At 40.2% G+C, this 72,089-nt stretch overlaps 1 protein-coding gene across 2 annotated transcripts; it reads right to left on the bottom strand.

The window, feature by feature from the left end:
* Positions 1-608: 608 nt before the first annotated feature.
* LOC311155326 (serine/threonine-protein kinase Sgk3) lies at positions 609-56,195 on the bottom strand. 2 transcript variants are annotated; one of them, XM_084208390.1, is made up of 17 exons: positions 56,021-56,195; positions 26,842-27,047; positions 21,990-22,073; positions 20,015-20,087; positions 17,164-17,239; positions 11,468-11,555; positions 9,550-9,599; positions 8,443-8,500; positions 7,568-7,651; positions 7,338-7,469; positions 5,992-6,104; positions 5,745-5,781; positions 5,546-5,632; positions 4,666-4,761; positions 3,671-3,826; positions 2,537-2,626; positions 609-2,086 (listed from the first exon to the last, which is right to left on the bottom strand). In XM_084208390.1, exons 2-17 carry the CDS (start codon positions 26,917-26,919, stop codon positions 1,916-1,918), a joined length of 1,473 nt encoding a protein of 490 aa, XP_084064516.1. In that variant the 5' UTR covers positions 26,920-27,047; positions 56,021-56,195; the 3' UTR covers positions 609-1,915. The 2 variants fall into 2 exon arrangements, with proteins under 2 accessions (XP_084064516.1, XP_084064517.1); XM_084208391.1 differs by lacking the exon at positions 56,021-56,195 and adding an exon at positions 34,116-34,215.
* Positions 56,196-72,089: the final 15,894 nt, after the last annotated feature.

The raw sequence follows: 72,089 nt of genomic DNA on the forward strand, positions 1-72,089 counted from the left end.
CAAAACACAAAAACCAAACAAAAAACCAACCAACCAACCAAACCAATACACAAAAACTCAAAAACTAAAACAACTGACAAGCGCCTCCCCCCACCTCCAACCTAAAACCTCCAGGGCTTTACTTCCAAATGATATTAATACCAAAGAAACTATTCACATAGTTGTTGATAGTCCTGAACAGCTTTTTTCAACTCTTGCAGAAGAGAACTATGGAAAATAAGTGCTACGCCACCATTCTGCTCCCACAAATGATACAGTTCCTTCCTTCCTCCCCTGCCAATGTCAATTCTTACTTTTTACCCAATCGCTCCTTCCAAAACCTCACGTAGCAACTGCTAAGTATCACTTAACCACTATGTAGGAGACTGTGCTCTAGGAGATACTTGAGGTAAGCAAGGAATCCTGTTTTACTTTCCACTTTTCTAACATATTGATACAACATCTATTTAAAAATAATTATGATTTCATACACTCTCTCCCCCCTTAGGTTCTCAATTCTTATCAGATCTTGACACAGTATATTTATTTTAGCTGCTTATTTTGCCTAAGCCAAGGTGACTTAGATACTGAAATTTATGTAATATTCATTCAATTTATGTATCATTATGATTTATCAGTATCTTGCCAGACTTCTCTCAAATCAAGGCACTTAACTGAATATATTTGTGAACAAAAAACACTGAACATTTTTGGAGTAACAGACAAAAATAAGTTGTTATTTACAAGTAATATATATAACAAAACTACTACCATTATATGCCTTTTATACACTGTAACTGCAGTCAATTTTTGCATTGTTTAAAAAAAATTTCCTTAAACAGAAATTGTTCAGAATCATGTTTGTCCATACACGTGTATGTTATGAGAAATACAATAGCTTTTCACATTTTTAAAATTATCAGTGTAATTTACATTTTTCCCCCAATATCAAGTGAAGATTTTAAAATGGTGCAAACTGAAACACAAAGACAAGTAGCTATGAGTGCTGAAATACAATCAATTTGGAACATAAGAGTGTTTTAAACTACCAATCTGTGAGAAAAATCCCTAATATTTGGCATGATCATCTCACCACCCACTCCCAAAATGTCAAAGCTAATTGACTTACTTTTAAAGTAACCATGATTATTGCATATTAGATCTTTGGAGAAGCAGAGCTTTAACCAAAAATATTTTTAATGTAGTTGAAGTATAGACATACTTAGCTCGGGAAGAAAGAAAAGCAGAGCACGTAATAAGTAATGTTATCAAATCAATCCAGTTAATTTGTTCTGTCCTTGCTTTGAGTAATCCCCCATACCTCAGATAATCCAGTTGAGTCAATGGATACTTCAGCAAGTACAAGAGCAACAATCCAGTTTTATGTGACCAAGTTTTCATTCTGCAGAAATTCTCTAAGAATCTTGGTCCTTAACATGTATCATTTAAGTGCTGACAGCTAAATTAACACATATTCCAAACTGGTAACAGGGAAAACATTTACCTTTTTTTAAACCAGGATATACAAAAGACAATTTGCATAGTTACAATTCAAGCACAAAGTCACTGTAAATAAGTACAAAAGCATTTATAAATTTACTAAATTTGCTGCTGTTTGTGCCAGCCAAATTAGATAGGTATGAATGTAAACTCGAAGGGATCGAGGAGAACAGTCAGTGTTTTTGCTTAAAAAATACACAGAGAATGCTTTTTAAAGGTTTTAAAAAATATTTTCTGCAGCAGGAACAAACAGTTCAAACCCCAAAGAAAGCCATCCAAAATGCCCAAATTCTTCCTATACAGCAGAGAAAGTTTGTTCATAGGTTTCAAACCTACATACAAGACGAGGCACTATTTACGCTATTTTGGAATGTGTCCATACCCTAGCATTTCAGTCCAACCCAAGACTTCCAAACCACTCTTCGCTTCTAAGTCCCTAGGAAAACCCATCTTCAGAAGGTGGTGCGTAAGAAAATCCAACAAATGCATCATCTGCCTCCAGGACACTGGCATTAACAATGTTGTAGTCAGAAGAAACACAAACTGAGTATGGGACCATTTCTTCTGTGAACACTGCATCAAAATTCCCAATATCGTCTGGTCCAACCTAGAGAACAGAAGGATCTGTCAGTCATCAAATTAATACAGTGTTTTAAACTTGTGCTTGTCCTTGAGATTCCAAATTTAACTGTCAAAGCTATCTATTTTGTTGTTATAGTCTATTTAAGAAAATAAATTTAAGGAAGCACATCACTCTGTCTCTGAAAATAGGCATTAAAAGGCTGGGTTTTTTTCATTGAGGTTGGAGTTTTGACCAAACCCTATATTCTTAATGATCCGATAAACCTAAAAAAAATGAAATAAGTCTCTCTTAGGGAGATTAGCTCAGCTGGTTAGAGCATGGTGCTAGAAGCACCAAGTTTATGGGTTCAGTCCCCATATGGGGCAATCACTTAAAAGCTGGACTTGATGATCCTTGTGGGTCCCTTTCAACTCAAAATATTCTGTGATGTGTGATCTGAGATGCAAACACCATCACCACTCCCCAGGCACCTACCACATTAGGATTAAATGGTGGCGGAATCTTCTTCTGAAGAAGATCAGTCCAGCTGAGAGATTCGAAGAATGGGTGCTTTTGAATTTCAAGCTGTAGCAAACAGTAAAGATTTTAGATATTTCATAACTCCATCCTGTACATTGTAGTAAACATTACTTCATACTACATGTACATAGGGAAGTTCTTATGTGCACATCCTTATCAGTTTGCTTATTCACAATTTACTTTGCAATAGAAGTTGTGATCAGTAAAAACAGCAATTAAAATTTGTGAGACTGCCTCTATAAACGGTTATCCTTCTAAAATCATGCTTTCTGCTTTTAAACCCTAAAATCAACAACCCTGAAGTCTACACCAGAACAAGAATATCTTCTGTTGATATCTGTTCCTGCCTTCAAGTTTTGTAAAGCATATCACTGTCTGAGAAGCAGCTGCTTCAACAGCTCTGCAGCATACTTACTATTTAAGAAGCAGCAAACAGCTATGCTAAATCCTTGCATCTTGGCTCTGTTACAAGGTCTACAGACTAACATAAGGATTGCAAACCAAATACTACAAAGATCCCACCCCTAATGGATGGAGTACATCCTCTAGATCATTCCTCATCGCACTGAAGGTTCTGAAGACACCTGTAACTTTCTCACATCAATTTTTTGCGAACAAAGGTTTTGTTGCTACAGTGGGGAAATGTCTGCCATGATTTTAAGGCTAAAAAAAAAGCTGCTGTTTGCATGGAACTACTGTTCCTCTTTACCTGAAGACTGGTTTCCAGATCATTAGTATTACCACATGACAGCCTTTTCCTTTGATTATTTCCCAGTTTCACTATGAACAGTGAAAACTACTTCTGTGCAACTTAGTGACTGCTACACCAGCAAGTGTTTTTCCTTTGCTGGCAGGTACAGCAGCAACCAAACTCAAAATACCTCACAACAACCATTGCTCCCTTATCCCCAGCAACTTCCAGGGACAGACCCCATTGGTGTCTTTACTGAAGAAATAAAAAAGAAGAAAACAAGAGACAGATGCAGCAATTTCTGTTTCTATCTCGAAGTCTTAATCCTGTGCTGTGCACATTAATTTGGTGAGTCCCTTTAAATGAAATAGGGCTTGATAAATGAGAACATTACTTACAAAGTCTTCCTTTGCTCCAAGTCTGCTTTGCCGATCTTTCTCCAAAAGTTCCTCCAGGATAGACCAGGCTGTAAGACTTATTCCTGGGCGCAAAACCAGGGGCTTATGAAGAATATTATCGTACATCTCAGCAACATCACGGCAGTAAAAAGGAGGCTAAAAAAATACAAGTTCTATGTGAATTTGAAGCCACATGCAATACTGTTTCATATATTACGTATGATCAGTAAATGATCCTGTAAAACATGCAAGACTGCTAACAGTGAAGCAGAAATCTCCTTTTTATGCACTGCTAACTTCTAATTCAGTCATCACCACTGCCAGAACTTTACACTTGATAACTTCCCACCACCCGCCTCCTCTACTCCTATTAGTGTTCTCACACTAATAAGTAGCCATAGATGCCATCCAGCTTCAAAGCTCCCACTGAACTTTCCTGAAAAGAACCTGAGAATGGGAAAACAAATTCATCTCCCTATTTAAGGTCCTATGGGAAGAGACAGAACTCAAGAGAACTAGAAGAACAGATTCTAACTGGAGTAATTACAAACCACTAGAAGAAGCATAGCAAGATTTTTTTGTTCTAATGCTGTCAAAAGCTAGGAGAAAACCTGGGATAGCTAAGTAAAAAAAAAAAAAAGTATTTTAATTTTATTTATTGTAATATTTGACAAAATTTTCCTTGTAAGCTGTTTTGGGGTTTTTTGTGTATTATCACTGTTGGTTCCGTTTACTCTCACAGTCCCTCAAAGTGATGACTACTGATTTTGCTGATGTCTCTGATTTTGCTTTTCCATGAACTGTCAGATACCAGGAGGCAATGTAAAATGCAAAAGAGAAAACAAGCACTATGTAAGTACAAGACAATCTGTTAATCTGCTTAAATGGACTATTCCAATACTATGAAAAAATTAACATCTTTAACAACACTCAAAAGTTACTTCAAATAAAAGGGGAGAGGGGAGGAAAACAACCTTTACATATCAGGTACGTACCAGCCCATAAAGCATTTCATAAAGAACTGCACCAAGGCACCACCAGTCTACTGTGTTGTCATAGGGCTGCTTTTTAATGACTTCTGGTGCAAGATACTGAAATGAATGAAAAAAAAAGTTCTTTAGAGAATTAGGCTAGCATGGATAAAACCTAGGATTTAGTCACTTCACAGTAAAAGCTTTCAAGAAAAGTTGCTTCATAACAATCAAATGTTTCAGCTAAATATTATACCTCACTCATCTTTCACTGTATTCAAAGGTCTTTCCTGTAATTTAAAGTATGTTTATCAAGTTACCAAAGTTTCTAATCCTCTGTTTGGTGAATCCCTCATACGTGTTCAAGCCTTTCAAATTCTAAGTTTTCCAGTGCAGTTTTCCCAGTAAAAAGACAACAGAGTTCAGTAACTCAGTCAGGAAGTTCAAAGTTTTGTGCATATGCAATAATTTGATTGAGGCACAGATATGAATTCCCTATAAACTTACTAAGAATCAATGGCAGGATATGGTAAGTACATTCATACTGACAAATCTGTAGCAGCTGTTAAATCTGTAGCAGCTGTTACACAAGCTAATGGTCTTGTGTCTACCCAGCAGTTAGGAGACATGGAAGAAAACAGCATTTCAAAAGGGCTGGAAAAACAGAGGAAGGAAGAGATGAGTTATGGCCATGTGGGTAGCAAGCAGCAGACACTGCATATAGTAAGAAGAACAACGAACAGATCTGTAGGGAGCTTGTCTTTGAGTTGGTTTCATCTTGTTCAAAGAATGCAAGCCTGCCAGCAGTACAAAACACAGTATCTGACCTTCCAGCTACACAGATATTAATAGTGGTCAACAGTAATTAATTGCTGATAAAAACCCATGAAAGCTGTCAACATACTTCTGGGGTCCCACAGAAAGTTGCAGTGGTATCAGAAGTTGCAATCCCTTCTTTACAAAGTCCAAAGTCTGTCAAGACAACATGACCCTGTTTAAGAAAGAGTGGTAAGTTAAAAAGAGAACATGCTCAACATGTGAATACACAGAAGTGTCAATTTTGTGAGAGAACACAGAAAACAGAAATAATCTTGCATACTTACTAGTGAATCTAGGAGAATGTTTTCTGGTTTTAAATCCCTATTAAAAAAGAAAAGGTAGTAAATCAAAACAGCAGTCACAACTGCTTCAGAGGCAAGGGGTTTTATTATTCTTCAGCTGAAAGCTTTAAGTTTTGATGAAAGTGTTATGTTCAGGTTTCCTGTAAGATGATTTCTTGTGCAGTTTTTTATTTGGTAATTTGTCTTATTTTGAATTTCTAAAGGACAAGAACAGCTTTCAGAAACTTACCTGTAGACTATATTTATGGAGTGTAAGTAGCCCAGTGCACTGGCTATTTCAGCAGCATAAAATCTGGCTCTGTGCTCAGGAAAGGAACGTTCTCTTTGTAAGTGAAAGAACAGCTGTAAATATGCAAATAGGAAATAAGAACATTACACAGACAAAACAAGTCAGGTTAATAGCATGTAATTTTACAGTGAAGAGTAATTTATTTTGCTGTCCGCTTTTTTTTTTTTTTTAAGCACAATGAAATAGAATTGGTTTTTCTGATGTAATGATGTAGTCATTAATCTAAAGATGTAGTCATTACTTCACTCTCCTCCCTGCTTCTCTTTTGTGGCTCAGATGGATAGGTAACTCAAACACAATCCCTTAAAACCAGTCAAAACTAGTCAAAAGGAGTAGAGTAAATCCCTAAGCTGTGAATAGAAGTTGGTAAGACTAAATCATGCAAGATTGCCTCCAAGGAGAATATATAACCTGGTGTCAAATAAGTCATCTTTCATTTCTGAAAATGTGCGTATTCAAATCTTTTCATAATTATTTAAAGAATTGTATTCTGAAATAATCTAGATGTAGATCACTGTGTGAGATGTATATTCCAAGCTGATCAACCAGTTCTCTCTACTACAGAGAATTGTCTGGCTGCAAATAATTTGAGCAGATACAGAAGTCCAGACAAAGATTAAATCATAAACATACAGATTCAACTATAGTACACACTCAACTTACAAAGATTTTAAGAAAAATTAAGTTTTCTGGTTTCTGTCTACAAAGTTCAGGAAAACTAAAAAGCCACCCCAGCTTTCCAAGCTTTCCGTTCAAATTTGAAAGCTGCTTTGAACTGTATTTTAGTTTGCCTGAAACAATGCAAAACTAAGTTCTGACCACAGTTCAGTGCAAACCAGGATTTTCATAATACAGTCTAAGTAAGGTACATTAGACAAGAGAAATGCCCATCTTGTTCCAACTCTGACACAATATAATAAATTCAGCTGTCAGTTTCCTTTCTTCCCTTTTTGAAATATCAGCATCTCAGTCAATGCACATGCAAGAGGAAGCCAGTGTTCCATGGTGAAAAATGTAAACATTAATTTGTAATTAAAGTAATTTTATATAACTGTAAAATACAGGATTTGTATCTGACAAGCATGAATAAATTTGGATTGAAGTTGTCAGTAAGAACAGGAACAGGGTCCAAATAGCTACAGAAGTCTGTAGCAACAGCAGATAATAACAGAATTTTCAAAACTGGGAGAATGTGGATCACAGGCCACTGTAAAGGATCACTTCACTCCTCCCACCTAGAATTAGCAGACTAGAAAGACTACAATGCAAACAAAACCACCACATACCTCTCCTCCATTAACAAAATCCAGGACAAAATAAAGCTTTTCTGTTGTTTGGAATGAGTAATGTAGTCCAACCAAAAATGGATGTTTCACATTTTTCAAAAGCACATTACGTTCAGCCATAATATGTTTTTGCTGCAAGAAGTAAGAGATCAATAAGTAAACAGGAATGATTTTGTAATTAAGGGAAAAAAACAAGTGAGGTGGGTGGAAAAAAGACAATTTCTCTTAACCTCTTTCCTATTGAGAACAATTTTTTTCTGCAACACTTTGACAGCGTAGTATTTCCCATCCAGTTTTCGTTTTGCAAGAAGAACCTGTGAAATTCAAAAGAAAAGGAAGAAATCTGATTGTTGTAGTTCACATACTATGGGTAATATTTTATCATTTTGGCCTAACTGGAAGCGGTTCATGCTATTTTTTCTCAATACAGTTTCTTTGCTTTTAGTACAGTCAGTCAACAATATAACTGCCAATAGACTGAGCTTACAGTTCAGTAAAAACTTATACAACAGTGGTATCATGAAAGACTGAATTATAACATTTGTTATCTATGACCTGCTAAATCTCTATCAAGATTAATTCCAGTTTTTTTGGGATAAATTGTAAAAATAATTAAATGAAAAATAACAACATCAAAAATAATTTAGAAATAGAGATTTCAAAAGGGATTCTCCTTGGGATCTTTGTAAAAGATCAATATTTAAGTCACTTTTCAATGTGCTGTTGCTCACACTGCTCCATAGTATCAGAGGTTTCACAAAATAGTCCCTGACAACAAGAGGAAAAGCACGATTTGTACTCCAGCTGCTGCATAAGCATAGGGGTACCTCCCTTCCTCCCTGGGGGAAAGAGAGGATCCCAACTGCTTGTAAAGAAAAAGGGAAAATCTCCCTTTTGTAAGTCCCAACAAGTGGCTGAGGCAGCCAACAAATGCACCAGGGAGAAAGATGGCGGGGCCACAAATCAGCAGCAATGAGGATCCAACAGAACAGTTTATGGGCCACCCTAGAGCAACAACACTTCTGGAACCTCTGGGCAAGCCACTGTGCATGAGAAACCAGCAAGTGTCCTTGCACCACCATAAGACACAGGAACAAATGCTCACCTTGCCAAAGCTGCCTTTCCCAATAACTTTCAGGAAATCAAAGTCTGTTGGTTTAGCACTGAAAGATATTTAGGAAAGAGACAGGTCATCTGGGTAGAAATTACAAGCCTTATAGCTGTACAGCAGTGTAGTGCAGCCCCCTCCTTTTCTTTGTTCTACCCAGCACTGCTTCTGCAGACCTGTCCTCAGACACAGCTCCTCTTCATTTTGCAATTCCATTTTCCTCAAGGGAAAGTGTTCAAGTTGCATCCTCTGAGTTTATGTTATTTACTAAGTTTAACCTTATGATGTAAAGGAGAGGCAAAACCATTCTTTCATTCTCCATGATCTAGTTTTTTGTAATTTTTAAGTCTCTATTTCCCCATGATGTCTCCTGGACCTTATTTTCAGCGGTCCAAATGGATTCTAAAGTTTACATGAGGAAAGAAAGGACCAAGTTTGTTATCTATTCCCTCTTATTTGTTCCATTCTTCCCTCCATCCAATCCTCCCTCATTTTAAATTTCAGTAAGAGGAGGGAGGTCCTAACACCTGCCTCTTCTTGCTGTTGGTATGAATTCACTCTCAGTTTTTCCATTTCCCACACCACCACTCCTTTCAGCTTTTCCCAGTATTCCCTTACTCTTTCCTGAATACAATTCTGTCAGCAAAACAATTATCCATGTTTTCAAATTGCAAAACAAGTTACATCACCATACACCTCTCTATTTATTGCCCCTGAAGGGAAGGACTCTTGTATTTCATTTCTTACTGCAATCTGTTAACCACTTCCTCCTGCTAGCCCAGAACAAATCTGTGAGGAAAGCAAAACCAAAATAGCAGTCATCTCCGAGAGGAGAAAAGCAGATTCATACAGAACTGAGAACAGAAACTGCAGAAAACACCAAACAGAGACACAAGCTACCAGCCCAGTAACTGGGTCGTAGCACCAACAAGGCAAGCTGCTCCTTTGGCATGCAATAAACCAAACTTGTTTTCAGAAGCTGTGGGACCACTCCCCAGGTCAGTCTAACTTTTCAGCATTTCAAATTAATTTTAATCCCATTTAATTAAGTTTTAAATTTGCATTAAATTGAATTACATTAAATTCAATTTAATTGAAACCTACTGAGGATTTCCAGATGGTCCCAGGTTGATATTCTGTGAGGTAGAGTTTAACTGTTGGGAGAAACAAAGAGGTTTACTTGTAATACTTTTTCTTTTCTCTTATCTTTCAACCAATCCTAATTTCAAAATACTCTACTGATCTGCTCAATCCATACTTTGACACTTGTTACGTTAGAATTTTAAAGAGATCTAACATCTAGATTGGGAACTGAAATACTGGCCGTCACCACCTTGTCACAATTCTTTCTACACACATCCTGTTCCAAGATGAAGGTAATAAAATATCTGTGTTCATTCAGAGAGGAAAAGATCAGAAATAAAAACTGAAGAGTATTTCAATAAACAACTTGTTCCTCATTCAGAACTTAACCCCTTCTGTACTTGCTGCATGAACATATTTCCTACCTTTTATTCCAAATTCTTCAAGATCTTACTAATACAATAATTTTAAACCCACACTGTTTATATAAGAGTAATTAATGAAAGACACAGTGCTTTTAAAAACAGGGAAGTGAACATTCTTTCAACCCCAAAAAAAACATTTCCAACCTTTTCTATCCTGACATTAAAGGTTAATAACTCAATTCCTGGAATTCCATGAATCTTACTGGTACACACCCAGGCAGAATTCGTAAATTATGGGGAGCAGAGGAAGCCACTGTCATTTAGGTGATTTTCTCCATTTTGTTTCTGATTTAGAAAAGTGGTATTTGTACTCTCATTCGGATTCTGGAATTTATCAGAGAAGAATAAACTGCATTCAAATAAAAGTTACCTGGGGACAGGCTGCCAGGCAGCACAAAGCAGTACTACAGAAGTGGAAAATGGTCTGACAGCAGCACTGGATGCCACTACTTACTGAAATGAGCCAGTGGTGCTGGACAGTTTTGAAAGAGCTACTGTCAAAAAGACTTTTTTTTTTTTAGGCTTTTTTGTTTGTTTGTTTCTTATTGTTTGGCTTCATCATTTACAGTAACCATAAGGTGAATTTTCCACCAAAAAAATGGGGTCCAGGCCATTATGCAGTAGCTCTCTTATTGGAACTTGTTGTGGCATGACACATCATTAATTTTCCAGAGATGGTTTATATCATTCCACATTACTTAAAATACCTTTCATAGGAGGAGGAAACCAGTATCGTACACTAGTGACTTTAAAATTAAACTTTCAGAACACACTAAATCTCCCGTGGATCACACACAAACTGAAACAAATCTTACATATTTAACAGGGGTTGAATAAGAAAAGAAGTACTAATATCACATCCTTATGTCAAGTAGTAACTGATAAAGAGGACAAGCTTAATATGACACTTCTGCCTTCCTAGAAATACTTTTTTCAAACAGCACTGTTTCCAGAGGCTGCTAACTAATTTTCAGAGAATATATCCAGCTATATAGCAGCTTTCTTGACAAAAGAAACAAAAAAGACCTCACACAGTGTTATATGTGAAATGAAATTAAATCCATCCTTCCTCCTAAGTGAATTTCAGAGATTGCATTTTTTCCCCTGAGAGAATTCTGTTTCTCCCCATCTTTAAAAAAGAAGAACGCACAAGCAAACAAAAAGACAATTAAACATTTAATCTCCCCTGCTCCTTGCCAGATGTTCTTAGCAAGAGCTTTTGAACAGACTGCAAAAACTCTGACAGCTAAGCTATGACTAAAGTTGTGTTTCTTTAACCCATATAGCAAGGGGGGAATAAGCAAGACAAAGCCAGCAGTCACTTTTACTCCTCTCTGCAGTTCACACCTGACAGAAAAACAGCTTACAGCCCACAGTGGAACTGAGTTGTTCAAAAGAACAGGGAGGGGATTTAGTGCAAAATGTACCAGTAGTTTTCAGTAAATAATACATCTAAGAAGATTGCCCCTCAAGTAGCTAAAATTTAGAAGACTATTCTACTTCTGTTTTATTACCTTCCGATTGCTCCTTTCATCTTCATCTTCAGATGGATCTGACTGGTGTTTTGGATTGTCCATCTGAAGAAATGCTCTGACATCTGGGCTAGAAACACAGTTAACTTCATTAGCACACCAGTATCTGCATGATTTTCAGCCATAAACACAGAGCAAAGGATTGAACAGCAGCATACAGAGAACTTACTCATCACAAAGTTTTATATTTAAGTTCTGGTTATTAGGAACTGTGTACAAGCAGTACTTTCTTTTACAGCAACATAATTCAACTGCCAAGTGTGTTATACAGCACAAACCTTTTGACTTGCAAAAACCTGACATGTTAAGTATATGTATATGAAGACTTCAGAAGGAAACCCTGCAAAACTGCATTTAAAGATAATTATCGGAAGAAAGCATGAGTTCTAACTGGCTAGCAGACACCAAGAAACCAACTTTCTTCCCAAAAACCGAAGAGTTTAAATTATTGTTTTCTAAAATGAACTGAATTGTCCAATACAATAGGGAATGAAATACATCATCTGTATCCCAAGGGAAGACATGTCTTCCAAGAGATAGACAGCAGTAGTGTTCCTCTCCCCATTCACTTTAAAGCAGAAGATGGTGATCCTGTATTCAGAATTCCTTCTGGCTGGACACTGCCAAAACAGTGTTAAGAAATCCTTTCAGTCAGCTGCAGGACACAAATGCTTCAGGAATTAGTGACAGGCCTACCACAGTACCTAAGGGGATGCATTTTATCTTCAGCACCAGTTTCAAGCTCTGTCTTGGTGGGGCTGGGGGACAAGAACTGAGAGAAAGGCGGGAAAGTAAGGGAATTCCAAGAATTTTTTCTTCCAGAAAGAAAGGCTTGTCCAACAGATCAAAAGAATGAACTTTCTGAACCACAGCACAGCGCAAGTAAAGAATAATGTAATACAAGTGAGGAAAAATTAATTCCTAAAAAGATGGGTATTGTGTATATCCTTATAAACCACTTCAAGAGATTATGTGAATCTTTCAAGTTCCTTCAGTTCACTAAAAGGCAACCTTCTTATCAAGGAAATCTTTCCTGCATTTCAGAGACAATGTTGTTTGAAGAGGACTCAGGGTAGTCACTGATAGGAAACTCCACATGAGCCATTCAGTACAAGAAAAACACTAGCTTACTATGGAGCTGCTCTTTTAATCTGTCCCTAGAAGTAAGAGATGAGCTGTTTCTGACACTTCTCCAGCTCCTGTAATTTCCTGTCATCACTACTGAACCGATCTCATATCCTAGGCTATCTAAAGCTCCCAGTTTTCATCACTTATATTCTGTACTCCTAAGTACAGTTTTAAATATGTTTCAGTTACCTTCAGCCTTTCAGGTTTAAAGCACAACAAGACTGTTCACATAATTTCCCACCGTTATTTCAGTTTAATACTTCCCATTTTATAGGAACTCCAAATTCTGATCTATTTCAGCATCTGTCTTGTATCCTAAGGCCAGGAAGACAAAAATCACAGTGGTTTGAACACTGTAGTAATACTGGGTCATGATGCAACAATTTAAGTTTCAGAACATTTGGATATCATAAAATCAAGAATAAAAAGTTATGGTTAATGCTTTTCACTAGACAGAAAAACAGAAACAGACCTTTATTACCTTTCAGTATGAATTATTCTGGACAACTGGCTGATTAAACAGAGCATGCTGTAATACATCTCAAATAGTTACTATAGTAACTTTGTTCATGACTGAATTCACAGCAGGAAAAACATAAAAATATCAATTCACAGGAAAAGAGTGCTGTACAGTTGCAGGGTATCCCACAACTCCACAACAGCCAGAATTGTAACTGATTGATGTTACACTGTTCACATTTGCAATTCTAAAAGCACTGCAAAGAACAACTGATTAAAAATAAAAAAAAATATGTACCAATTTCTTAGGCAAAATTGCAGCATGTTATGCAAAATGCTATACAGATTGATATGACTTTTATGCTATTAGCTCACACAGATTAACTCAATGTATTTAAGAATACATGGAAACTATTCCTAAAATAACCTCACCTATGAAATCAAAAGGGTTGAGAAAACCACTTAAAAAGGAATAGTCAGTATACATTGTACATATACTACCAGCAAAAGTTGGTTTTGTCTGGATTTTTATGATTGACTGAATAAATTTATTTTGTGGATTATCTCTGAAATACACAAAAGAATGTCAAGCTCTGCTTAATACTATTGCTTATGTAACAGTCATTCTGCATTAGTTTTCCTGCAAAAACAATATAATAACACACAAAAAATTTGGATGCACACAGAAATACGAACAAACCCAAAACGTCACACAAATTTTGAATCAAAATGGTAAAATTAATAACCAGTGTCAGAAACTTAACATTTAAGACACACTTTATTTAAATAATAGTGTCCCACTCCTCCCTCTTCTTACCACATTTTCTTAAAAAGTAAACCAGTAATATCTTACAGAAAGCAAAGGTTCAAAAAGCCCTAATATATAAAGCACAGTAACACTTTAAAAGAGGACAATAACATAGTGCAAGGTTTGCTTTCCCCAGCATGGACTGCAAGATTCTACAATTCAGGGGTTTCACATTTACTTTTATATTCATCAGATTTTGAAATCAGAGAAAAACTATGACTTTTCTTTTAAGGAATACATTCAGACCCCGCTTCTCACTTACAGAACTGATAACTCATTTCCCCACAGGTTGCAGAGTATTGTCATCCTTGAGTTCTTCAAGTGTTATGCAAATGTTCTCATTCTCATTAAGGAGCTACTTTGGACTTTTTAAAAATAACTGCATTACATCTTTAATGCATCCTCTATTATACAGTTTTTCAAACAGGTTTTCTTTGGACATGTTCTAATAGACAGCAATTAAATGCATTAATACTTCAGTGAAGGCCTACATTTGAGGGGGCGAGCAGCCCACTTGCAGGAGTTGTGTAGTGTTTTAGGGAGGCTCACAGTGCTCACTAGGAACAAACTCCCAGCTCCTATTAAGGACAGCAGTCAGAAAGGGGGACACATTATCAGACCCCTATCCTTCTGCCCTATCTATCCCCACCTTTTCTTGGAACACCTGCATTCTACCTGTGAGAGCAAGCTATCACAGTAAGTTTGCTGAGGAAATGCAGCCTGAAGCTCATCCACTTAATTCCCAATTTGGACTAAGCTAGTGATCTCACCCTGTATTCCACCTTTTCATGCAGTGACTGCATGAAAAACTGTCACAGGGTCTCTCTCTAAGCACTCCAATACACTTCAGGTTTTTCTTGGATTTTTTTATGGAGCAAAAAGGTCTGGCTGTGATACAATATTCAAGAAATGTGCCAGACCCAAGAAAAAAAATCCATTGATGGAAAATAAGAACACAGTGCTGCATGTTTCAAAGAATAATGTAAATATTACCATCTGGGACACATTGAATCTGACATTTGTGCTCTTCACTTCAGATGTTCAGGTGCCTTCCCATCCCAAAAAGAGAACACCTTGAATCATCCTTAAGCTTTTAGTGAAACGATTCTCTTAAGCAGGACTTAAAATATATGACATGCTGATATTGGTTTTAATGCTTAAAAGATGCCATGGAAGGTGGATTTCCTAATGGTTCTGTGAGAATGCACAACCCACTAAGTCTTCCTTGCACATCACTAACTTTACATAAGTTTTTTGACCTAGTTCAAATTTAATTAGCACATTAAAGCAAAAATAAGAAAGCAAGGATGGACTATCTGTGAAGACTCAGTCACCACATATCTCTTGACTAGCTTCCATCAGATTTTACAAAAAATTCCAAGCACGAAGATCAAAGATTTGGCATTTCTTCTATAACAACATTCACTGGCACAGCAGAAAAGGTGACAGATTACATAATTATTAATATGATTTGTTGCAATGCAACACTGCAAAAACTAAAAGCTAACTTCAGAAAAACAATCACCTTGCAGTGATTAAAAGAGAAACAACATAGAAATTACTATAAAATTAAATGCTTTTGCACTAAACTGTGGATTAAAAGCTGTGTACAGCTTTTTCTCCTGCTTAATTCAATATTTCTTTAAGGGTGGGGTAGAGGAGAACAGTAAAAGGAAAACGTTGGTCTCTATTTCTTGTTTTTATTGTAGAACTATGATTAATAAGCTTATTATTGAACACACTTTCATCAGCACCAAACACTATCAGGCCTATGTCTTAACCCTGGTTTAAGTCAGTTAAACTAACTAGGATCAGGCAAGCACAGGCAAGCTACGTGCCATATTAAAGAACACTGGTTCTTCTACAGTTACATTCAAGCATAAAACAATTTTAAAAGCTCACAAAAATTTAAAAAGGCAGGTGGATTTGAGGTTTGATGACTTTTTTTTTTTTAAGCATACCATTGTATGCTGTCCTTTACAAAAAAAAAAAAAAGCATCATTTTACCTCTGGAGAACAAATATTGTATGTTTTGAAACAAAAATATTTGGTAATTGGATATACCAGAAGAATCAGAGAAGGAGATTAGCCTAAATAAACCAGTATCCTTTCCCAATGAAACAAAACAGATTGATTTTCAGTAATTTGTTATAATGAAGTGCTTTTTATTATTTCCCAAAGAATAGTACCATGAACACAAACCTCACAGTGCTTGTTCTGGTGGAAAGGTATCCTTCCGTAAAGACTCTGTTGCTAATTTTTTTTCACTAATCAAAAGAAGTATATATAAAATGCTCCTATTTTTATTTTTCTACAAAGGAAAAAGTACATATTTCAGGTTGATAGGACATTAAATATTTCACTTGTTGTGAAAAAAGGAAATCTGACCGCATGCTGCGAATTGCAGTGATATTCTGTTAGAGTTACTTTTTTCCTGTGGGAAATGGGCAATTTCACAGGCTGTACAAATAGGCTAATTAAACAAAGCATATTTATTAAAGACATTTACTCAACACCAAAGCTAAGCATAGAGCTTTACCATTTTACCAGTTCAAGCAACCTAGAAAACTGCATGGATTTAGCTGAAACTGATTACAGCTTTGGACTGAAAGAAGGTGCCTGTTTGCCCTGGAGTGAGTTCACACACAAAGTGCTGCTCTCCAGATTTAACTGGAGCTGACTCTCTCCTAATACCACGTACCATTCACCACTGGTAGTGGTGAACACACCTGCAGTTCCTCTGCTGGGAAGAGTTTAGGTACAAGCTTAGCCATCATTTCCTTTAGGCAGCTCAGCTTGGTCATCCCAAACCATCTCAGCAAGCCAATTAAGGCACTTGGTTCCCGTGCTTTAAACAAGCTCTGGAGCGCACATGAACTGCTCTTCACAAAAAAAGGATGCAGGCAGCGACTGACTGCCAGCAATACAGCAGCAAGTGACAGCAGGGCCCTCAAACAGCACAGCCACTGGCAAAACAAACATCTGCCCAGCACAGCGACAGTTTACAGTGGAATCTGCACCCCTGGAATTAAGATCAGTTAATTGCCTGCAAATTGATTTGCAGGTTGGTTTTCAGAAAACAAAAACACTTTTATACTCTTTAGTCTGTAGATTTTTCCAGAATGGATGGCCATATAAAGTGGGTGTTTTTTATACTGAAGAGCTCTGAACAGGTAAAATACATTTTCTGGTTAAATACCTAATTTGCAATTTTGTATTTAACATATCTTTTCATCTCATATCTTTTCAACAGCCCTTATAAAACAGAAATGAAACTACTTACTGGTTGCATAGCTCTGGCTGTCTAACTAAATTTTGAATGAATTCATTCAGTCCTGCTCTTCTCTGTTTAATAAAATCTGAAAAAAACAGATTTATTAGAATCATCAGTCAGCTTATTAGAATCATCAGGCAGCTTATTTTGTTATTCAGGTTTTTTAGGATTTAAAACAGCAGTTAAAAGGAGACTGGCTCATGACTAATTTAGAACAGGATTGGTTCTACATATGAAAACTGCAAGCTTTAAACATTGAACTGAGCTGAGAGAATAAATTTCAGTGTCTCTGTAATGCTAGTTAAAAATTTTGAAAGCCAGGTAGATTAGAAGTGCCACCCTGTGCTTCAAGAACAATGTGTAACTGCAGCGAAGCCCTTCAGCACCTGATTCCACAGAAACAAAAACCCCAAGAAGCCACAGGCAAAACCTGACATCAGTTGCACAAGTCAAGTTTTTACATGAACAGTCCCACCAAGCAGCATATTTCCGTAATATATGTATGGCAGGGGGAAAATTGCACAACTCATCCTGCCGGCAGGCACTCAGATAAATCCATCGAAGATAACAAAATAAAATACTTTCCTTTAGATTTTGGACATCATCTCCAACATTAAAAAAAGATAATCCCTTCCCTTGTCTAAAGCTTAAGACATGTAACTATTCTGTAGTAACATGGAAAGACGCACAAAGGATTTAGAATAGAAATAGAGTTCTATCATAAAATAAAGCATAAAATGGAATAATCCTATCTTTAATTATCATATCAACAATAATTTGTATGGAATAAAGAATATTTAACTCCAGCACTAACTTTTAAGCCATTTCAATGACTGTCATATCCAGATTACCGATAATTATTAAAATTTTAAATTAAAATTAAGTTTTAATTAACAGCTGTACTTAAAATATTAAGAAAAATGTCCGTATTGTTTCAGGGATATAATCTCTGAACACTTCCTAGGGTATTTAGTAATCCCAAATTACTGACATCTAACAGAAAGGTAAATTTGCATACAGATATTATGGGAGTGAATGACATCAGCAGTTTCAGTGTGGCAGATGTACAGTGTCATCAGTCACTCTAAACCTACAGGATTATCCATGCTGGTGAAGATAAAACACCTGTAACATCTGAAATTTTCAGGTTCTATATTCTGACTGGTTTCTGTTCCATTTTTTTTTTTCAAGTCAAAACAAGATTAATTTTAAATAACTTAAGTGCCAATAAAATTGGAGCATTTAAATGACAGTATTTTTGGTAGTTTTGGGTAAAAGGATGTAAAGGTCTCACTCTGCTGTATTTCAATGCAGTAGTACAATGCTGCATAGCCATGGACGGATTACAGAAGTAAAATACCTTTTCAATATTTGTAAAATATGTAGCTTGTTTCAGGAGCCAGCAGAAACATTACATCAAAGCTTCAATAAATCAGTGTTAAGAAAAAGAATTATTTACATAAGCATCATGGCTCCATCTCCACCCTGCCTCCCAGCAAGACACATCTTGAGAACTATTTGATTTCTCATGCTTCAAGGATTTCAGCGTAGTTCACGGAAATTTAAAACAAGTTTGAGAACTTTGTTTTACATATATAATTTTAATAAAGTTTTAGTTGAGGTTTTTTTTCCCCCATTAAAACTCTAGTTTCCTAAATTTGGCTCCAAGAAATCCACCTGCATATTTGCCTGTACAGCAAACCAGACTGCATGGCATTCTCTGGTCTTCAGCCAGCTCTGAGAATCCCAAGGTCAGAGAAAAAGAAACCAGAACTAAACAAAACATCCCTGTAGACAAAATACATGTAGAACTTTTGGCAATCATTTACATCTTTATCAGAAGAGAACATCAGAGCTTGGATACTTGTATTTGATTATTCTAAAAAAAACCAAAACAGAATTTCACATCAGGATCCAGATGATTAACTGCAACTGCCAAAAACTAGGTTTGTTTGTCAGAACTTTAAAAATCCCAAACATACACATTCTAAGAGTTCAACAGCTTTGGATCAATTTGTTCCTCAGCAAAAGAGAAAATGAACAATTGAAACAGATGTAGAAGGAGATGAAACTACAGTCTGACCACATCAGCAAGCCAGGGCAGGGGTCCAAAGAGCAGCGGGAAAAGCCTGAAGTAAAAATGGCTTGAATGAATAATACAAACACACAGAGCAACGGCCTCCCCTTCCCATTTTCCTTTTTCTTAATTCATCCATGGTGCCACCCAGGTTACTTCAAGGGAATTTTCAAGTGACTTTCATTAGTATTTCCCTGTGTACAGAGCAAGCTAAATGGCCACTTGTCACTGGTAACTGGATCACAACACGTTCACATCAGACAAGCTTCCTGTTGTTGTTCCACTTACAGGAGAAGTTCGTTTTCACCTGAACTGTACAAGGAAGCACATTCAGATACAGAGAGGTCAAAAGTCCTCAAAGATAAATCCCTGAGTTATTTCATTTTTTCAGAGATGGCTGTGAGGCATGTAACACAAAGAAACTTTAAAATGGACTACGCATAATGCTAAGGAAGAGTTTGGGGTTTGGCTTTTGCTTTTGTAGGAGAGAGGTCACATCTGACAGTTCAGAATGAGAATCCTGAATATGGGAGGGCTGGGAGGAGCTATAGCCTTCAGTGCAAGAGAGGCACTGGGCGACCAAGCAAGGCTTCGTTCACTATCACAAGGTAAAACACCTACCCACGCTAGTTCCTGCTCTTGACTGAAGCATGACTAAACTTTGGTTTAGTCACTGTTTTGAGGACCGCTGCAAAACTCATATAAGACAGCTTCTTGTAGGCTGGAATAGATCAATTTTCATATAAAGAAACTGACAAAATGAATAACAAGATGATGACATACCAGGATCAAAATTATCTCCAAAAATTCTTTTAGCTGGAATCTTCAGGTTCATGGTGGGAAATTGCTTCTTTAGCTGAAAACAAAACACGTAAAATTGGATTGTGCTTAGACATTAAAGTACCTAGAAATAATTGCATTTTGTTTGTTTTCTGATGAACAATTTGAACACCTGATTATTAGTAATTCTGCTCCGCTATGCCATTTCCTCTGCTTGTACACAAGGGGAAAAAAACATACCCAGAACAATCTGTACTCAGTCTGCAATAGACATACCCTTTTAAATTCAAAGGCCATCTCATCTTCATTTTACAGACTACTAGAGCAACAGTGCAAAATTATTTGCCCCAGGTTATAAAATCAAATTTCAGTGTTGTTTTTATTTTTCTTTTTCTTCCTTCCTCCATCAATTCTTTATCTCTTTTGGGTTTGTTTTTCTCTTATTTGCTTGCTTGCACAGGGCTGTATGCATGAGCTTTACAATGGGATACAGGGGATAGAGGCATCTGGGTTTTGTCCAAATTACATTCTTTAAGCTTTAGAAATCACAGGTGGTCTACCCCTACATCAAAATTACAAGCAGATGAACAGTTTATTTTAGGACCCTGCACTTGATAATTCAATTATTATTACACTTGATAAACTGACCAGAAGATTGTACACAACAACAGTGAATTTAAAAAAAAACCCCAAATCTGGCACTGATCAAGCCTCAACTACATTTACTTCACCTTCAAGCACTCCAGAAGAACAATCTTACTCTCATCCTTTTTAAGAGAGTAGTTTTCTAATACAGTAGCTGGCAATTCTTCCTTAGCAACACCAGTATTTCTTTCAGTTAGCAGCACAAATTCTTTTTGGTGAATATATTGTACAAATTTCTGAACAGAAACTGGAAATGTCCTCCTGATTATGCTTCCCCAGGACCTCACCTCTGCCCATGTTAGAGAGACCAGGGCTGAACAAACTTCAGCAGAGCAAGGCCAATTTAATGGCAAGAGAACATGGCAAAGGAACAGGACCACCAACTTCCCCTCTGTGAAAAGAGGATTTTCTGTTTTCACATCCTTTACAGGTTTATCCCTGCTACATGCAGGCAAAGCACAGCATGGGGTATCCAGGGACATTTCAGCTCAAACATTTCCAAGCTCACAGCCTGTGTTTGAAGACCACTGCCACATGCAAATCCATGCCCAGGGGGGCAGAAGAGAGAAGGCCTGACTACTTCCCAGAGAAACAGTGGAAGGGAAGGCACAAATAAGCAGCTGGTAGTATTTTAGGATGGGAATCAGAGGGGAATTATTTCCTCTTTTGTTAAAGCAAAAATCATGGTCTCTAAACACAAAGAACTGGAGGAAAGTATGGACACAGCACACATAACTCATACTCTCATCTGAACAAGTATTTACCCCAGTTGCCCACTATGTAAAAACAGCAAACCCCTCTTCTAGCAACAAACCCAAGGAATCCATACTTGGTTGCTGAAGGGGGCTATTTTTTTTGGAACACTGACCACATTTTTTTGTGCAAAAAATCATACCTGCTATGAAACTGCAGGTATGAACTGCCACCAGTGACTGACTACAAAATTTCTATTAAGAAACAAGGATTTGTTCATTGCTTTCAGTACATCAAAGAAAAACACTTGCTTAGGAGGAACGTATCTATCTAGATGTTTTGTGGGGTTTTTTATCATGAACAAAAGCACATTTTATATGTTTTGACAACAACTAAGCTGGAAGTTTTATTAAGCTACGATGCCAAGGAACTATAAAAAAGGTAACAAATAAGTGGATTTTGAGTCTGAAATTCAAACAAACTGAAGTTTAAAAAGCCCACTCCATCATCTTCTTTAATTAGACTCCTATGGTTATTAAATGTTGACTCAAACTCCTCAAAAGAGGATTAACTCAAACCATAACACTGCAAGTGTTACTCTGCTATTCTGGCATGATTTCATAGCTTGCTTTTTGCTTACCGTATTGTAGAGTTTATCAAACTCCGCATACCGTCGAAAGACAAACCACTCATTTCTGCCAACAGAGACCAACACTTTGTAAACCTGCAGGAACAAGGACAGTGTTATTGCCCACAAAGCTTAGCAAAACTTCTCAGGTTTAATCTCGTGGTGAAAGTAAGGGCAGGTTGTTAAATTTATTGTGTAAATGCACTTACCAAACCATGCATTTCTTACAGCTAAGTCACACAGAGATCAACATGATGAAATGATTAAAAGAACAACTAAAAGAATCTGGTACTTTGCAGAAATTTTTTTAAACACCAGGTAAGCAAAAACTAACACCAAAATTGATTTAGTGGAGTTTCATAAATTGGTTAATATCCAAAAAGAACACCTGACCATAAGATAGTAGTCTATTAAAATTTAATATGAAATTTGTTAACAACTCAATAATCCACAATAAGGACGAATATTAAAGAAGCAAAGCATTTAAAAATACTGAAGACTGCCTTCACCAAAACCTAAAGAGAAAGTACATATGGAAAGTATGAAGATAACTGTTCATTTGAACACCTTGAATACAGAAGAATCCTGGCTGATGGCACAATTGTTCAGGGAGGAAAAAGTGGTGCTATGGCAGAAATACAGCCTGTACCACATAATACACTGGGGTGAAGGGAGGTATAGCTGGAACCTGCTGCACACTTCAGGCCTTTCAAATGCCATGTCACACAGGACTTCAGTAACTAGACAGATTGTCAGTCCCTGGATTCATGAACCTGGTTGACACCTCTGTGTCCAGTAGGCTTCTCCTGTCTCTCAGGCAATTAGCTGTCTTCACTTCTCTACTTTCTTGTACCTCCAGAAGGAGCTCAGCTATTCCTCCAGGGAAGAGGATCGGCACAACAAGGAAATGAGTGCAGAGCACTGCTAATTCCCAATGCAGACTACTGGACCAGTGCCCCAGGCTCCCTTCTGCCCTGCACCAGCTCTCCCTCTAACTCCCACAGTGGAAGTGGCAGCCACCACCATCGGCTCCTCAGCCTGAGGGCTGCAGTCAGGCTGTGCTAACTGCTCACATAAGCTGTTCTCAGTTCCTGGCCCTGGGGAGCACAGGGAGCTGAATGGAAGCATCCAGCAGAATGCTGATGAGACTTTCTAAGAAAACCCCTTTTGCCTCATACTGCTAAACAAGTGTTAGCATAAAACCTACCCACTCCCCTTGTAGAGCCTCCCTACGCTGCAGGCAGCGAAAGCTTCAAGCTCTGTCCTTGTGAACTGGGTCTCTTATACAGCAATCAAATCCTGCAAGCAATGCTCAAACACAAAACACCTCTGCTTCCTATGACTGCACAGCACATCAATGCCAACACACTTGAGCAGAGGGCCAAGGTAGTTGGGCAGACAGCAGAGTGCACAGGCGAGTATAACGCAGGGTACAAGATGATATCCACCTCCTTGGCAACCGCTAAATTTAAACAGTTTTGTTCTCAGAGTAGCTGTAGAACAATGACACAATCAACATTTTTTTACACAGGAGAGCATTAAAAAACCTGTATGAGGTCATCCAGTTCACACCCCAACAAAGCTCTTGCACACCCCAAACCAAGGAACAGCTTCAAGTCCAACAGTTATGGGCACACTGAGCAGTAAGAAAACACACAATGTCCATTAAGAATCTGATAAAAACTAAAACCATGACATGTCAGGGCTGTCTTACTACTCTCAGCTACACCTATGTAATGATTAGAGAGATGTGCAATGCTTATTTCTAGAAAGGTGGGGGGGAGGAATGTAGACTTACTTAGATAATAACCTTTTCAAGTCTAATTATTCCTAATCCAAATTTGGTCTTAGAAAACTCCTTAAACATAGATATGATGCATCACAACTCAGAGTATGTGGGTAAAAACCACAAAGCTTTGAGAAAAATAAAAAGGAAGAAAAATGAACAGAATTCCTGAAAACATCACCATAAAATGTCTTCCTAGATACAGACAGGACAGGATCTAGCTATTTCTGGATGCAGTAGAATTTCTTCACAAAAGAAGTCACTGAAATTAAAAGCCTTCAACTCTGTATGTGGTAGCTCATGCTCCTGGATTAAATGCTTGATTTTTATTAAACAAAGAAAAATAAAACGTAGGCTGTTTTCCAATTTTGACAGAGCAATCATTGAGAAAGTACGGAAACTATTTATTGTCAACAAAAAAAAAAAAACAACTCCCAATTTCCACAGGGCTGGTGATTAATATTATACATCACAGGTCTGAGACAAAGTTTTCAGATTTAATCAGACAAACAGTACCCTTGAAAGAGATTTTTTAATAAGCCTGTATATGATTTGGGTGTAAAGGGAGATGAGAACAGGTCAAAAGAGAAAATTAAGCCTCAGACATCAAACAGCATAGGGATAAAAAGTGAGAAACCCAAAACAAAGCTATTTGTCAAAACAGGCAAAAGAATGACCTAATATGCAGCAAGGACAGAAAGCAATTAATATAGGCTAGATATGGTCCAAAACAAGGAAATACTTTACTCCTTTTATGGAGAAAGTGAATGCTGAATCTTCTGAAAAATGAGGGACAGCGAACTAGTGTGGATTTATGTAGAGGCTGGTTGCCATGCATTAAATGGGAGCAAAAAAGGTTTCCTGCCAGAACCCAAAAAAATGCAAACATGTAATCATTTGAAAAAAGAAAAAAAAAAAAAGTAGTAGTAAATATATCAAAAGGATGCAGTATTTAACAAAACCAAATCAAATCTTTAATAAAAGATCATGAAAATGCTCAGGAGGTATGAGAAGCTCACTTCCAGAGACAAAACTGAAAAGCTCATTTAATTATCAGTATGATGCCTGCTCAGAGACATGATTGTTTTTAAAAATGCTTTATCAGAGTAAGTGTGAGGGGAAAAAGTAGAGCTAGCAAAAGCTAAGTTGCACATGCTTGTCTTGTTTCCATGCCAGCATTAAGTGAGCCATTGAAAGGCTTGAGCTGAAAATCAGCTTCTGTTCAGACCAGTAAGATTCTAGAAGAGTCTCAGAAGCAGCAGGGAAACACTCTGTGAGCAGTGGTAAGGTGAAGACTATACAGTCACCTGAAATCTTTCCTAGCCTCTATCACTCTGACCTTTCTTCTCACCCCAAGTGAAAACCCTTCTTATGCTCTTTACAGAAATGGCACTAGTGTGGCCATCAAAAGAGACAGTTATACCTACCACAAATTTTATAAGATCAGCTTCACCCTGTACCCCTTCCTCACTCCCTGTCAAAGTACTGATGGGATCCTGTCATTACACACAGCTACAGAAGAGGGGACACAGTAACAGCACTGACACGTGCTGGAATTCACAGTTTCTACCATGAAGTTTAGTATGACCCTCACTTCTGTTATCAAATCCTAAAATATATGTGATGATATTCGAAAGCTTGGTTGTGAAAGCACTTCTTGTCAAGTTGCTAATTACTCCCTGGCACAGAAAGCAGAAGACAGCAGGACAAAGTGTACCTCTGCACAGTGTAATCTAGGCTGGATTCTTTCCCCTCTCCTCTCTCTGCCCCCCATTTCTGATGTTTCACACTGCTTCCTCAAGGGCACGCCCAAAAAAAGTGTCTTTACACTGCCCAGGCTGTCTGACAGACCTTCAGGTAAAATGACCTGGACACCACAACAATAGTACATGACCACACTGGTCATGTACTATTGTTGTCATGATTTTAACTGCAGAACTGCCAGCACTGAGGCAACGCAACAGAACTGCTCTGCTCAAGTTTAGACTTTCACAAAGGGTTTTCCACTCACCTGAGTTTCACATGAATGCAGCGGTGTAAGGAATTAGTAAAGTTCTCTTTTGTTTAAAGTTCCCTTTACTGGCACACTCTTGCCCCAAGCTACAGCGTGACACACTTGTAGAATCAAAGAGCACTGTTCTTCTCCAAAAAAGGGAGGTGAAGAGGAAAAGGAGACAATTCCTAGTAAAACATTGTTTTGTTGTATTCTTCAGACAGCAACTCCATATTGTTTCCACAGTGTTTGCATTCCTCATCTGAAGAGTGACTAACTCACTCAATGAAAAAAAAAATTTAGAGGAAGTTGCACAAGAGCAACAAAACAGTTTGAGCCTTCTAAAGGAAGTATTTTGATCTTGTCATTTAGGGTTATATAGAAGCCAAACAAAAATCTATACCACACTATTGTATTTTTCAGTGTGCCATGCAAAGAATTTCCCACACAACAGGAAGATTTCACAACCATAAAGTCAAACTAGAAGGTAAAGAAAGGAAGAGGGAGAGAAATTACAAGGAAATGGGAACAGGAAAAAATTCATAAGCATTAGAATCAGAATCAGGAAGGAAGACAGAAAAAAGGTTTTGAAAATTTTGATGGTTTATATTTCTTTTTCTTTTTACACAAAAAAAAATACAATAGCATAATAGTATATCTGTGAAAGAATGGATGTTAAAACAATCAAACAAACCCCCACAAAGAACCAAATTCACACTTTACCCCTTTACAAAATAAATGTCTTCATGAAAAATCATGCAGAATGCCAAAAATGGTACCAGAATATTTTCCCTGTACTTGCATACTTAAAATATTTTATACAAGCAACTGCAGCTATTTTGGGGTAACAGCAGAAATGTGTAAAGGCAAGTTCTTTTTGCAGAAAGCAACACAGGTAAACACTGTAAAATATTCACAACTTTTCACACTGGACTATGGCCAGTGCTCACAAGAGCAAGGAAACTGATTTCCATAAACCTATTGAAGATAATATGAAGCTCAGTAGCAGAAGAACAGAAAGCAGCACTGCTAGGCACCAACAGCCTATGCCTTTGCCCACAGTGCTTAATGTCTTACATACTTACAGTAAATCTCTTTTTCTTCTCTCTGTGTTCATCAGAGCTGGGAATGCTAACGCTTGGGCAGCTCTCTTTGAGATCCATTGTGTGTTTCTTGTGACAAATTCCTTACAGGACCCTGCTCTGGATGTTGCAATCAGGAGGTCTCGTCAACGGTACTGGTCCAAGATCCGCAGCTTTTCTTGAGAAAATCTGAATTCCATCATGTTATCCTAAAGAGAACATAGAAGGAAAATTTAAGTAAAGGAGCTCTTAACTCACATTGCTGAAAACCTGTGTGACAAGAACTTTTGCTGGCAGAAAATGCACATTAATATGTACATATAAAGCCACAATCATGGCTGTTTTGTAAACCTGTAGTTCTTTGTTGTTTTACTGAAATCACTCACATTCTCCAAAGACACAAGTGCATCCAAACACTCACTGAGCTGTGTAGACATACTGGAAACAGATTTGGGCCCACTACAGAGAATACTTTGTAGGAACAAAGGGCATGAAGAAATAATTGAAGATGACAACCTGGTATCAGACATCTGAGAAATGCCACCAACTTGTACATTCAGAACAATTTATTTCAATACCAAAGGTTTTCAACTGCATGAATCTCTACCAGAGGGCACTTCTGATTTGTCAGAACATGCTGAGTGCATTTAAATGTCACATCAGAGATGAAAGACGACATGAGAAAAACTAATCTTTCATGCGAATTTTAGAGAGGGACACAGGCAGCATCATGTGTCTGTCTGAATATTTATTTACATTCTCTGCCCCTCTTTCCCCTTACCAAGCATGCTTTGTGTTTGGCAGAACACAGGGTGTAAGGTCAACCTTTCCCTTCAGTGGAAGAGTTCAGCTTCCTTGCAGAATGTGAGAAGGGCACAACACAAGAGACTGAGAATAAAGCCATCAAAAAGGCAGAAGGCTTAGTGTCACCTAGATGCCTCTTTACTCACAGAAGGACAGCATTTTCCACACCTGCCCTGAGAACAAGCACATTATTTACTGGACCCCACTGATGACAACAGGAGCTTCAGCAGTGCTTAGGAGCAGCCAAAATTAATGTTGCATAGCTACACAGCTCTGTTTGGGCCTGCACAGCACAGCCATCCGAACTGCTTCACTGAATGCAGCACAGCTTTAGAACAAGATGTGTCTGATCAACTCACAAACATGACAAAAGTGGCTGAGACAGAAGGAGACCTCAGTTCTCTTCAAAATAGCCAGAGGAAAAAGGAGCGCCCAGTTCAACACTAACTCCCTATTTTCTTAAAACAGGGAAGTATAAAAGTGAACTCTGTATTTCATATCATAAATTTCCAAAAAGCACAAACTAATCCCATGCAATTCTGCTATTAGAGAGACACCCATATTTATGTTGGCACAAAGGCCAAAGCTCCTGGAATCCAGTGAAAAGATTTGTTCTTGATACCCAACTACTCTCAGTCAGTCAGCTCACTATTTTTCTTGCTCTCAAAAGCCAGATCATCAAACTTCATGTTTTTATTTCTCTTTTTGCCATTTAAAATTAAGCTGATTTTCAAAGACCTATCTGATGACTTGAACAAAAAGGAATGTTTACAACCACTATAATCACAGCTAAGTGATAGATCATCCATACTGCAAGATATTCAGAAAATTATTTTTAGCTACAACTGCATTTATCTTAATTTGATTGTTCCCTACTTCACCAATTAGGTAATTACAGTGCTGGGCAGGGTTAAGCTTCTCCCCACCTTTATTTGACTAGAACACAGTTCATTCAACACAGTTACACAGACCATGGCTTTCAAATTGGTTTCTCTTTTCCTCTGGAAAGCTACTGTTAAAAGCTTTGTTACAAGGCACACCTTCTACAATTTTATACCAGCATGAGATTAAGAGTGCTTTCCCATTGCCACACACTAAAACTGAGATGTAAAGGTTAAGTGAGCTCTTCCCCATCTTAAGAGGTCCACTAAAACAGTCAACAGGCACCACTTCCAGTAAGTGTTTCACTAAGCTTAGACTTTACTAAGCACTTGTGTCAATCTTTATCTACTTCAGGTTCAGTATCAGGAACTGAGCATAAACCTCTGTGTTTTATCTGTCTTACTGCTCATCACAGAAAAACAAGCAAAGCTTCAAAATGGATTAGGTGTTCCCTGATTAATATCACTCACTGTCCTTCTCCTTTTGTAAACCAACGTCTGTTACAAAGGTTTCCAAGAGCCTGAACTCATTTTCACAATACAGGCTGTATTTCTCTCATCCCTCCAGTTTCTTATTTTTAGTGTCAGAGTTTTAAATGCCAGTACAGGAGCCGTACGGATTAAAAGCTTGGAAGACTGAGCTTTATTTCATATCTGAAGTTGAAAGATCTCTGAAAAACAAAAGGAGGAAGTGTCAACCAGATTAATTCAGGAAGAGTTTATTCATCTTACTGGGAAGATGAAGAATAAATCATCTGAAAAACCAAAACTGTAATGTTCACATTTCGTTCTTTGAGCTGCCTGGAAGATCACTGGCTGTGATTATTTTCTTTCCCTGAGGCATCTCCTCTGAGCCGTGCCTGGGTCACCAACACTAAGCTGAACTGACAAACTTGGAAGAACTGCATTTTCACTCTGCCACTAAGCTCCAGCGGATCAGAGCTTTCTTTCAATTTCCATTTGCCTCGAGCATATCAGCTCTTGAGAGCTTCTTACATCTGAACTGTAGGTCTGACTACAGAAATAGGGACAGACTTGCCTTAATCTTTACCATGCTGCAGTTAGGAACACAGCTGTAGTTTAAATAGCAGGTAAAATCACTAATGCTGTGATAACTACATGAAGTAATAATGGAGAGAAAACAGTAGAGACATTTTTATCCACAGTGTCAAAAGTGGAAATTGCAGAATTTTAAAGGATGCCAGGTACAAGTGAGTTTAAGAGACACAGTCAGCAGAGAAGTCTCTACCTCTGATAACAGCATTTCCTGGAACTAAAAACAAGTGGCTCAGCTTTGATAACAGACCAAAAAGGAAGGGAATTTCAGAAAACCACATATCAAAGTAAGTCCCCTCAAATCAAACTTGGCCACCAGTGAAAGATGTAGATAATGTAGATAACCTGCAAGACAGATAAATGCTGAGACCAGTGTTGTCCAGAAATAGCTAAAACTTAAACAGGCTTACAGAGGCCTGCAACAGGAGAAAGCACAGAAAAAGTTAGAGTAGGTCAGAAGTCACCAGTCCTCCTGGCACAGTTTCAAGCCTGTCAACAGCTACACTGTCCATTCTCTCCATGGGGGCTGTCAAAAAGCCAGCAGCATTTTCACCGTTTCCTGCAGGAAGCCACAACAACATCAATTTTCAGGCTGACCCTTGCCTGCAGTAAAGCAAGACCATGGCAATAGCAGAACCTTGACACCATGAGAGCATACACAAATCTAGTACACCCAAAAATGAATGCCTGACTATAAAATCTTCAGTGCATCTTCCTCATAGCTGCATGCAACAGGCAAATACAACATAGTTTAGCAGTATGTGGCATCCTCCTTTTACTCTCTTCTACATAAGCAAACTGTATTAGAAAAGGTTTCTGAAGTTTAATCAGACTATTTTATTCTGGACTGAAACATTTTCTCTTCTTTTTAAAATGGTAAAGGCCTAAAGATGGTATAACTGTATAATCAGAAGATCCTTCTTCTGGCTGCTTATGCTTCAACCTCTGCCTAGAATGTCCAAGGCTAGATCAAGTAGTTGTGTACTTACCTGGTGCCTCTCCAGCTGCTGCCACATTGCCTTAAATACCTCTAAGGCCAGGGCAAATTACACTCACTCTCGGAGTAAGACAAGGGAAGCAAAGACAAGAACAGACAAAACCCCCAAGAGACTCTCCCTGCAAGCACGTTTGGAGGAATCACCAGGATTCATATCCATTGGAACAGCATATGGGCACTTCCCTATACACTAATCATCTGCCCTGAAGGACTCAGTTTGGGAATGAACCATCATTAAACCAGCTGCTGAAAATCTCACCTGTGATTCCAATTACAGAAGGAGCCTGCATATAAAGTAACCAAAAGCAAGGCACAGGAGGCACTCCTATTATTCACTATAAACACTACTCTATTTCTTCTAACTTTAGAGAAAGCATCAACTTTGACATGCTTTTCATCACTTCCTCAGTTTTCTTCACAAATGCACTGGCTCAACATATCACTGGGCCTTACACAATCTTGTAGAAAACCCAGAAAGTCAACTTTTTCTCAACCTAACCGTGGAGAAATAGTGTCCCATTCTTGTTACCAGACGGCAGCTGACACACAGGAAATGGGAGATAAGATATTCAGAATCCAGTGCAACAGAAATACAGGATGAGGCACTGTACATGAAGTCAAATGGTTCATAAAAAGTCGAAGGCAAAACACAGACTGCTAATCTCTAAAGACAGAGGGATGGCCAGAAGCTGTTCAGTAACCAGGTTCTGGAGAAAACAGGTTTCATTCACAAAAATACATCCTTTTAAATATGACATTACATACAATTTTTAACACAGTAACACTAGACACCACGGTAGACCTCTAGTGAGACTTCACCTGAATTAAAAAACAGAGCACTAACCAAAATACTCTAGTCAATCCCTGGTTTATCTCCACTCTCCCTTCTAGAGTATAATTTGAGAGAGTTGAGAATTGAGCCACTACTATAAAGGAAAAAGCCTGCTCCCTGTTTACACATCCACCCACTACCTAGCAGTTTTAAAAATTTCTAGTAGCACCACTCCTCTGCAGCAACATGGGCAAAGTCCAATTCAGCTGAATCTTTCTAGTTACAGGAAAGGACTGCAAGTGAAAATGCAACTAAAGGAATGAAATAAGCAATTACCCTCTTTCTGTCTCTATCAAATTTATTTGGGAGAAGTCAGGCAAACATTACCTACCCATGACTGTACTGTACCCAAGAATATCCCTTCTGCCCCACCTCCCAAAAGAAGCTCCAGTAAATTACTCCTAACTGGCCTATAACAAGATTCGTGGCTTGGATTAGACCTATTTGCATTCATATTTATTACATGACAGAACACAGGTTCTCTGCTGTGGTAAGCAAACCCTGAGTAATAAAACAGGTCTTAAGAACAAATACTGCCAGTAAGACGCAGTTGTCTTTCAATCCTGAACACATTTCCATAGTAATTCCATTCTCCAGTAATTCCATTTAGCCTGTGTCCATAGTACCCACAAGGATCACTGTGTCTCAGATGGTACAACTTACACAAACAACACAGTATATTAAAAAAATCCAGTTTGCATTACACTTGCTACCTGCACATTTCTTGGTGTGCTTTCTCAGTCTTCCTATACACAAGGTCCAATTAAATTTTAAATGTAGATGCCTAAGGATAGCACAGCTCAAGAGTTGCAGCAACAGCACCATAAACTACTTTGAAGAGCTCTTACAGCTGACAGCAGCCACCTGCAACATAGTCAGCTCTACATAAGAGGGCAGTCAGACTTCAGTAAACACCAGGCAAACAATCCGGCCTCATTTTACCCCTCTGGATGAAAATGAAATGAGAGAATGCCACATTTCAATTCCAGATATACTGGACACGTTCTTACATGACCTTCAACAGGAGTCACCAACAGCTCTCCCTCGGTTTCACTACATAAATACAGAATTCCAATCGATTTAAGACGGATGTTACTGCTAACACATGGAACACAGAGAGAGTTCCAGGGTTTTATGTACTGTAATCAGCAAAAGGGTAAAATCCATATAACAGAATATAGCTGGATAATAACATAATGAAATATGCAAATCCAAGTTACAGGCCACAGTCCATAAATCACACTTTTGACGTCTGGGCTTTACAGAATTGATGCCTGCCTAGAACCATAAAGCTGTTGGATAATGAAAAGGCAACAACTGAAACATTGGAATATAAAAAGCAAGCAGGAGAAAGACCCTTTAGCAATATACAAACTGCCCGTCCAGTTCACCACCAGTTGATTCATCATGTTACATCAGCACAACCACAGCAAGTATTCTTCAGGGACAGTTTACAGACTCCCACAGGTGAGAGCACACACTGAACTCTCACTTATTTCTGTGCTGCACAGAGAATGAGAAGGTTCAGTTCATAAGGATTCACAGATTAGTGGCTTATGTACAGAAAACAGAATTTGGTGCAACAACATCAGATGTGGTGAGGCTGTAATTTACATCACAGGTGGGAATTCGAGGCTGGAGAGCAATTTTAACACATTATGTTGTTATTATTATTATGTTACATTATCATGTAACCACTAGTGCCTACTTCTTCAGCTTTGCCGAGGTTTTTAAAACAACCAGTACTTCTCACTGACATGGGCAAGTCAATTGCGCTGCATTTCTGATCTAAAGGAAAATCTCAAAGTATCTTTTAAGAAACAGGTCAGTTTTCTAGCTTTATGTTATAAGAAATACCATGCATGGAGACTACCTTAACAACACTGAACTTTCCAAAATGCTTTCCAAAAGCTAGTAACAACTTTTCCTGAAATCTAAAGTATCATAAAGCCTTCAGGAAAATACTCCTCCATATGCTTCTGTTTTTACCATTAGTTCATATTACAGTCATTGAAGAAACTGATGTGCAGGTGAAGGAAAAAAAAAGGTCAGAACTATATTTAGACACTGAGACTGAAACAACACCAATGTTAGAAGAATTCAAAATAGAGTAACATCAAGCCTTAAAAATACAGTCTCATTCTGTGTGTGTCTATAAAACCACTTGGAATGTCTGAAAGAAGTTATAAACAAACCTTAGCTACAAGGACACTGCAGCAAGTGATATTCACAGAAATCTTCAGTGCAAGAAGAACCAGAAGGGCATTCAGGTGACACAGCTGGGCTCTGATGAAATGCACTACCCGCATGACAAAGTATCCTAAGTTTAATGGGGAATAAGATAGGCGCATTCCATCCTGCAAAACTACTGCACGTTTAGAAGCAGCAGTTACACCTTTATGAGCTGCTAGAGGAGGAAAACTCACATAAACACACACAAAAAAAAAAAAAAAAGAAAAAAAAAAGGACGAGCTGTCAAAAGAGCTTTAGCCATAATACTTTACAACAGCCTTTTAATTAACTTCCACAAAATTAAATTCCTCCAAGGTACCTGAATTTCGACAAAGCAGCGTTGCCTAACACGCTTCAGTGCTGCTCTTCAGAAACAGCAGCACGTCCTGGCTGCGAACCACTCGGAGAAGGAGGAGAACGACCGCGCAGAGGCCGCCCCGGTTCCTCTCCCTGGGTACCACGGACCCGCACCTACCTCCTCCTGCCTCCTCCTCCTGCTGCTGCTCTTCCTCCCCCTCCTCCTCCTCCTCCTCACGGGCGCAGCCACCGGCTTCACCGCACCGCGAGGACCTCGGAACGAAACCAAGCTTCTCTCGCCTTCACCCCAGCAACTATTTCTGGGTTCCTCGACTTCTAGGAAGTTCAGGCGCTCTCCCGGCTCCCGGCCCAGCGCCCGCCGCCGCTGCCCGGCGCGGCCATCGCCCGCCCCCGCAGGATAACGCGCTCGGGGCTCGGCGGCGGGGAAAGGGAAAGGCGGCTCCGCCTGGGCGCGGAGGCTGCGGCCGCCCTCCCTCTCTCTCCCTCCCTCCTTCTCTTCTTCCCTCCCTCCCTCTCTCCTTGCCTGCCTCCCGCCCCTCCCCGCCCGCGGCGCCAGGCTGCCCGCCCGCCCGCGCAGCCCTCCGCGGAGCCCGGAGCCCGGCTTGCCCCGGGCTGTAGGACGGGGCCGGGAGGTGTGACCCTCTACCCCTCCCGCCCTATATATATATATATATATATACATACACATAGCCACACTAAAATAAAACACTTTTAAAACCACATTTTATTTTAGGGGCAAGTTTTCACTGCCCCTAATCCCAAGGTTTCAGTCCCCTCTCCCCTCCCCAGCCCCTAGGGGGATGCTCCTGCTTCTGCTGGGCGGCTCCCCACAGAAACTCTGGAAAAACAGCAACGCTCTGGTAAAAATAACTTAAAATCACCCCTGCGCACACGAGGGGTGTCAGTTTAACTCTTCAGTGTGCCCAGGGGTGCCCACAATCCACCGGCAAGGCCGTCATTAAGCCAACCAGCCGCTGTAATGACAGCTCTCCTTCTGTATGGGGAGGAGCAATAACACAGGGGAAATGAGAGAGGTTTGTATGATATCTATTATCACTATTTAGGGAACTATTTCTGCAACCTCTGAAATTTCAGGGGTAAGTTTCAACACCCCCACTAAAATTCAACCGGATGTCTTAAAATGATCTGTAGCTTGCTAAGTTTTCCTGAGCAAATTGAGGCCATAAAACAGTTATAAAAATATAAATTATAGGGAAAAAAAAAAGCTCCTTTAATTACAGTATCACTCCTCACTTTATTTTGTTAACAAGATCTTAAAGTGTGAGACAAACAGGAGTTAGCATGGATTCTGTTTAACAGAAAAGACCACCACACCCATTAAGTTAAAGTCTCATGTTTACTGAGGATCTGCTGTGCTTTCAAACATTCAGAGAAGGCTTAAGAGGCAGGGAATATCTAATGCAAATGGTAACACTCAGGATGAGTTAACAGCTTATGCCATTTTAGCTTCCTCCCTATAAATACCTGAAATGTTTCTTGGGATTTCTAAGGCCATGTAGAGAATGAGCAAGTGTGAAAATACTGCAGCCCGCTCCACTGTTTTACCAATGTAACACAAGAGCGTCCCCAAAACCCCACAAGTTGTCATGAGGAACTGTTCTATTGATTATGGAGAAGCCCCATGTTCTACAGGCCTGCCTTCACAAGACTTGTATTTGGGCCTGACAGGACATGACAGTGCTCATTTCGACAGTCACAGGTATTGGCAAGGATCGGGCAAGCAGCAAATCAGGAGATCCTGTTTCTGAGCAGTGCTGCTGCAGAAGTATTCCTGCATAATACTACACTCATGTGTCAGGCACTGACAGTCATCCAAGCATTCTCCAAAAACAAATCAGAGAAGCAGTCTGGAGGTTTTTAAAATACGTCAGTGTTTGGATTAGTGTGTTGTAACTGTGTCCACACAAGCTACAAGTCAACTGGCTCACAAGCTTCCATTTCACTAGAGTCTACACAGGAAGAAATGAGGAATTTTACCATCCTAACCTGCCCTTTCCTGATTTTGGAGTTTTGTGGTTTTGGACAGGTACTGCTAGATATTGAGACTTGGCATTGTAGCAACAGCCTCCTCTTGCTCCTTCGGATCTGGCAAGGCATTTTCCTCTGCATTCACAGAGAGGTTTAAAGAGGCTTTGTTAGGACTTCTCGTGGTGAGCCCCAGACCAGAATGCTTCTGAACTTCAGTCAGTTAGAATAACTCACTGGCAAATAATTTAGTCAGGTAATCTGTATTCAAGAGCTATTTTACTTTGCAGTTGTTGAGCAGTGTTCTGCTTCTGTCTGCTTGATAGTTTTCAGTTAATCATTCACTTGTCAGCAGATCAGTCAAATGGAGCTATTGGACTGATTTACAGTACAGCCTCAACCCAGGAAAGGTGAGAAGATGACCCTGGCTTGGAGATAATTTAACTCTGTCTCCCTGTCTAAGCAGGCAGAGCAGTCTAAGGGCAGTCTAAGCCCTAAACCTTTGACTAAAGAGCGGCTATTTGTCCTTCCTCACACTGAACATCCCTCTGCAGACTGGGCTGTCAAGCAGTTAATTTTATGCACTTCCTCTCCCTATTCTGGTGTAGGTAATTAGAGATTAGCAACACGGTACATATCCTTAAATTGTAATTTGCCTGAATGAATTCCACAGTACATTCATCTGTCTAGTGCATCATGCTATGCAAAACACTGTTAAGATCCTAAAATTTAAATAAATTGTAATTTGCAGATTTGCTTGATGAGTTTTTAAAGGCTAAGATTCTAATGTCAAGGTGGATACCTGGTGGTTAACTGCATAGCACACAGAGAAATGCATGGAACTCAGCTTGCCTTTTAGTGAAGTTAAAGGTCAGCATTCACTCTGACATTTTTGTCCCCAGGAACTCCCTTGCATTCCCCATTTATGTTTTCTGGGCAGTAATACACACAAAGAACCTCATTTCCACCGCTTTGCAGTACTTTGCTTCTAAGGAATGTTACAAATCCATGTAGTGTGCTGCCATCCCAACTATTTTAAGCCTTTGCTCAAGGAATATCAGTGATATATTGGTGGTGGGGGTGGAAAAGATGAGAAAACAGAAGAAAAATTAAGGACCCACTGCAAATGTGAAAGGTCACAGAAATGCAGAGTACCTTTAACATGTTACTCCAAGCCCAGGAAGGGCAGGAAGCAACAATATGAACTATTCAGTTCTAGTTTTACTGAAAATGTCCTTAAATTAGTATGAAAACCTTGTCCCTGACCAAAGATCAAAAGTCTGATTTTATAACATCAAGAGAACTACACAGAAAAAACCAGAATATAAAAAACATTGTAAGACAAAGACAAGCAGGAATACAGAGGACTAGTTTAAATGCAGCCAGGAGTTTTGCTAGTGAACACTGTTCCATATGAATATACCGTGAAACTTTTGTATACATTCAAATATTCACACAAAAAGCACAGCCCAAACCACTTGACAAGCATAGTCCAAGAATTTTAGTTACTTCTACAACACAGCAGGACATTGAGCAACAAATCATTACTTCGCTATCAGCTTCAAGCATTAACACCACAGCTCTCCATTTCAGTTCTTGCATCTTCAAAGGAATATCTTAGCCTATCTCGATTAACACCAAGCTTTGTATCCTCACACAAAGGAAAACACAACCTCCTTGCCCCAAAACAGACTGTTAATAGTCAAGAGGTTTGGACGCTAAGATGAGATGGTGTTTGAAATTAAAGCTTCCTCTGTGGCAGTATCTTGCCAGCTGTTAACTCCAGTTAAACCAAATGTGTCTGTTCAAAACCCTCCAAACATGATACGGTAATAGATATGAAGCAATCTTTTAAATAATTATTGTTAGCCTTTAGCCCATCAAGCCCTGGACTTAGACTTCATTCAGGAAACAACTCATAGCCACTGTAGTTAACATCACACATGACAATTGATTTAATCAAAGAGCCCAAGTCCCAGCAGGCTGTACCCACCTGCACAGCACTGAGGACATCGCCCTTAAAAAAGCCTCAGGCTGCAATGGATGGGCCTCACAAAGACACAGGCACAGCAGCTCTGGGCAAACACCGTCCAACACCAGGGATTCTGGCTGCCACCAAGACCCCATAAATGTATGGAGACAGATATGCACCTGCCCTGTTCTATGAGTTACTCTCACACTGCTTTCCAGCCTCTTGTTTGGCAGCTGATTAGGCTGTGCTCATAGCCCACCACCTGATTAGGAACAGGAGAGGTTTGGGCACGGGCCAGCGGGGACCCGGTAGCCAGCCCTGCAAAGCGTGGCACCCGAGACTTGTGTACTGCAGAAAACAGGGTCCTGCTAGCCTCCCTGGGCTCACGAGATTACCAGAAAACACAGGCTACCATGGACAACATCAAGTAAGAGAAGACACTGGGTGGGAAAGTGAACTAGCTGAAAGCCTGAGAGTTAAAACTGGGGAAGAAATGCCAGCTGGGCAAGGTTTAAAGCTCACAATGCAGGTGGAAGCAACAGTATCACCAGGTAACTGTTCTTTACCAAAGCTAGTTTTGTAACACTTAATGAATGTATGCATATTAATAGATTTCATTTAACTCATTTTCATAGTTGCATGCCTGTGCTTATTAGAGGAGTCTGAGTAATGGTTCAGTTTTACATGAGCTGCACGGTGGAAATGGTTTTTTCCCTACTTTCTTTTTGTACGCTAGATCAGCTACAGAATGTCTTGACATGACAGTCTTTCAACTTGAAGGAATGGAATGAATACTTAAAAGACTGATTCATTGCAAACATATACTTCAACCCCTTCTCCCAAGCAAACTAACCAACCCACTAGAAACCACCCCGAGCCTCCTAAACACGGCTGAGAGATTTAGTATTATCTTTTGACAAAGCATAAGAATTTGGCAAGTAAAAGGAGGCTTCATTCATAGTGAATTAGTGAACTGCCAATTTTCCAGCACTCCAGACACAAAGATGATGATCCATGAGTATTACAAGAAGAATGTCCTGGAGCACAGAGGTTAATGAACATCAAAACCACGATCTGCAACAACACTACGTGGACTCTCCCTCAGCATAGCAAACACCACAAATCAAAATGATGGAAAACTTTAGAAAAACCATAATAAACTGCATCATTTCGTGAACATCACAGAGTGTGTATAACATGAACCAGAAAAATGACAGCAGCACCACATCAAAGAAATTCTTCACAGAAGCTCAGAAGAAAACTGGTTTATATCAACTGAAGCCTACTAAAGCAACACTAGTAGTTGCTAGTACACAAGCAAGCATTCTGCCAATAGCATAAATGAACGATGAAATTTCACAGTAAAAATGCAGTCTCGGGCAGTGAAATACCATATCTGCAATTTCAATACATGTATCTCTGTTTTCCTGATTTCATCCTCCTCAAGTACTTTCCTCATGCACACACAAAAAAGTATTATTGTTACTCTATATGGAGTACTTTTTCTCTGGTTATTTTCACTTTTTACAATGGTTAGTTTCTAAAAATTACTTAGCATGTAAGACATTTAAAGTGAACGGTAAGTTCCGTGCACATGAACTGTCTGACCAAACCCTGCTGTTTACACCCTGTTCACGTATCACTCCAACAGCTGGCAGGGTTCCACCAGGAGACATCACCCAGCCATAGCTGTGTCCTTAGGAGAAGCACAACTATCCCAGGGCACATGGCTCCTATCTCCTTTCGCCCTCACTCACTGCAAGCATGCTCAAGTGAAACCTCCACAAACTGGTTCAGCTGCCAGAAGAAGAACAGTGTGAATGCTGAGTGTCTGATAGCCTAGTTTACCTTAGTTATCAGTTATCTCAGAGACGCACAGTGTGGATACTGCCTCAAGCCACCTCCACTTGCTCACATGGAAGCACAAAAGATTTACATGGGTTCCAAGAATATGAGAAAAAGAGAAGCACATTGGACCTGGCTTACCACCAAGTCCTACAAGGGTGAATACACACATAACAAAAGGGAATATATAGATAACAAAAGGACAAAGATACCCAGCTGCTTTATAGGCATATAGCAACACATGTGCTTGACATGTCACATATACAGCTTATTGGTACATGCTGGCATGTTCTGGGACCAGTTTCAGCAGACATGTATAAACACAGTAATAAGTTACTGCACTGGTAAACACTGTGAAGCTGAAGTTATCAAATAAATACAGGCCATAAAGTATAAATTGTCAAAACCCCTCCCAACTGACAGCACTGTATGACCTGCATTTTGCTCTCAACAAAGACTCTTTGGAATTCCATTTATAAATACAGTTCTATAAAATAGGTCAAGTCTCTGAGTTTCCAGGAGATCTGAGCAATTTGTGCAGGAAGGTATACCAAAGCTAAGTATAAAAGAAAAAAATCTCTCTAAGTGGTAATTCTGTATGGATGTTTCTTATTTCAGCCTTCTGAATCCCAGCTACAGCACGTTCTGCTAGAATTGCAAATACAGGCTGGGGTGAACAAACATGCTTTGGTAAACAAGTTCTCTGGCACACAATGTTATGTAGGTGGGGTCTACCCAGAATGTCAAGAGTTCTTCCTTAAATTGTAGAGATGAGCAAGAACACAAGGACCCTGTTAGCATTTTCAAGCTATTTACTGGTATTCTAGTCAAAAGAAACTGAACAAGGGCTTTGGTTTGGGGTGTGTATGTCCCCTCACAAAAGGCTCACAGGCTTTTTCCAAAATAAAAGCATTTTAAAGGCAGCCTAGGGTCTACAGAATCGGCCAGATTTGTTTTTGCTATTCTATTAATATTTCCAACAAACTGTTTATGGCAAAAGACACATCAATTCCACTAAAGCATTGTTATGTACCAACTCAGAGTAGAAAAAAGGTAGCAGCAATGAAAAAAACCAACCAACCAAAGCAGGAAGATGTATCTTAAAATCCAAAAAGAACACAGATTTAAGACAAATGTTTCAAGAGTTATTATTTGCTGACCTTATTTTGCTTACTTGTTTATCTAGTCACTTCCCAGGTTTGCCAGATTTCCAACCCTATTCCCGACCCACAGAGAAGATGTACATTCATCTATTAGCCAGAGAGTCTGATTTTTCTTCTCCAAGAACATTTGCATTTTCACATTTTCTGTCCTGGGAACTATGGGTCAGTGTTTGAGGGTACATGTGAACTTTTAAATGAGTTTCAGAAAGGATTTATATAAAGACACATCAGCAATATTTTACATAAATATGCATATGGTTCTCTTATACCAGGTAAAACTAATACAACAAGAAGTAGGTACAGATGATCAACTTCTGGACTCCACTAAACTAATTTTTTCTTTAACTTACCTTTCTTTTTATGATATGGCAATCTAGCAGAAGCCAGGTAGTGGAATATTGTAAATCTAAGTATGGAGCATAATCAACAATTAAATAAATCCATTTAATCTCAATACTAATTAAAGAGCACTGTTCCATTTTGCAGCTTTAAAAAGGAACATTGGCAGTATTTAATATTTGAGGTCAACAATTTTTTGATGTTAGGTGTTGTGATTTTGCAGGGTAGGGACAAGGCAAGATATTGTAGGTTACAGCATGGAACTTGACTACTAGGTAGGAGAAATTACCACAAAATTGTATCTATTGACATTTAGCTTTGATGTGCATACAGCCATTTTAAAAGGGACAGTAAGAACCAGGTTATTTAAAATCATGGTATTTTCTAGAAGTCATTGTTCAAATTACTCAAATGTTTCATATGAAAATATCCCTGCACACAATCCTAGCTACTCTTGGATGTATCAAGAGCAAGTCTTATTCCAACTACAGTTGTCTTCAAAAATGCTGTACAAATGAAAGTAGTTTTTGTAGATGACAGCACAATTCTAAGTTTGCACAAGAACACAAAAGAGCAGAATGTCAGAGTTTTCTAATTACACGGCAATCTTTGTGCCCCTGGTTCATTAAATGTTTTTATAAATCTCTGAATTGAAGAAAATTTTTTTTTCTAGAAAGAAGATAAAATATTTTGTAAAGCTACCCACAATCAAGCTCTGTCTGGATGCAATTGCAGTGGCAGTGAGGATGTCCTAACTGGAATGTGCACTGTGCTAGTGGATGCTAACAGTGCAGTGTTGGAGGAGGGTACTAACATCTCTCACTCTTGGATGGTCTGAAGCACATCCCATGCAAGCTCTCAAAAATCTCTCCATGTCACAGCAGCTCTGTTTCCCCTCAGGAGTGGGATGAGTCAGTAGCAGTTTGCTACACCAAATTGCTTCCGATTCAAATGTACTTTGCATTTATTTAAAAAGTGTTGCGGTAACAGCCCTTCAAAATACCCACTTGAGAAATAATGTTTCATTGTTCACCTTTATGTAACTGTGGTTCTCCCAGGCCTACGCTGCTCTTTTTTTTTTTGATTTGTTTGTCACAAGCTTGTGCCTTCCCGAAAGCAGCTGTTGCCACAGCAGAACCTCAGGGAACTCAGAACCTGTCTGTGCTGCGGTCACCTCCCCTGGAGAGCCTGGGCTGCCGGGAAACGTCCAGCCAAGGGACACCTCTGTTAAAATAAAGCTGGGATAATTGTGGACATTTTCATCCTTCACCCATCTACCTCCCCTGATTGATGTAGAAGTGAGTCCAAAGTCAGAAAATACAACCACTGTTTATTTCTCACTCTTACAGGAATGATGACTAATTTTGAGAAGAGAAATGCAGAAGTAATCAGGATTTTTTTTAAATCACAGTAAGGAGGTTGGCTGTTTCTACTGCTGACTCCTATTTCCAGCATTCCTAGACACATAATTGCTAAAGGAAGTTTTTCATATGCACTTTATTGTATACATTGTGAACTGTCCTGGTTTCAGCTGGGATAGAGTTCATTTTTCTTTCTATTAGTTGGTACAGTGCTACGTTTTGGATGCAGTATGAGAACAGCGCTGATAACACATTGATGTTTTAGCTGTTGCTAAGCAGTGCTTACCCTAAGTCAAGGGCTTTCCAGGTTCCCATCCTCTGCCACTGAGCAGGTGCACAAGAATCTGGGAGGGATCACAGCTGGGACAGCTGACCTGAACTGGCCAAAGGGATATTCCGTACCTTAGAACATCATGCTCAGCACACAAACTGGGGGAGTTGGCCAGGAGCCACCAACCCCTGCTCAGGGATGGGCTGGGCATCAGGGCAGGGTGAGCAATTGTATTGTCCATCACTTCTTTCTCTTGGGTTTTATTACTCTCTTTCCATTTTCTCCTTTTTCACTACTACTACTAATACTTCTATTATTATTATTATTATTATTATTATTATTATTATTACTACTACTACTACTACTACTACTACTACTACTACTTTATTTCAATTCTTAGACTTTTCTCACCTCAACCCATGGGTTGTACCTTTCTCCAATTCTCCCCTGCTTCCCACCAGGACAGGGGGAGTGAGCAAAGGGCTGGCTGCTATCTGGGGTTAAACCATAACAAGAACCTGCACAGGTAAACTTGTACCACATTCTCAAATCTGGTTTATGGGAAAGATGTCCCAAGTCACACAAGTCAGAGCAATTTACAGGATAAACAAGAGACAGTAGAACTTCCATCAACTAACAAAAGGACCAGTGGTTGGGTGAAACAAAACCTGAACAAATAAAACATCAAACACCAAAGAAAAAGACATTTTTGACATTTTACATAAAAGAAAATCTGAAAGCATTAATATGCCAGCCATGGTGGACAGGTACAGCCAAACTGTACTTGTATGGCTGCTAGAATTGTGGAAGTATGAAAACAAGATGTTGGGATTAATTATTTCATTTACATGGGGTTATATTCAGTTTTGTTTTATGGTGTGTCCAGGAAAGTTGAGAGGGGAGACCATGAGAGAGGAATACATGCAGAACTCACACTCCTTTACTTTATAACTAAAATAATAATAATTTTGAGGTTTTCTTGTTTAAAGAAAGAAACCACCCAACAAAATAACCCAAACATATATGGGGGGAGGGCAGCAGGGACAAATTTACTACAAAAGTAAGTAAATTGGATACTAACAAAAGGGTATTCCAGAGAATAATTGTTAGTATCTTCTGAACACATAAATTGTGGAATTTGTCTCACATTTTATAACCAGATCCTTTTATTTTCCAAGGGTGGCAGCACATGTCACAGCTTTAATTCAGAGGAAGTTCCAACTGATGGGCTTCCCACAGCAGGGTGGGTGCCTCTGCCACGCAACCTGGATGTGAAACAAGTCAATGGTAATCCTTTAGCATCACTGCTGTCACCAAGGGTGAACACCCAAAGGTTCAGCTGTCTCTTGGGAGTGGAATGCAGCACAGCATTCCCCATCCAAAACAGCAAGGGGAGATATTTCAGTTCATTGCCGAGGTTACCCATGTCAAGCAGCCACTCATTCAGTTAAAATATTCTACTGTCATTACTGTAATGAGCCATGGAGAGAAATCCATGGTTGGAAGAGTCTGGATCCAGCATCTGACCTTTGTACAGTGTCAACAACTTGTGAAACAAAATCTGGACCATCCCATGAATGGGCTGAGGTTACAGACCAGAAATGGAGACTAGATGATCTTTAAGGTCCGTTCCAATCCAAACAGTTCTGTTATTCTGTAAATCTGAGAGGATACACTCTCCTTAGGTTTTAAATTGATGTTTCCCACTATGGTAGATCCATTGTCACAGCACAATAGCAGACAACAAGCACTATGACAGCCGGCAGAATCTGAAGCCTTGCAAAAACAAGCCATTTGCACTGACAGGGCTAATCAGTTTAAACAACAACAGAGTCATTAAAAACCACCTACAGCACCAGGGTTATTTGTTTGATATCTCAAATCTACATATCAAACAGCTAGCAACTTGGAAGTAAAACCAAAGAGCCCGAACAGGGAATCTACTACCATGTGTATCTCAACAGTCACATGGCATAAGGAGCAAAAGGCCTGTGAATTGACAGCACTTTAGTTTAGACTTAAACTTCTTATATTACAAAATCAGGGTGGTTTTACATTTTAAAAAAGCAGTGGATCTTTTAGATTTGTTTCTAGACAAATGGGAAGCAACCAGTTCAGAAGAAAAGTTGACTAAATGTCATTAAATGGGAGGTGGGGGAGCCCAAGAATGTAGCAAAGAGAATGTGAACACAAGAGACACTAAGAGGGGAGACAAGAAAGAAGCATCAATTCCTCTACAAAACAATACAACGTGATTATCTGTGCTTGCGCCTTGTAAAAATAAACAAAAGCAGCACAAGATTTATTTGTCAAGACAGGCACAGAATGTGAAAACATCATCAAATTGCTAGCAATAAATATAAAGTCTGCAGAAGTATATAGTTATGAGAATCAGCATGGTTACAGTAGAATTATAATGAAAAAAAAAAAAAACTAGCAACAAAAAGAAATCCTTATTATCAATACATTTATAGCCTAAGAGCAAGAAAAACCTTCTGGCCCTACAGAGAGAAAAGCTGATGAGAGATGACACCCAGAAGACCATCATGTCTAGGACATCAATCTTAACCAAGGGGGTCAAATGCAAGCAGTGATTGGCATAAATAATAGTAATGACAGGTAAGACTTCAGGAGGAACAGGAGAGAGACAGAGAATGTGAATGGAAGTGTATGCATGTCTGCACAATGGAAAAAAACCCAAGTAAACAAACCAAAGAAACAAAAAAAAAAGGTAAGAATATTAAAGACCCAGTGAGTCAGTTTAACTTCAAATTCCTGGGGAAAACAATCCAAAACAGATCAATTAGCAGCACCTGGAAGATAATCCTAAGTAATAGACAAAAGAGATTTGTTAAATCAGATTGCTAACTTCCTCTGACAGCCTTCCAGAGAGGTAGGAGAGAAATCACAGATGTCACACCGTCCCTTTAGAAAAGCTTTGAAACTGCCTTGAGATATTTTAACAACCGGGTTACAGAAGCAGGAAGAATAAATATTAGTTCTGGATGTGAGAAACAAAGGTTAAATATATCATCATCAGGACAGAGTAGTGATCTGCAAGAATGGAGTGAAATGTAGCAGGTTATATGCAAAATATTGCCCACAGGCAGAAAACGTCTAATATGGAAATACAGGATGGGAAACAAGGCCTCAGACTATAGCAGGTCACAAAGACAAATGTCATGCTGTTCTAAGACAAATATTGCTGTGAGATATAAAATAAGAGTGGAAAGCCTGAGCATAATCTGCTGAACTCAGAAAAGTCATTCTACTTCACTCTGTTTTTGTCTGAATACCTAGGGCATGGTGGTCCTACCTGTGGGGTCTGGGGAACAGAAATAAGAATGAAAACTGGTCTGGAAAATGTGACTTATGGGGAAGTGGGATGGACAAGCTAGTGGGGGGTGGGGGGAACCCACTTGAGGGGAAGCTGTTACCTTGGAAGACTACTTCAAAGAGAAGGGAATTGTCTCTTCAGGACAAGTCCTAATGAGCTTAAAAAGAGCACAGAAAAGGTTCGGGTTAATAAGGACTGGAGGAGGGGAGACAAGAACATGAAAAAACTATTGGAAGGATAGTGAAGCAATGGAAGAGATTTCACCAGGAAAGAGCTTTAAAAACAGCTGAAGGAAACACTTCATAAAACACAGACTGCATCTTTGGGGCAAAGACCACTTGAGACTGAGACCTTATGGCTGGGAGCAATGGTTGAGGAATGCATGGTGGCAAACCAGAAGTGAGGAAAGGAAAAAGTGGTTTAGAAACACAGAGAGAAGCACTGAGGGAAGTCAGCTGACAGGAAGGAAGCTGGGAAAAACAAAGATGAAAAATTAGACTGCCATTTGCAGGGAGAGTAATTTCAGAGGTGTGTTACACTTTTATGAGCAATGACTTAAAAGGATGCACCTGAAGTCAAGAGAAAAGACAGGCTCGAGGTGCTTGGGTCTACTCTTGCTGCAGTTTTTGTTTCAATGTCTGCCTTAGCAAATAATGCAGTGCAAGAAAAGCATATCTACAGAGAGGAAGACAGTTGATGCTGAAGATGCAGCACCCACATGACCCACCACGTTGGCATGGCAGGCCTGTTTTACTTCAACCCAGCTTTAGCCTGGTCCTGTGCCTGGTTCAGTGCTAAGTGCACACTGGAAGAATATCTTCCAACCTTACTTCATCGGAAAGGAATCCAGCTCATCCCCAGGATCCCCCAGCAGAGTGAACCCCAAGGGATGTACTCCAATAGCACACTCCTGAACTGAACTAATAATGTAAGAGAGACTCATCTGAAACCAAGCCAGAGGAATCCAGGGACCAACTGTGACATCCATGTGGCAGAGACCAAAGCAGGACACACCACAGCAGAGCAGAACAACAGTGCTTTCCTCCACTGTTACATTGATCTAAATGCTTTGCAGCAACAAGCATGACTGGAGTGACAGTGTTCACTCTCTAGACACCAGGCACTGACTGATTTGAGACAACATATTGACGATTTTAACTGACATCTGATGTGACATATGGACATCTTTGGTAGATCTGTAAATACACGGCAACAACTATCACAATATTTTAACTTAGCAACTGCATTTGCTTTAAAATAACATTGCTAATAATCTGTCTTATTTTTCTTTCTTTCTTTTCTTTAAATGAGGACCTATGTCTAGGGACTTTCTGGCTCATAAATTAAAACAGCAAAACCAAAACAAAGGGCCAAGCACCCAAGTCATCAATCTTTTCCAGCTGCCGAGTCGTAGAGCAGTAATCAAGACAAAGAATCTTCTAGTTTCTCCTTGCCACTTCCTAATATCAACACATTTTCATTTCATAAACTTTCTTTTCCTAAAGAAGTGTCAAATTGTGCATGTCTGTGTGTGTCCCCCATCCCTGTTTAGATTCTGAGCTTCAAGGCCATCCTCTGTTCCTCATGCTCTGTAGCTTCTGAAATATTCAGCCCCTTCAGATTCCTTTCCAAGGACTGTTTTGTTTCTTACTCTGTGCACATCATGCATCCAACATGGTTCCCTGAATAATTATCCAGGATTTGACTGGGAGGTTGATGGTAAAATTTCTTTCAGGTCATTTCAAGCGATGCTTCTATGTAAAACAGTAAACTGATTTGTGCATGCATTGACAAGTTTGCAGTTTAATTTTTGAGTAAAACCCTGTAAGGGTTATGAGAGTCCTCCTTCTACCTTCATTTCCATTCTTTATAAATAAACCCACATTTTATGCGTGAAACCCCACAAACAATCTCAACTAATACTGACAAATACAATTAAAGCATTTGCACAGAAAATCAAATACCTTTTAATACATGAGAGAAGCTACAGAAATCTGGTTTTACTCCCAGATAATTAAACAAGGGGACAAATGGCTGAGGGCATAAAACATAAGAATATCTTAACTGAGGATCTGAGCCAGCTCGTGTTGCAGAGCTGTGTTTGCGAGACAGGCATTATTTACACATTCTGGTGAACCACTCCACAGATTTAACATTTTAAGGCAGTTTATGAATTTCTAATGTCAATTCATATAAAACATGCTTAAACACCCAGATGCTATGACCAAAACTAAATGAGTCATAAATCTGAAGTGGCGAGGTTAAGTCAAGCTTCTAGTTTAAATTTACATTGCCTTGGATGTGTAAATTAACATCCAAGCAGCAAAATTAACTTTTAATTGGCTTGGACCGTAGATGAACTCTTTCCTTTTTGGTCTGCCTTCTGATTTTAATTGGGTAGAAAGAGACTGTAAATATTTTCTTCTTTCTCACCCCTTCTTCCCAAAGTTTTTCATAAACAAGTGAGGTATTGTTTAGCTGCTGTGCTCTAGACCCCACACACCCCAAAGCAAAACAGAGAAAAAGTATGTGTTGAGATTGCTACAGAGCAGAATTTTATACATTTTTTGATCACACACCAGCAAACAACTTGCCTTCCTCCAAACAAACTGATCAATGTAACTTATAGGGTCTTTTTAGCTTTGCTTCTCATCATCTGTAAGGAGAGAAGAGTAGGCTTGGAAACTTCGGCAAAGGAACCTAAACAGATTTGCTCAGCAGTCTCCAAGTCTCTGGTCAACAGCTCAGCGCTGTTCAAAGCCCAAGTACAAGTGCATCACTGTTCTCTCATTTAAATGTAGAATAATTCTAGGATTCATGGCAATGCCAGCTTAAACTTAGCTCTAAAGAAACCCTTTGTTTTCAAATAAATCAGTGCCTGGTTTTAGATAATTCTATAAAGAATCTTATTCATTCACCACATAACCTATTAGTTAACATGAAAAGAGCACCAAAGAGGCAGCCAACCTCCAAAAAATTCTGAAGAGAAGTGAAGTTAAACCAATCTATCTGGCATATGCCTTTGGAGTTACATATAATGTGTGTGGACACACACACAAGATGTAAAACCTCATTGCAAACAGCACCGTTCATTCTTGATACAAACACTTTACACCAAGACAGCTGAAAATTTTGAAGCATACATTCTCTCACCAGAGCACAGTAATTGTCTGGTTTTCTGTCAGTGCTCAAAGTGTCACATTATTTTCAAGGGACACAACTAAAGGACTGTTTTGGGGTTCCCTGACAGAGAAACTCCATCTGTTTATTATCAGGGCTCTGAAAAAAGAAGAATTGCATGAAAGAATTGTTAGTCCCAAAAACTCCACAGACAACAGATATTCTCTTACCAAAGGCTGATTTAGGAGGGAAATTTAGATATTAAAATAATAAAATGTGGCTTTTTCACTAGTCTGAAAATTCCGTGACCCCTTTTAAAGAGCAAATGATGAAAACAAGTTAATTATTTACAAGATATTTACCATGAGTACTGGGAGATTAAATTAACAGCATTACATTTATTGCTTAAATGAAATAGGAGGGTCTACTATTTGAAAAAAAAAGAAAAAAATCAGGAGGTTAATTGGATAATTGGATTCTAGGCTAACGGCATCCACCATGACTCCAAATAACCCCCTTCTGTTTCACTTCTTACTCTCATAAAGCATTGCTATATAGTCCTTAATGCTACATGCTCTTTTTACTTATCTTTTTATGAAAACATAGCTTTTTTCTTCCACCCCCCTGCACTTTAATATATTCAAGATGCACCACTACTATGGCAGCAAGGAAGCAGAAGTCTCCTAGTTCTTTAATGCACTTGTCTTCAAGGCATTTGACAGTCTGGGTACTTGTGCCAGGTAGTTTTTATTTCTAAAGCATCCTAAATTTTCTCTGTTTTGTAGTTTTTGGCAGCATTCCAAACTTGTAGACTTAATGCATCTTGCTTTTGCAAAGTATGGTTAAGTCCCATCCAAAGGGAGTACAGGAGTTATTTTCTTCTTTAATTACCTCCTGTCACTCTTCTATGCTCTTTCTAGCATTAAAGCAAAACACATACCATAAACTGGAAATTCTACCATGGTTGAGTAAAGCATTCATTTTCTGAATGCTCAGTCATTACTTATTTACTAAATTTAGTATAAAACATATTTTAGGGTTTGATAGTGATCCCAGTTCATAAATACCTAACACTAGGAATTTACAAACAAACAAACAAACAAAAATCTAAACCTAAACTATTATAAACAGAGAGTAGTTCAGAGTCAGGCAGACCAAGTACACTTGCATCCTAATGCATCCAACATTCCTTCACTTAAGCAGGAACACAGGGTATGGAAGAGGCCAAAACATAGACAGTCGTGAGCTGCAGCACATCCTCTAGGTGAACTGGAGGCAACTGGACTTGTTTTGTGAGCCTTGAGAAGAGGCTTGAGGGGCACCCAACAGCAGCCTCCCAATGTCTTGGAGAGGGTTCCCAAGACCTGCTGGTGCATTGCATGAGGAGGAAAATCCTCACAAAGATAACTGACCACTAGGACAAGGTGTCCAGGGGGGCTGTGCAGCCTCTGTCTTTGGAAGTTTTCACAGCCAGGCAAACACAGCCCTGAGCAGCCCTGTCTGAACACTCAGGGTGAGGAGTTAACTCAAGCTGGTGAGTTAACTCACCACCTTCCACGGTTCCTTCTAACCAGAACAGCAGCATGATTTAAGATATTTAGCCATGAGCAGCAGTTACCCCTCCAGCTTATCTTCCTAGCTGAATCCAGAAATATCACTGTAATGCAATATAATGTACAATACCATGGGACAATAATCTTCACAGGTGCCCACTTTCTCACTAAAATACCAATTTGAGCACAGATTAATTATGCAAAGCTCTAAAATAGCTATCAAGATAGTTACTAAAAAATAGATCTGTGTTTCCAACTCATGCTTTGTTTTAACAGCAAAGTTACAAGGTCTCAATAATTGGCACACAGTTTGCATATATTCAGATATTGGATTTTGCATCCTATATTATAAATAAATAGTTGGGATTGACTTCAGTTGCATGGCTCTTCAAAAAACACTCAGGGGGTATAACTCCGTGGGGCACAGCAAATCTATTCTGATGCACCTGCTGCATTAGCAACTTTGAGTCCAGGATGGGAGGCAGAGCTTTCCTTGGTCCAGTGTCTGCTCCAAAATACTTTGCAATTATTAATATAGTGAAGATGTTTTCAACAGTTCTGTTTCCTCAGTTATTTCACAACAGTGAGCAGGAGATGGAGAAGCACCATTGTAGGGAAACAAATCCCAAGGGCTGGAAGAGACAGCAGCAGCAAAGCAGCATGATGGTGCCTCATAAGGCAATGGAAACATGTCAGTCCTGCTCCTCTTCAGAGGCAAAGGATCAGAAGTTGGTACCCCTTTGGTTTACTCCCAGAGGAACATAACAGTCTGTAAAGCTATGCAACTTCTGCACTGGCAGTATTTTGCAATAGTATTTGGCAAGACACTCAGCACTAGCAGCTTGCCAGTTGCCCTCACTGTTTCAAACAAGACTGCCAAGAAGTAAGATGTGACATCTCTTTGAATAAAGGAGGTGTGAAATAAATTCAGACATCAATCTTGCTTACCCACACTCCTCCAACCCTCAGGTGCTTCCCTGCCCTAAGCCACAGAAAAACTGTAGCTGCAAAGCAAAGCATTTCAAATATGAGGGAATAAGGAAGTTCCCTCTCCTCCTCAGGTGATGCTCACAGGGTGTCTGAGAAACTGGAGTGAAAAGATCACATGAAGATACAACCTTACTTCTTCCTTTTCTAAAGAGCAGGGAGAAAGAATCCTAACACAGAAGTGGGCAAAGGAATGGAGTTACAGGTCAGGACACCAGCACACAAATCTGTGGCAAGAACACGTAAAACACCACCTAAAAACCTGCATAATATAAAATCGGCAGGGCGACACCTATTCACACAGATACACTGTGTGAAAGTGGTGGGCCAGGATGGAGATTCCTGCACTGGAAATGGGGCTTTCTGGAAGGAAACACTGGACACTTTCCCCACTTCAGCTTGCAGGTTTGAACTTCTAAACTGGGACTACAACCAATTGTTACCCCCCACTCCAGATCTCTGAGCCTGTTCTCCTGGGCCCAGTTCTCTCCCAGAGAAATCAGTCAAGTGGTGATCCTCTCCTGAAACACAGAGGATGCCATAGAAATGCTCACCTCTGATAATCATCACCAGCAAGCAACCACCAGATCCCAGCCCTCCTCCCACTAGGACACACACTGCTGTGACAGCGTCAAGGTTCTGGCTCCTTCATGCCAGCCTTGGGCAACCGCTGCATCTTCCACCAGATGGCCCAGGGTGAACACAAGGAGCCGAGTGCGCCCTTCTGCTCCCCTCCTCCAGCCTCTCCAACAGCCGCAGAGGTGACAGAAGATGTGGGTTTGAACCCCTCGGGCACAGGCACCAGGAGCCCAGGACCAGGACACAGGCTGCTGTTCAGACAAATCCCAGCACCAGCAGCTCCCAGGGAAGGGTGAGCACTGGCTCCTCTTTGGGCAGTGCTCCCAAGAGGAAACACAGAGCTGCATTTCGAGACACGGGCGATGCACCAGCGGCTGTGTTTACGATGTGCTTGCCAGGTGCCCTACTTTCTTCATCTCCTCAGGGCTTTGATGCTCAACTACAGCAGCTCTAGATAAGGTGCTTAAGAACTTTCTGCTCAAAGGGGGAGATTCAGTATGTTTAAGACACTTTCAGAGTCAGGCAGACACAGTGCTAGGTGGTTTGGAAGACTTTGGGGGAATGAATTCTGTTTGAGAATTAGGAATGCAAGCAGGAACCTGATTAACATACTTTATAATGTTCTTACAGCACGTGGAAGCCCTTCAGTCCTACTTTGGAAAGTATGTTTTCTTTGTAGGACACTTCAGCATATGGATACTACTTAAACTAGAACAAAATGAATCCTTCAATACAAACACTCAAAGACCTAACTTCAAATCAAAACAACATATTGCTTTACTATGGCTCAGTCTATATAAGTACATACATTATTTACAGTAGTTTCTAGTTCCTTGGTCTACAGGAAAAAAAAATCATAGCAGAATAGCTCTTCAATGACTTAGGGATATCCAAAAATGAAGTCACAAAACCAACCAACAGTGACTTTCCTTTTGGGAAGAGCACATTCCTTCAAAATAACATTCTTCTTAATGACAACTTAGACAGCCAAAACAAAAACATAATTTGGAACTGCAAATATGTGTAATCTGAGCTCTATTTCCATGCAGAAATGCAGGGTATTTGTGTATAAAATGGCTTGTAGCCATGGGTCAAAAAAGTCCTAGTTACTTGCATGCAAATTATAAAACTGAAACCATCTGGAAAATTATCTGGGATATTGGGAGGACAGCCCAGGAGAGAACTGATGTGTGGATGTGGCTGAAGGATCACAACTTATTAGCAGCTTATCCTGTATGGATAGGAAGGAAAATAGGATTTGACATACCCTCTTACACAGTGATGATTAACATGAACCTGCAATTAGCATGCATGGCATTTTAGATTGACAGATGATTTCCATCATAAACCCTAGATCCCAAGAGAAACAAGAGAGGCTTTGCATCTAGTTTTATTTGCTAATACCTGGGTCATTTTATTTAATATACTTTATTTTTGGCCCCCAGCATACCTTACTGAAATATTTTGTTGCTGGGTCAAGTCAGCTTTGGAGGTTTGCAGCTACTCCAGCTAGCTAGGCTGAAGCAACCCTGCATATTAAAAACCACCGATCACTATTTTAAACACATGCCATTACAGTCAAATTATCCACCTACTTGTGGATTGACTTTAAACAAGTCAAAAACTGAACAGAGTAGTGATTTTAAAGTGCTCACATCTTAAAATTTGAACTATTAGTTCCCTGCAATACATTATTTTATAAGCAGAGTGGACTAGGAACCACCCAACTACCGTACCCCATATGTCTTTTGAAGACTTCTGTTCAATGAGACTTGAACATCCAGCTTTGTCAGGCTTCTTAGAAAGATACCTGTCCCTGGAGAATGAGAATGCACACACTGATCATAAAAAGCAACAACTCCTATGGGTTGTTGATTATCAGGATGAAGATCCCCTGAGAACAACACTACCAATGAATTACACATCTCGCAGCACTCTGGATGCAGCCCATGTATTCACCAGTCCGCATAACTTTCCCTCAGGAAATGTTTAATCCTCTTTGAAGATTACAATAGATACTGAATTTATTAGATTAGCATGAAAGAAATTAAATGCAAGGGCTGTCAACATCTATTTTGAGTGTCCAGTATAAATGTCAATGCTATTTCAATGCTTAGAGCACATAATAAAGAGGCTGTAGCACTTACTGGAGAGAAATACAGAGATCACTAACTGGTTTTTGCTGCCAACTAGTGCATAGTTGAAAGCTCTTCTGCTCTTCATACAATCTCAAAAATTAAGGGAAAGAGCCTGACAGAATTCAGATTTTAAAAAAAAGCTTTGCAGGAGCATGTAAGTCTCAGCAAGGGGAAGCCAGGGAGCTCTGACCAATGCTCACAAAAGCACTGAGGCAGACATCCTGCAAGTTACAAAGTCATGCAAGTGAATATTACTGGATACTCCTTCAAGTTTGACCATCCCTCTCCTCAATTCAAATCCCTCAACTCCGAGTCAGAATTTTACCTTCCCATAAAAGATCTGTGCAGGGAGCACTAATACTTTGCAACTTCTTCTGCACAGGAGGAGGTAGCATTATTTTAATTCTCTCCCTGCCTCCAACCTCCTCTCATGCTGAAGGTGTTTAAACGAGTAAAGAGACAATTCCAGCCCTTGCCTCTCTGGCACAGAAACCACCATACAGAGGGACAGCAGACCCAAACCACGTTCACTGCTTTGCCTCTGCATGGCACAAAGCAAAGCTAACCAGGGTCTCCTCATCCTGCTGGGGCAGAGGTAAAGGACTCTGAAAAAGGGCTCTTTCACCTGCTTTAAATGTAAACGTCCAGCCATTCTTCACCTCTTAATGTCTGATTCCAGCACAGCTTTACTGTCCTTATGGAGTTAAGAAGCAGAACTGAAATGGAGTTTGGTGGTGTTCGTAGTTGCAACCCAGAAAGTAAACCCTCCCACGCCGAGCCAGCCATGCAAAATAAAGCATAGTATGTAAAACTGCACATACACGCAGTAAAAACATTAGGGTAAGAGTACTAGCAGGAGCCAGTAACACTGTTGGAGAAGGGGTGGGAATTAAAAAAATAAAAAGAGCGGGAGGAGAATGTGAAACACTAAATGACTTTAAAACTTCTTTGCAAATAAATTATCTAAAATTATAGCGGCGGGGGCGGGGGGAGCAGAAGTTTCTCCATGTTTGTTTGTTTATTCGCCTGCGAGCCCTTTGCCCCCTGTCCGTAAGCGGATCCCAGCCGCTGGAGCCGCACGCCCACGCCGAGCGGCGCTTCCCTGCGGGAACGCGTTCAGCCCCGGCCCGTCCGCAGAGCCCGGCCAGGGCCGCACCGAGCGCGCTGCTCGGGACCGCCGGCCGTGTGCGGCGGTTCGGGCTGCAACAAAAGGGAAGCGAAACGTCCCCGAGTCCCGTGTCCCCGGGTGAGACCCGTGTCCCGGGTGAGTCCCACGTCCCCGGGTAAGTTCCGTGTCCCCGGGCAAGTCCCGTGTCCCCGCGGCCGCGCAACCTCCGAGGTTCCGGACGGGCTCCCTCTACCCCGGCCGTGGGAGAGGGCACGGACCCCCGGACGGCTGCACCCCGCGTACCTGCCTCCCTCCGACCCTCCGTCCCTCCGCCGGGCGGGGCGGGCCGGGGATGTCCGCTCGTCCGCCCGCTGGAGTTGCCGCTTCCTCCTCCCTGCCGCGTCAGCCGCGCTCCTCCCGCCGCGGCCGCGGGATGACGGGCTCCCCTCGCGGGGCTGCGCCCACCCCGGGGCGACCACGGGCCACCGCCGCTCCCCGCCGGCGCAGGCGGGGCCGCTGTCGGTGTCGATGTCGCTGTCGGTGCCGCCCCCGCCGCCGGCCCGCCCCGAGCAGCGCCCCCCGGGAGCCGGCGGCCGGGGTCAGGCGGGGACGCGCAGCCGGCCCCGCTCCCGCCCCGGGCCCCGCGGCTGCCTCTGCCCGAGGGACCGCAGAGCCTGCGGCTGCCGGCTAGCGCGGGATGTGCGATCCGGGCACGGATTACCGCGATCCTCCCGCTAAACCGGCAGCTAATCCAGGGCGACGCCGTCCTCCCCACAGGCGGCACCCAGCGGGCGCGCAGGCTGCGCCTCGGGAGCGGGCTCCGAGAGCTGGCGGTGCTGCCAGGCCGCCGGCAGGGCTGTGCCCCATCGGGACACACACGGAGCCTGCCCAGCGCCGCGCCGCCCCGACCGCTGCAGAGCTCTCACACGCTGGCACAGAAAGCGACGATGGTTCCTGCCGATATTTTATCCATCTGGGTGGAAAAAGTAGATTAATCGGGCTGGATGGAGGAGAGGGACACAGGAGACATCAGCTAGGATACAGAAGCATCCTTCCCACTCTGTCCTGTAGGCATTATTTTACCTTTTCTCTCAATAATCACCTTGTGCTCATTTCTCATAGCAGGATGTGGTAAAAATAGTTATCAGTTTGTTTCAAGCAACATTTGTTATCTCTCTTTTGGCTGCTTTTATATGCTTCCTGGAACACTTTCTTCTCCACAAGTTACCACAGGATGCAGCACAGCAAAACTCACCTCACCCTTAATTTTTGCAATCCATCCTGAAAACACTTCTGTCAGATTCATGGTTCTGGGTATGGCCATCTGAGTTCCCTACATGGCACACCTTAGGAAACGGCACCAGCTTGGAGACTTCACGAAATTATGAGAATTTCCAGGAAGGCCTCAGGGAGAGAGTGTGAGATGAGGGAGATTTTTCCAGTCACAACCAGGGCACCGGTGAATTTTTTTGAGTGGTAATAAGAGGAAGGGAAGAGACTGCTGAGGACACTAAGAATTCCTGCATCCTGAGGTGCTGGAAAGAAGACAGAGACTGTAGTATGGGCAAAAGTCAATCTCAGAGAATGAGCTCAATATGATGGTCTGGAATAGTTAATCTGTTGTCATAGTACATCTTAAAAGAATGATCCCTAAATTACAATGTCTCTTCAGTACAGTTTGGATAGTTCGTTCCTTCCCAGCTTTCAATGAAGCAAAGGAGTGAGATGAAAAAGTACAGCTAAAGGCCACATCTTTAGGAAAGGTAGGTATAAGCAGTTTTTGCCAAGGTGGTCATGTTTTCATGCAAACTTCCTCTCTTCATCCAGGGATTTTTCTACCATGTTTTAGTGGGAATACTGTTTTAACCCATCATTATGCCCAGTCACCTGACTGCACCTAAAATTCATTGCATCCCAAGGGTAGTGGTCAATGGCTCAATCTCCAGGTGAAGATCAGTGGCAAATTATGTCCCTTAGGGATCCATACTGGGACCAGTGCTCTTCAATGTCCTCACCAATGTCTTGGACAAAGGGATTGAGTGTACTCTCAGCAAATTTGCAGATGACACCCAGCCAAGTGTTGCTGTGGACAGGCCTGAAGGGCAGGATGTCATCCAGATGGACCTGGACATGCTCCAGAAGTGGGCCTGTGGGAATCTCATGAGGTTCAGCAAGTGCAAGATGCTATACCTTGGCCAATCCCCGGTATCAATACAAGCTGGGGATGTATGGATGGAGAGCAGACCTGTGGAGAAGGACTTGGGGATGAAAAGCTGGATGTGACCCAGAAATATGTGCTTGTGGTTCAGAAAGCTGACTGTATCCTGGGCTGCATCAAAAGCATCGGGGCCAGCAGATTGAGGGAGGGGATTCTGCCCATTTCTTTGCTGTGATGAGATCCCACCTGCAGTGCTGCATCCAGCTCTGGGGTCCCTAATGCAGGAAAGGCATGGACCTGTTGCAACAAGTCTTTGTCCAGACAAAGAAGTCCTTAAAGGTGCTCATGGGGCTGGAGCACCTCTCCTATGAAGACAGGCTGAGAGTTGGGGTTGTTATAGGAAGGTTGACCTTATAGCACCTTCCAGTACTAAAGGGGAGCTACAAGGGAGCTGAAGAGGGTACTTTTTACAAGGGCAGGAAGTGTTGGGCAGGGGATAATGGCTTTAAACTGACAGACGGCAGGTTTAGATTAGATATAAGGAAGAGAAATTTTAAAATGCAGTGGTGAAACACTGGAACAAGCTGCCTGTCTGTGAGTGGTAGATTCCCCATCAGTAGAAACATTCAAGTTCAGGTTGGATGGGGCTTTAAGCAGTCTGACTGAGCTGAAGATGTCCCTGCTTGTTGCAGCCAGTTTGGACTAGATGGCCTTTAGAGGTGCCTTCCAACCTGAACTATTCCATGATTCTGTGTTTCTGTGATCATCCTAACCTTATGTTTCTCATAAGGCTTGCACACATTTAATGTTAAGCACACGTGGGTGTCCTTGATCCATCTTGCATGTGTAATTATTTAGAATACAGTCACACAGAAAACTATTTTCAGGACAACTTCCAAAAGGCAAATCTCCAGACAAAGATTATGCAGTTTGATCCATTCAAGAGACCCACCCCTGTTATGCAGAAGTAATGCTAAAAAGTGATGAGTGATTCTAGCTGTATTATTACTTGGGAGAAGGGGTTTGATTAACAAAACTAAACATTTCCTGTAAGGCCTAGATTTTCAGGGATTAATCTGTCAGTATCAGAACCCTATTTCTGCATTGGATTAAATTAGCAGAGACAGGACTGAATAATAGATGTAACCATTCCTTCCTTCCCCTTGACTCCTAAAGAATCTGAATGAGGAAAAAGTCTTGAAAGATCTTCTCGCTTATCAGGACAAAACTGGTTTTTCCCCGTCCTAAGAAGAAAAAATCTGTTCCACCCCAAAATAGCCTACAACCTGATGTATCATCTCAACATATTTGAGCTTCTTAAACACTTCATAAAATGCCTACAGAATTCCTATTTCCAAAGCTATAACTAGGCACACTTGTATTGTTGATTCCTTACCAGAAATTAAAAATTTTAAAAACCATCCATCTTGAGTGAAATCCACTAAAGTTAACTAACAATAATAAGAAACTATTTCTAGAGTTTTCCTGGCACTTAAAAGAACACAGAGGTGGCACAGAGGAACACAAAAGGTCAGCTGTAAATAGAATATTTTATCACTTGAGGAGTCTGAAGTGCTGGAAGTCTCTTCTAGTCCTTTTTGTGTGTATGTGTGTGTAAAAACACTACAAATCCTTCTTTGGCCTGATATAATTACTTTTTCCCTGCTTCACATACTTTGACACAAACTAGGCAACTGGGGAAAGAAATGGTTCTCTTGCAGGTGATGGGTTGCCATGCTGACAGCCTGGGGAAAAGTTTCCAGTCTAGACCACAATGAGCAGATGCAGCCATGGTGGTGGAGTTCCTGAGCAACTGCAACTTCATGCTCTTCCAAGTTTAATTCTCTCCACCAGACACTTTTCTGTTGCTAGTTAGGATGCAACTAGCATCCTAGCTAGTTGAAAAAAACAGCAAAAAACTGCAGAAAACTTAAATATCAAAGAGAAAATTAACCATCTCCCCTTCAATCTAAGCAGAGTTCACATACAGTAAAAGCCTCTTAAAAAAAAAAAAGGAAACAAAGGAAAAAGTGGCTTGCTACTACAGCCAGCCTTTACTCCCATCTTAGTTTTCCTATAGAATGGCTTTTTCCTCCTGCTCTGGTATTCTACTGTGAGGACACAAGTACACCCTCAAGGTCTCTAATGCCATGTCCTCTATACTAGGAAGCACTAAACTTAGAAAATCTTTAAAAGATCAGTCCCAGGCCGGCTGCTGAGCAAACAAAGCTAATAGATGTGCCTCATTTGTTTCCTCATGTCTGCTCTATTGTTTGTTTTCTTCTCTTATGCATATCCTTCCAGACAGGTTGATTTGTTTAACTACACTCAGGTCAATGTCTGAACAGCACACCTAAAACCACCACCAATACAGAAAGAGAAAACAGTGGAGAAACAGATTAAGATGACGACATTCTGCTTTTAAAGCACAACAAAACTCCTGTCAATATCAGCAGTCTGGTGCACGGACTGAGGTCAGAATAAACCCTTTGTGTAGTAACTCAGTAACTGTGGATATGATGCATTGTCATCTTACTATGGGAGGCCAAAGGGGGGAAACATCTTTTGTGAGGTTACCAGGACTTCTGCCTTCTTGCTGTACTTTCTTTCATTTTCCATCTTACTACACCGATTTGCATGTCTCCACCTTTCATCCCTTTGCACTTCTTTCCCTGTAGCAACTCTGCCTTCATACATCCTACTGCTGCCTCCTCCCACATGAAGAAGCCACGTAAGAGCACGGGCTGAACTTCAGAGGGGAAATTGAAAAGGCAAATGGTTGTTAGCTGATGTAGACTTTTAGCGAGCTATCCAGCACTATGAGCTATGAGCCAAAGTAGGGATGAAAGAAATAGAGATTGACTAAGGACAAGTGGAATAAAAGAAATTGAAAAAGTTTTGAAGTAGAGAGCAGAGTTAAATAAGGTGCCCTTTTACCTTGGCTTTCTGTTTAGCAGACCTGACAGTACATGCTCAGGCTGGGTAGATCCCCCACAACCACATACTAACCAGGCAATAAATCAATGAGGATGCATCATGAGAAAGGCTTGTTGTGACATGGCTTCATCTACCACTGAATCCATGCTCATGAACAGGCTCCTATCTTCAGGCATGTAAATTCCCATCTTTTCAGAGCGAGTTCCTGAAGGAATTACAAAGTTCATCTGCAGGAGGCTAGCAAACAGTTCATATTTCTAATTAGCTTAGAGATTTACAAGGTATAGTACTGAAAATGCTTTCCTCCAATAAGGTAGTACAACACATTTTATCAAACATTTGAAACAGACAACAGCAATTAAGATGAAAGTTTAACACAAATGTCAAATAAAAAGAAACTTAAATGCTTTATTGAGTTCCAAGAACTTAGTTACCAAATCACATCTGGGGATCCCTATCTCTCATTGTGCCTTCAAGGAAAATCATCTTCTCCAAAGCATTGCTGTTAGGCTTTACATCAACACCCAAGTCACGACAGGTACAGAGGAGTAGAGTCACTCTTCTCATAGCCACCACTTTAGGTTGGTTATGTTTCCTCCACAAAGTTACCTGCTTTGAGTTTCATACTTTAGTTTGTACTTGTCAGTGTCATGAGTAAATCTAGATTGAATTTTTGCATAATTTGAGTTCATGGACAGATATTCAGATGAGTGTAAACAGAGATATGTTTCCTAGTCTTAGTTGTTATTAAATAATGGTCATTTGCTGTTTGATCCTGAGACATGATGAACATTGGTGCAAGATGTTGCCAAGTTTGTGGGTGATATTTCAGGACATGTAAGCACTGTTGCTTTTCCCCTAACTAGGGGCAGCTTTCAAGTGAGTAAGTGCAGTTTCTTCCCTGGAATGGTGAGAGGTGTGCAATTAAGCATCATATCCTCTGTCTAGGTAGGTAGTAATCACACTTTATTTTCTTTCCCTTCTTCCAAAACCAAAATTTGTTATTCCTCAATCATATCCTCTTACTCAACTCACTTACTCAACTTACTCAATGTTGTGGCATTTTGTGTTGCTATTTCATACTTTAGTGTGTTCTCTGTAAAGTTCAAAGTTTTTTAGACCAGAAGGTTAGCTGCCCTTCAGCTTTTGTTGCTGGATGCACAGTAACACCCATCCCATGCACACCACAATCCTGTTAAATTTTTGCATACAAAGCAGAGCATGTTTTTTGCATTCAGGATCCCTGCTGCTGTGAACTATTTATATCATATGAAACATCAGTGATGTTGGCTACAGCATCTAAGAGTCAACCTCTGCAAGCACAGTTAGCTAAAATAATGGAAGACAGTATATTTTTCAAGTCTGTAAAAAGCTCTTTAAACTTATTTTTAAATTTAAAATAATTTTAAAATTTGAAACTATTTATTTTAAATATATTAAATAACAATTCTTAAATATCCAGCCAAGAATTACAAGCTATTTCTCTACAAAAAGATACAAGAAAAAAGGGCAGTATGGTATGTATTGCAAAGGCAAAACATAATTGCTATATCAAGATACCTCCAAATAGAAATCCAAAGAATACAGGAATCAAAATATGAGAGGACATATAATCATCTTACTCAATGCAAACTGTAAAAATTAAGCAAATGATAAGTTAGAGACCCTAAGTCAAACTCTAAGTCTACTTTTGCTTCTTAACACAGTTGTATAAAAGGAAATTGGGATTAAATCTTAGTGGTATAGGGGGAAAAGAAAGTGTCATGTGATATAACAATGTAAGTTTCCAAGAAGATGAAATTTAATTAACTTGCCAAAGTTTCAGTTCAAGAAAATATCCCGTTTAGAAAACAAATTCATTTAATGAAATGTTTTTTTTGTTTCTTCTCTTTTTTCCTTTCTGTCCTAGCTGTGGTTGCCATTTTGGGGAACGTGAAAACCCCTGCCTCATGTGTTTCCCATGAGTTATCAGGAACTAGCGGCAATGAGTCAATAGCTTTCACAGATACAAAATCTCAAAACCTACCACAAATTCACGGAGGTGTTGCTATATGTATTAATATAGGAGTTAGGGTCTAAAACCTTTAAAAGAAGAGAATAAGCCCTTTGAGTGGACAAGATTACATGACTGTAAGGAAGCTGTAATCCTTCTCCAAGTGATGTGCAAGGGTTACTAAAGTTTCTGTATGTGAATTCTTTTATATATGTGTCAACTGGAAGTGTTGTTACTTAATGCTTACTCATCATTAACAGGCAGTCTTTCCAGCTCTGCTGATAGCAAGAGTACAACTTAAAAACAGAATAAAATGCTTGTTTTCCTTTGGTTTTGTTGTTCTGCTTTCTTATCTTTACTGTCTTCTGTTCTATGAACTTTTCTGCCCTGTAATGCAATTCAAATGCAACCAGACTAAGGAAATGGATGACATCTCTACCGTAGGGCAAAATGGGAAAGAACTGAAGTAACCAATTTTTTTTTTTTTTTTTTTAATCTTGCACACAGACATAAGCATAGTGAAATTTATCATACAATGAAAGGGTAGTTGAACTGTGCAAGTAAGAGATATCTACTATACCCTAGGGTCTTCAGTGTGCTATAACTCTAGTCTAAAAGCATCCATTTTGTAATCAACTTCTGCAGAGCTCCAGTAGGAAAGACCCAGCAAGTGTCCCAGGTGTTCTGACCAACAGTCCAAGGATCTGCTGTCAGTAGAGCATATTTCAAACACCAGTAGCTTTCTGCATCTGAGGTACCTTATTTGTTGGTGGGAACTGCTGGAAGTTTATGAGAAATGCTTTGGCATACAATAGGAGATGGCTACTTACAAAAAATCTGTTTGGAAAGAGCCTGGAGTCTAGGGAGTGACCGAGGCACAATAATTAAAGTAGGGATTAGATAAACCTAAATCAATATTCAACTAGTGGTAAAAATGGTTCTCCACTTCAGAGTATTTTCAGATCCTGTCTGTTCCTAAAGATTTATTTGTCTTTCCTATACATAGACTTAAAAGACAATGTTTTGGGTGCAGTTACATAATCCTCTACTTTCTTCTCTGTCTTATTCTGGCAACTGTAGTAGGTTTACCTGTGGAAGGCCTTCTTTGAGGGGTCTGGTATTGTGCAACAAGGAAGAGGCATTGTTGGGATTCCCTTTCTGAGGAGCTGGTGTTTCCCACTCTGCCAGACCTCTTAGGTGTCCCCCTGTATCAGAGGTTCCACATGCATTTCTTTCTTCCCACACTACAGAGAGCCAGTGAAGTGCTTTGGAAGAGCTGAGTTGGGAATAATGCTCTTGGAGGGGTAACAGCTTCAGTCAATTATTCTTCTGTGGGTTACTATAGCACGAGCTAAATCTTTCAGCTCTGCTAACCCACATATCAGAAGGTAATCTCTCAGTCTCTTTTTCTCAAACTATCATTTTCCTTTTTTTCTACTTTTCAGTGTAGCATGTTTTTGTTTGTCTTCATCAGGAGCATTCCCCCAGATTTCCCCTTGAGCATTGGGCTGGCTGTTCCTGGTGTAAACAGGAGGTGAACAAAGCTTATGCATCAGAGAGTGGATTTATCAATCATACTCACAAATAGAAAGCTAGGAAAGGGTTGTGAGTAGAGCAGGCTATTTTTCATGAAGCCATATTATCTCTAAAATATTTTTCTGATTTTCTCTATGTCTGTATCATGATTCTTTACTGAGATTTTGACCCACAGTTTGTGTGTTACCTGCCTCTGTTACCTTGCTCTTGTGTGCCTACATGACGACATCTATTCTTTCTCTCACCTATTTTTTCTAGATCATGATTATTTTATTGTTGATTTACTTAGACCTTTCCCTGTTGGTTCTCATGTTTCTTGAAATGAGGTACTAACACACACTGTGCTTGCTGCAAGTTGCCATGTTGATCCTTTTGTATCCCTGTGACACTCATTCACTGAATCCTTTAAAAGGCCTTGCTTTTTCATAACAATATGACCTGGCTGATTCACAATCAGTTTGTGATTCACTGCGTGCCCTAATCCTTTCTGAAAAATGATCCCAATAAATGTACTCCTTTATCCTGTGATTGTAAGTGAGAATAAAATATTATATATGCTGATTTCCAATCTTATTTATTTCACTAGCTGGTCAAGAGAATTTTAAGCTATATATTTCTCCCTCAAATTGCTTGCAACTCTTTCCAGCTGGGTGTTTCCTACAAGTTTGATAAGTATAATCTTGCATGTAATTAATGAACAGACTGAGGACAGATGCCTGCATAACCTCATTTTGATATGGTTTTACAATTTGGTAGTGACCAGCTGCTCTGCATATGCTGTGGTTACGTAAGTTTGCTATAATCATGGCTTTTCTATCTAGCACAGCAGTATCGGATCAGTACATTTTCTGCCAGCTTGATTGTAAACTGTCATGTGAGAGGATACCAAAACTCACGAATGTGAAAATCAGACAGCTATCACTTCTTCTCCTGTATGTGCTCTCCCCTCACTGAGAGAAAATAGGTGACCATATTGGGCTGGCATTGTCAAACATTCCCAACAGAAAAAATGCACTTGCAGTGTTCTCTTTATATCCCCTTTATTACATCTTTCTGCTTTGGCATCATTGGATTTTTTTCCCCCATCCTGCTTTCTATTTGGTAATTTGATTTAATGGACATTTTTGCCATGTGTTTTTTGGGGGTTTTTTTATTGTGTTTTAGAGTCAAGGTAATTTTTTAACTGAAGGGATTTTTCTTCACTTTACTGTTCCTTGGATCGAGATGGCTTGGGCACATGTAACTTCAGATTCTTTCCTGAATGATTTTTGATTTTACTTCCTTCACATTCGATATTATCTAGAAATGCGGAGAGTTCCAAAGATGCTATATCAAAGTTGTCTTTCTTTCACTCTCTTGTTATTTCATCAAGTTGTGCAACTTGTTTGACACTTTATTTTACTCATCTAGATTTGCTCTGTTTTAAATCTAGAAAGCCTTCCCCACAGGATGCCTGACATACTCTATATCGACAGAATCTCTCTTAAACTTTCTGAATGAGCTTTCTCCTGCTGTACCTGCAGATAGCTCTTCCTCTGAGCAGTGAGCTTGCCCTTAGTACGATTTTATTTGAAAAACCTCTCCTTAAAATTTTATCCCCTGAATCATTCTTATGCAGTGCTCTATAGTAAAGTCATTCCATAAGGAGGATCTTTCCTCTGCAGTTACTTGATCCACTCGCCTGAAGAGTTCCGGACCTCAGAACAGGCAAATCAGGTTGTCCTGTCATTCTCCAGCACAAAACGTTTTCGAGACCAGCACCTGTCTTGTGAACCACCACGCTCGCTATGCAAATGAATTATCAGTAGGTAAGCAAAGCCCCACCTGCTTGTTTGCTGCGGTGTACAACCACGTAGGATGCTCAGCGTCCGGACCCGCTGCTTTTCGTTATTTGGCTGGTCAGAAAAAAGGCAGCAGAGTGACAAAGCAGCGGTGCCTTACAGCACTGATGTCTGACCCGTGTGGCCCGGGACTTCCCGGGATGATGGGAAGGCTCCCTCGGTGAGCTTCTGCTGACACCTACTGCCAGCGCCGAACCAGCGCAACAGCGGCGGGGAAGGCTCCGTCCGTCCCTCCCGCGGGGCTCTGGGCGGGGAGCTTTGGCTTCGCACTATCAGTGTTGAATGGAAAGAGGTAAACGGCATCTGTGGGTTTATGGAAATAAGTTATATAGACCAGAAATGGTAAAGTCCCCAAGAGCAATTTGGTGGGATTTTTGTTTTGATTTGGGTTTTTTGTTTGTTTGGTTTGGGTTTTTTTTTTGGGTTTTGGTTTTTGTTTTTGTTTTTTCTGATAAAATTAGTGAAGGACAAGAGTTGATTAAAAGTCACTTTATGCATTTTCCATTATAGAAGCCAATGAGTTTATAATGGGAAAATACTTCTCAAAGACAAAAAAAAATTTTACTTTCTTTTTAACTTTTTTTTTTACTTTTTTTTTAATAGATGGTACATCTTCATTGTTACTGTCAGTGGTTTTACATCAGATGCAAGAAAAAGCTGTTCTTCAAAGAAATTCCTGCCCAGTAGTAGGCACCTGTTTCTTTGGTTTTACAAACCTCCTTTTCACTTATTTCAGTACTTAGAAATCACATCCAAGACAAGGAAGTGTGGTAGAAGATGCCACTTACTGGAAGGTTATTAGTGAACTGCAATGAATTAATGAACACAAGAGCTGTAGTTTAGACCTTTATAGGTGTATAAAGGACCAAGAACCTTCTGAGCTATCAGAAAACTAGAAACTATTAGAACATTTGGCTACTGGTGGTAAGACAGTTTGTGCATGTTGGAAAATGGGGTATTATGCTCAGCTCAGTTGCCAGAGAACAGGGCAGAAAACCAGTTGGAAGGGTTCATCTGGTTTCAATTTGAAGTGTTATAATATCTAGTTTAAAAACCCTCCGGAGAAAATTTAAGGATAGAGTGGATTTGTTTTTCTTTTTTTTTTTTTTCAGTTTGTTGATCCACTCCCACCATTTTGCCATTTTGTATTTGTGTATCAGGTTCTCTCTTCTGTCTTCAACTCTGAAAAACACACACTCTCAACCTATTAAATACTTCCAAACTGGAAGCATAATTGCAAGCCAGGTGTCACTGCTATGTGCTCTCTGTAAGAAGCATTTGATGTCTTTGTTCCCCATTTATATCCTTGACTTGGCAATTCCTCTGTACTGGAAATTCTATTCTTCCTTTAAACTGAGTATATTCACTGAGAGAACCTCACTTAGAACCAGATAGTTAATTGGGATGCTTAAATACATGGGATTGTTATACAGATTTAAGTAAACCTTTAACAGCTGATGAGGTCAGTGACTGCATACACTGTGAACGTACAAATCAATAGGGCAGTGAGTGTGTTAGGTGCTCAACCTATTTTATTTTGAGGCATTTATCTTTTAGTGTAATGGGATTGTACCATTCGTTCAATTTGTATTTGACAGAGCACTATGGAAAGCAGATAAACATTCACAGTAATTGCCATTGAGGCTTCCATATAATCAGGTTACACATCTAAGCTAATAACACTTACATTCTCCTTTTTTATAATGGTCTACTGCCCTAAAGATTGATTTTCTATTGACAGTTTCTGAACACTGACAGTCCTGATGAATCCATTTTGTTTGCCAGTTGCGCTGACATCAATTCGCAAAGCAATATTCAGAGTAAAAAAAATGTGCGGCCTTAACTTTGCAGAGGAGTTTGCATGTGAAATCAATTTGAAATGTTTTCAAGACAGGGCCTCAGAACTGGCTTTTGAGCCAAGAAATAAAAGGGAAGCATAGGTAAACAAACCCAAGCCAGTGTTGAGCAGCTTGCCTAGGATGCTGAGATTGACCCAGCATGAGAGTCAGCTGTAGAGCTGTTCTCACCAGACTAGGCTGTACCTGAACCATCACTGGGAACATTGATTTTGCTGCAGCAAAGCCTTTGAGCAGGTTATTTGAATGGTTGTAATTAGTACTGGAAGCTCTGCCCAGTATTTTACTTTTAATATTGTTTTCCTAAGGCATTCATGTTTTGCTAACACACATTCCACACTTTGAGCAGCCCAAATTTGGTCTCGTGTAGGAATGACATCAGTGTTAACAGAGAACATCTAATAGTGGTGTGAGTTGCTGAACCTGGTGCAATGGCAGCAGTTCAAGCTCTGACTCTGTGAAAGCACTGAAGGAAAATATTTTTTAATTTTGGAGGTCACTGGAAGGCAGTAGAAGAGGGATACAGAAGTTATTCAGTTGGATGTATCCAGGACACGAGTTACCAGCCCAGGTCCCCAGGATAAGTCAGCTGCTGTTTTGTGACTGCCATTGACTAACTATTAATTAACCCAAAGGTTCATGAAAGCCAAAGTTGCTCAGTGGTCATTCCTGTCCTTCCAGAACACTGCTGGGCTGCACGCTGCCTCTGAGGAGCAGGAGATGAGGAGGCCTCTGACCAACACCCCTCTGGAATTGCGCAGGTGGCATGGTGGTGAGCGCTTGGGCTTTTCACAACGCCGGCTTAGGTGATGGGCAAAATAAGATACAGAGTTCAGCAGCAGTCAGGGAGTGAGTGCCAAATTGGCTAAACAGGAGCAAGAATTAAAGAGCCCACACAACACTCAAAGCTGCTCTGTGCAGTGGAGCACATGCTGTTGTTCTCTCCTTGTAGCTGGTACTGCTAATAGTACTTATGATATCGTAAGTACCATCCAGTTGTGGATCTGCACATACTTTTAAGAAGCTAGGTTGTCACATCTAAATTTTGAAAAATGTTGGATTCATTGGGGGGTGGGATGATATTGCCTTCTTCCCTCTATCTCACACTTGTTTTCCCTCTCCTTTTTTCTTGAGTGTACATATAGAGAACTTTCAGAGCCAGGTTAGGCTAAACTGCTAGTCTTGCAGGCTAGGCAGAATCAGCGTTGCAAGGGTTTCAATGAAGAAAACACCAGATTTTAGCTATTCTTTCTGAAGAGCATGTTGAGGTGTAGCTGAAGGCTGATAATAACATTCACTTCTTGACAACACAGACCATCTTCCAGTTTATCGTGATCTGTTCTTTGGCATGCTGCACAAGCCTTTTGTTTCTGTTTAGCTGGAAACTTCTGTCATTGCTCTTCCAAAGAAACAAGTGCCTCTGAAAAATAATTGCTTTGACCTGGGAATGACCCATTTCCTGAGGTTAAATGACAAAGAAGAGACAGAATAGCACTGGGTGAAGATCAGACTGAAATTTTTACGTTTTCCATCCTGGGCCTGAAATGAATGCCTGGTACTTTGACTGTCAGTGTTTGGTTCTCATCAACAAAGTGGCATGAGTTCAGGTATGCCCTGTTGCTGACAATTAATCACTCTTCTGACCCATTACAAATAGACTTAACTTTGTAATCAGTGTGATCTTCAATCCTATTTTCTTGACTGTGATGTTGTTTGCCTGTGAAAATAGCATGGCTCTTGCCATGATCTCTGGTAGGACTCATTGCTACACCCTGCAGGGTACTTACAAACCTGGCAGACACTGTATTTCCTGAATTTTCCTTTTAAGACTGCTTAAAGATTTAGTTACTTGTGTAATTTGTATTCAGTGTTACAACACAGAACTTCCTTATCCTGTTTGCCAGATACAGTGTATAAAGCTTGTAAATAAAGATGCATTTAATTTCCATAAATTATTAGTTTGCCAGAGAATTGTGATTTTTATCAAAGATTCTGTAATGAAAGTTTATTGTTGCAGAAATTGCTTGGGCAATCAGTCATGATCATAAGTCTGCATATAGCTGGAAAACTTATAAATGTCATTGATCAAAAACATCCATGTCAATTAGGGTGAAGCCACCATAAAAGACAGATTCCTCTACTGAATATAATTTATCAGTGAAATTAATGTAAGGAATAGAAAGGAGAAATGATTTTGACTTTACAGTCCCAGTGCTTTCATAAAACATCTGGTTGGAGAAGTAAACAAAGCATCATAAGTTCCATTGGCTTTGACAGCACAAGTGAATTATTTCATCAGAGTGCTCTCTATTATTGACTACAAAGTACTATTAAATGGTAACAGAAGTGTTTATTTCCCATATGTGAAAAATTGGATCGCTCCAGAGGCCAGTGATGTTACGAAAAAATTCTTTTGACATTTCTTCAAAATGCAGGCCGGGTTAGCACAGGATTGTCACCGGACGATGCCCTGAACGGTGCCCATTCTCAGCTGCTGCCACACAGTTTCACAGAGGACAGAGGCTTCCCTATTTGCATTTTTACTGCGTTCCTGCTACTTATGAAGGGGAGACTAAGGAATGAATGGGCACAGACTGCTGATTTATCCCCAAGTACAAGGCACATTGGCAGGATTGTGGAGCTGGTGATGCTGCTACCTTACTGTCATACACATTAAAAAATATTAGCAGCAGGCAAGAATGAAAATCTGCCTCATAAATTTAATCTTTTCTTCTTCAAACCTGCCACATATTTTAAAAGATCAGAAAAAAAATTGCTCTGTGGAATGCATACACTTACACACACACACCACACACACACACACACATTTTCTGTGCTTGACAAATTACTGAAACTGAAAGGGAATGAGCATGCACAGCTCAGCTGCTGTCACTGGAAGGTGGCAGTGCTCAGTCTGTCACAGGGCCAGGCCCGGAGCCATTTTTTTCCTTAAGCCTGTGATAAAGCACAGAAACAGATTTTTTTTCGGTATGTATTAATCATCTGAATATTTATAATTTAAATGTCAGATGCATAAATTATTTTTCATGGATTAATGAAAATTTTCAATCCCTTTGTATTGGAAAGTACAAGCACAATACTATCTCTCTGATACAATCTCTATGATTTTTATTCTAATTTTAGATCATTTGAGTGACTATAGAATAGGTGAGGCCTTGGGATGTAAATTCCAGGTGTTTGATAGAACAAGGGTGATGGAGGAGGGGGGAAATGGTCTCTTTTTTTTTTTTTTTTTTTTTTTTTTTTTTTTTTTTGCCCTTGTGTTCACAGGGATAGGTCACCGGTACTTGGAAATACCCTGTGAGGTTCCACCTTGTCCTCCGACAGTCAGCTTTTGTTTTCCTTAATTGAAGGATAAATCTTTATCTGGAATAGCTTTCAGAGAGCTTAACTCCTCCGTTTGCTGACGGTATCCCTCCTTGAGTTCTCCGCATGAATATGCTGCCAACCCTGCAATTAGGTTGGAAGTTGTGAACATTATTCCATTTCATTTTGGCAAAAGTATCGTTTCAGACGGCCACTGGAGATAACGTAAGCGCCAGCTCCGTTCCCTCATTATCTCCTTACGTAGCACCAGCTGGAGGGATCACTCGCGTTAACAGCTTGCTCCCGCGTCTCCTTGAGCCTTGTTTTGTCGCTATCAGCAGCCGGCAGCCGGGGAACACCTCCGCTCAGATAGCTTACCCCCCGGACAAGCAGCCCGGCGCGGCTCCTCGGGAATCGAAACCCCGGCTCCAGGCCCCCGAGGAGCTCCGAGGGCAGGCACAACCCGCCCGGGCCTGCCTGCGGAGGCTCTCGGGGCAGAGGCTGGGTCAGAGCCCGTGTGCCCGCGCCTGCAGGCAGTGCTGCCTGGCAGGACACTCTGCCTGCCGTGCTTTTGGAAACCTCCGTGCCCGGGGAGCCCTCGGGGGGCCTCAGATTGCCCCTCAGCGGCACTGTTGAGGGGAAGGCTGGAGCCGGCCCCCGCCCTGTCCTTTCCTGTCAGCCCCTTGCCGGCAGCAGCCTGTCGGAGCCGAGCAGCCTCCCGCCC

The sequence above is a fragment of the Fringilla coelebs genome (assembly GCF_963513975.1).
Source record: "Fringilla coelebs genome assembly, chromosome: 1".
NCBI classification, from domain to species: Eukaryota; Metazoa; Chordata; class Aves; order Passeriformes; family Fringillidae; genus Fringilla; species Fringilla coelebs.

What these genes read in the sequence shown, in the direction of transcription:
- LOC311155326 (XM_084208390.1), bottom strand. Translation starts at nt 26,919, where the DNA reads ATGGATCTCAAAGAGAGCTGCCCAAGCGTTAGCATTCCCAGCTCTGAT. An exon ending in TGGAGATAATTTTGATCCTG is followed by an intron (nt 17,240 to 20,014) that starts GTATGTCATCAT and finishes TGTTTTTTTCAG; the next exon opens with ATTTTATTAAACAGAGAAGA. An exon ending in ATTTTGTTAATGGAGGAGAG is followed by an intron (nt 6,105 to 7,337) that starts GTATGTGGTGGT and finishes GCATATTTACAG; the next exon opens with CTGTTCTTTCACTTACAAAG.